The following is a 72,089-nucleotide window of genomic DNA, read 5'->3' as shown; positions in this document are numbered from 1 at the left end:
CAACAGCACAGTACCTGGTGCACACACACGGCCTGGCTCCCCTTTCTTTCATCCCTCCTGCTCTCCCAAGTCTGTGCAGGGTAGGGCTGGCCAGCCCTGGCTCTGAGGTCACTGCCCTCCAGGTCACTGCTCATCATGCATAAAACCTTTCAGCCACCAGCCAATATATCTCAAAATACTTCCATTTCCCAAACCCAAACTCAGTTGTCTGTTGAAGGACACTTGGATACTGTAATCCTAGTATACAGACTTCTTTTAAGCCTCGATTGTTGGCTAAGTGCTTGGGTTTTCTTTTTTTTTTTTTTAAAGAGAGAGCGAGTGGGGGGAGAGAGAGAGAGAGAGAGAGAGAGAGAGAGAGAGAGAGAGAGAGAGAGAGAGAAGAGAGAGAGAGAATTTTAATATTTATTTTTTTTTAGTTCTCGGCGGACACAACATCTTTGTTTGTATGTGGTGCTGAGGATCAAACCCGGGCCACACGCATACCAGGCGAGCGCGCTACTGCTTGAGCCACATCCCCAGCCCCTTGGGTTTTCTTACGCTGGTCAATGGCATTTTGCACTGTTACAATGGGCGGGGTGGGGGGGGGAGGATGTGGAGAGGATGGTACACTATATGACCCTCCACAGGGAATCATGCAAGGAGTGAACAATGGTTCCTACTCATTGGAAAGATAGTTTTCTTCTGACATAACTCCATAGCTGCTGGTTTAGGTGGCAGCTTGATATCAACTTCATAATTTTCTCTGTGAACCACAGTAAACCCTTCTAGATAATTTCCTAGAACAAATAAATTTTTATGATTTTCTGTAGCCCTAATTTGTTTTCATCTCTTTGAAAGAGGGTATTATGAAGTGGCGCACAGAAGTCCAGGAATGGCTTTCCTGTGAGCTCATTTGACACTTCAGTCACAAGCAGCATGCTGGATTGGCAAATGCATATCACCTCATCACCCCAGAGAAAAGCTGGGCAAATAATGGCATGCTGCTGGAGCGATTCTGAAAAAGTAACCACCTTGTGAGATTTGGGGAAAGGTCTAAGTGACTGTACTTTCTAAACCATATTTGAAAGTCGCACATAATGGCCATTGTGGAGCTGCTGAACCTGATGTGGGAGCTCTGAATGTCAGAGGACCCCTGTTCCAGCAGCACCTTCTCTTCTCTCTCCTGTGATGCACTTACATTTGCACAGTCGAGGGGGGAAAGGGGCTCCCCCTCATTTCCCTCAGAGCTGCCCGCATAGCCCCGTGGCTGAGGTTTTGTTGTGCTGGATGTATGAATGTTCAGCATGAAAAGCACTGACATGCCTCAAGATTAGCAGGAAGAGGTCCCTGTAGATAGATGAGTGTTTTGCTTCCTTGTTTATACATTATTCCATGTTTTAATGGTTCCATAAGAAAATGTTGATGATAAAAAGACAGAAGGGTAAATAATATCTTCCTGCCTTTTTTTCTTTAAATTTGGGAGTTATCTGTGGCGAGAACAAAAGCCCTGTATTGTGACTTCTGCAGCCTGGATCAGCTCATAGTCCGGAGTCCTTCTTGTGGGCTTTCTCGTCTCACAGAGGTTGTGAACTGGAGACTTGGCTTGTTTTTGAGAAGTGATGGAGAGCACTCTCAGGAGGTGTTTCCCCTGAATACTGAGGTAAGGCAGAAGGCACCTATTTGTCATATGCTGGTCATGGACCAGCTCTGCATCTGGTACTGTGGCAGGCTTCCCCAACTTGCAGGCCACCTTCTGATCCCAGGCTTCAGGTTCTCCAAGGCCGTGGCAGCTGTTGAGCTGGTTCTGCAGAGAGGTTTGTGGTGCTCTCCTGGAAGCAGTAGGTGCTGTCTCTTTGACTTTCCTGATAATTCAACAATCTGCTTAATACTCGATAACAGAGACCCTTGATGTGGCAGGAGGGGATTTTATTTTCAAAAAATTTACACTGATTGACATAGCATTAAATATGTATGTTTAACAGTTGGGTTCAAACCAGAGCGATGTGTTCCAAGTAGGGAAGACAGGCACTTTCAGTATCGCCAACAGGGACTCTACACTTTTATCAACCCTGCTCAACCCGCTTTACTTGCCGTGTGTGCAGCCATAAGATGCAGTGGCCTTACTGAACTCATGTGAGTAAGGTCTTTGGTGGTTTCTACAACATGACACTCTCCCTCCAAGTCAATGTTGAGCTGCTGCAGATCTCTAGGAGCAAATGCCTGCTCCTCTGCGTTCAGTATCGTCAGAATGAAGTAGGGAAGAGGCTTTCTGGACTTCTTGGTGAATCAAAGAGATGCAGCCTTATTTCCATAGGGGAGAGGGGAGAGGGCAGGGTGATTTGATATCCTATGGGCAGCTGGAAAACTCTTCCTATAGGCGTGGGCATGACAAGGAGTCTCTACCAGGATGTACAGGGAAGCTGCTCAGGGGAAATGCTGCCAGGGAAACTTTCTTAAAGCAATTTCTCATGCCCAGTTGCATAGAAAGAAACCAACTTTCAAAAATGCATGGGTAATCTCTGGGCCAGGAAATACACCACAAAAACATTTGTCTGTTTCTTTAAAGATTTATTAACTAAGAAGCAAAGAACTGAATTTGGGTCTAAGTGCTATCTTTTTTAAATAGTCACATCAAATAGCAAAGGCTGACCCAATTTGAGTGCATGGATAAAGGGACTTTGAGTCAGAAGAACTGAGTTTAGCACAGTGGTTTGCCAAATCAGGTTAAGTGCCCTTGGAGCTCAGTGCACCAGAGAGCCCTTATGTGTGAAGACAGCACTGCAGCTTCTCCCCCAGCACCAGCAGTGGTGGCTATGAACCTGCCAACCTTTGCCCCTTGTCTTCACTCCTGATTTACATGGGATGTGACTCCTAGGTCACCTCTGATTTGGTTTCTATAAAATTCACCTGTCCCTAATTTAAAACAGATTGCATACAATAGCATGATTTCTAAAATAATGCAAATTTCAATTTCTATACTTTCAGTGTCCATGTTAGGCAGCAAACTTGCCAGACTTGTTGAATTTAATTGATACGGCTTCCTCTCTCCACCCCTAAAAAGATAGACACTTCCTGTTCACAAAGGACAGAATGAGTGAGACACTGTGACCTGGCCTGGGTCATCCAAGTGGCTGAATAAAGGCTTGCATTTGGAGCTCTGTTGAATACCATTCCGTGAGCTTCTATTGCATACATTTTTATTCTTCCTGCATTCAACAAACCATTTTTTTTTCCTGTGCCACAGTCTCCAGAAAGGCACAGTTTACTGTCTGGCAGATGGGACAGAACACACATTTCCTACTTCCTAAAATAGTTCACTGTCAAAACTTCCATTCTTCCTGCTCAGGAAGCAGAGAAAGCCATCTGGTGACGTGCAAGCTCCTCTTAACACTGGTATTTACATATATATCTTCTTTTATTCTTTATTCTTAAGAATGGGCTTGTTAATCCAAGTCAGCCTCTGAAGTCAGAGACTGTTTCTGCACTGCAGGATATTAAAAGGGACCCCATGAGAAAGGGAGCAGTCCTATTTCAGGTGTCCTCATGGGACAGAGTTGGTGCTGGTTAATGGAGTCGCACGTCCACTTTCCAGGTCTGAACCCATCTGGCTCCATGTGGCTAGGACTGAGATAAGGGATGGTGGCCTGCTGGTGTCTGGGACACTCTGAAGAAGGGGATGGTGGGTGACTCAGTGCTCTCCAGTTGGGGGCTCTCCAACACTCCTGCAGCCCCCTCATCCTCCTCACAGGAGACAGAAGAGTGGTCCAGGGGAATTGGAAAGAAGATTTTCCAAGGTGACAAGTGGTTTAAAAGAAAAGCTTAGACTCTTGATTACGGTAGTTCCAACAAGGCATGGAATGAGTATCAGCCATTGGCGGGCACAATTGTCAGAACTGCCTCTCAAGCCTGACTGACAGCCTGCTCCCTGGCTCCCAGCTGCGGCCAGGGCTTCCTCCCAGTGCAGCCTCTCAACTCCATTTCTCCACCGTCCTCTGCACCCTCCTGTCCATTCCTGGGATTGCCCCTTCTCTTACCTCTGAGAAATGGAAGCTCGGCAGAACTGCTCCTTCACCTCACCACGTGGTGTTGGGCTTGGTGTTGACACACCTCCACTTCCTTCCCTTCCAAACGCAGAGGCAATTGAGAGAAAGAGACGGCCAAAACCAGAGGAATAGTAGGGCAGCTTCCTTAGCAACAGGCTATTTGGACAATAGGTTCCATGTGTGGGACCAAAAGGGCTCAGCACAACCCCTCCAGGATCCCTCCCCTGTCCCTGAGTGACAGACTCTAGAGGGAAGGGCTCCCAGCCCAGGAGAAGCCTGGGTCAGAAGACGGGCACACGGGAGTCCTGCGACCAGTGACCGCCAGCCCCCAAACAGCTACTTTTCTCCCCTTCTTTGGCAAGAACTGAGTGAGAGGTTGGGTGAGAAGACAGTAGCACCCCTGCTGTGTCAGTCTCTCCCTGGAAACAAGGCCAAGAGACTCTTCCTCAAGACTATCTGGCCCTACAAGTCCCTGGGATCCCCAGGTCAGACCTGCAGTTTAACCCTGATTTATTGTCTTCACTGGGCACTGCAAGTTTAACTATAGGATAAGAGTTTTTCTAATTTCCTTCTGAATATATACATGGAAATTTGAGAGAAAATATTCTAGTCAATACTTGGCCAATATTTAAAGGAGAAAGTCTTAAAATCAGAGATGTTCTCTAAAGACTTTTCCATGTTTTACTGGATGCTTCTTTAAACGTTTTCATCCATTTATTCTTGGGAATTGCATGACATCTCTGGCACTGCACTGGGATAGAAAACTTTGGTGCCTCAAAGATCAATCACTGTGCACAGTGGTGAAATAGGAGACATCCAAACAGGTAGAAATTTGAGATCTTAAAAGACAGAAAGGGAAAATGGCTGGGTCCGCTCCCTGCCAGGGTGTAGGCTCACCCGACACTCACTGTGGTGCATGCACAGAGACCTTGGCTCTGACACAGTGGGATGAGCATCTTTCTCCTGAGGAGCAGTGGAGAACTTGAGAGATTTCTCCTTTTCCAGAGACTGGACTTCTCTAACCTGTGTTCTAGGCTGAACAAAGCAAGAGTCTCAAGTTTCTGATGTGGAGTGAGATTCAGATCAGAGTCACATCCAACTCTCTTGCAGTCCCCACAACAAATCCTTACGATCTAGCAACTTTGAAGACCACTAGAGACTCAGCCAGTCACTTAAAGGGCAGACTCTAGGTGTGGAAGATTCTCCATGCCTAGATTGGAGAGTTGTATGAAATTCCCCTTCAGCCCTCTCTGAGTTTTCTCTGCTGTGCCTTATCAGCAAGTAGGAAGGGAGCAGAGAAATTCATGAAGACTACTGGTCCAACCAAATTCAAAGGGAGTGAGCATACAAGGATTGGGTCTCAGTTGTCTCATACAGCTGAAATATTTTGAAGATTACAAAATTGATTTATAGTCTAATATAAATCTCACAATAGTTTGGATTAGATAAGATACCAGTGAAAGTCATCCTGTGTCCCCCCTTATAGATTTTCCCCAATGGTAACATTCCACAAAACTAGAGTGTAATGTCACACCACCAGAGACTCAGCCAGTCATTTAAAAGGCAGGATCTAGGTGTGGAAGATTCTCCATGACATTCACATCACCCATCAATTTTAATCAGATTTCCCGGGTCCCACTGCATTATTTGTGTGTCTGTGTGCATGTGTGTATTTAGTAACTACAGTTGTACCACACAGGTAGGTGCATGTATTCACTGCTACATTAAAGATACAGAACAGTAACTTTGCCACAAGAACCCTTGGCTTGCATTTTTATGATCACACACATCCCTCTACTCACCAGTTTGCTTATCCCTGACAGCCCATAACATTCTCTCCATTTTTAATATCTTGACATTTCAAAAAATCACAAGTGAAATCATTCAGTATGGGATGTTAAGAGATTTTTTTTAACTCAACAAATTCCCTGATGTCTCATCCAAACTTTTTGCACCTATCAATAGTTTGTTTCTTCTTTTAGATACATAAAATTCCATGGTATAAATACAAAAGTTTATTTGATGGTTTATTGAATCATTTACCTGCTGAAAGACACCTGGCTATTTCCAGTTGGGGGTTATAAAATAAAATTGCTCTGAAGGATCATATGTAGATTTTTGTGTGATCATATATTTTTATTTTTTAGGATAAACGTCCAAGATTGGAGCTATCAACTTAAAGGTCATTGTGCACTTTGCTTGAGTGTGCCCAGCCGCATTCTAGACATTGCGGGTTCTCTCTAGCAGGGTAGGAGGGACCCACTTTTCCTGTGTTTTTGCCAGCCTTTGCCCATATTTGATATTGTAACTTTTTCTTTTTACTTCAGACCTCCTGATGGGTATGTAGAGGTAGCCCCTTGTGACTTTGTGTTTTCCTGATAAGAAACAGTATTGGATTTATTTCCATGTAGTTATGTCCCATCTGTTTATTCTCTTCTGTAAAGTATCTGTTAAAGTTTCTTTATTCATTTTGTTATCTTGAAGTCTTGAGAGTTTTTTTCCCTTCAAATCATATATCCTAGTGTTTTTAGTAGGTGGTGTGTTAATGTTCACACCTGTTTTAAGTTTGTCCTTTCATCCTGAGTCTGATTAGTTCTAGTTTATCAAGTTCCTTTCCAATGTGTGCTTGTACCAAGGTGAAGAACTGTTTGTCTAGCCCAAGAACTAAAGTTTGGTACTTTAATGGTTTACCTTGGAGTATGTGATGGATTCTGACTTAATGCTGTTGTAAGGTCTGAGGTTTTTATGGAACTCATCTGCAAACAGGGACAATCCTATTTCTTTCTTCCTCTGCAATCTGCCTTTCTTCTCTCTCCCTCCCCCCCCCTCTCTCTCTCTCTCTCTCTCTCTCTCCCTCCCTCCCTCCCTCCCTCCCTCTCTCTCTCTTTTCCTGCAGCTAGAACTCTCAGTGATATGTTGAATAAAAGAGTGATAGTGTGCATCTGTGCATTACTGATGATATTACAGAAAGGATTCTGTCTTTCACTATTATATTAAATATAGATTTTTAAGTTTTTTAAATGAATTGAGGTGACTCATCTGTATTCTAACTCTCTGAAAATTTTTATCATGGAGTTGGATTTTATCAAATTCCTTTCTGTATCAATTAAGTCATCCTAAGACTATACTCTCTTTAACTTGAAAATATATTGGAGTGCATCAGTGGATTTTTAAATGTTTAACCATTCTTGTATATCTGAAATAAATTTCAGTCAAGAATATCATCTAATACATTTTATACATTGCTAGATCAATTAAAATATGATTTATTTAATGTTATGGGAATACTCAGATTGGATATTTTATGTTAGTTGAATTTTGGTTTCTTAAGTTTTATGAGAAATTGTTCCATTTAGTTTAGGCTGTTGAATATATAAACATAAATCATAATTGTTTAAGTTTCCAAGGTTTGCCATAATAAATTTCCATAAACTTGGGGCTTAAAACATGGTGCATTTATTTTCTGGTAGTTCTGGAGGCCAGGGATCCTAATTAAGGTGCTAAGAAGAGGTGATTCTCTCTGGAATATTTATTCCCACTGGAGTATTTGCCCCTTGTATCCCCCAGGTTTGGGCAGTCATGAGCAACCTTGTCATTCTTTGACGTGAGGCTACATGACTTTAATCTCTGTTTCATCTTCACCTCGCAACTCAGCGTTTCTCCATATCTTGATTAAAGTTTTTTTCTTTTATAATGACAACTGTGTTTAAATATCCTTGGCTTAGACACAGTTTATTTTCAAGTAAGATTATATTCCCAGAAACTGGGTTTAGGACTTGGACACTTCTTTTGGGACACCATTCAGCTTACTGTAGTAGTTTTCCATTCTTCTGTCTTTAATTAGTCTTTGAAGTGGTATACTCTGTTTAATTATAAACATTGGTGATTTGTGTCTTTTGTATTTTTATTTTTTCCATTCTTGGTAGAGGTTTGTCAATTTTGTATTTGTATTTAAAGAACCCCATTTTTATGTTGCTTTTTCATCCTGGGATGTGGCGTCCTGGGATGCCAAACGCGCTCGTCTTCTCCTTAGCACCTTTCCTAATTCTCCTTTGGCTGCTGCTTTTATTCCTTTCAGGGTAGAGAGTAGTTCTCCTTTTCTACAGCAGAGACTTTCCAAGAGCCCCTGTGGACATCTGAAACTTCAGAGAGCAGCAGATCTTATATAATTTTTTCTAATATAAACACACTGATAATAAATTATAATTTATAAATTAGGCACAGCAAACTATTAAGAATAATAACTAATAAGAAAACAGAACAATTATAACCATGCACCTTAAATTTGCATGCATCATGACTCTTGGGCTCTATGGCCATATTATTAAGTAAAATAAGAGTTACTTGGACACAAGCATGCTGTGCCCTCAGTCCAATAACAAAGCAGCTGCTGAGTGATTGACATGCAGATACCATGACCTGTGTGGATTCAGGACACAAAGGGGTGATTCATGTCCCAGGTGGGGTGAAGGTGAGGGCAGGATGGTGTAAAATTTTATTACACCGCTCAGAATGGCAAGTGATTTAATACACATGAATGTGTATTTCTGGAATTTTTCATTTAATATTTTCAGGCTTTGGGGGAACTGAAGCCACAGAAAGTGAGACTAGGGATTGAGGGAGACTCCATAATTAGCAGGGAGGATCAGGAAAATAGAGTGTTGTTAAGTGCAGAATGGGAAGAAGTACGTTCTCTTTTTTAATGATGAGAGAACAAATGTTGATATATTGAAAACACTTTCCACTTCTTTGCAGGTATTAACTGGGCCATCTGAATCCAAGTCTTCTTTTTCAACATCACCCCACATTTCTCCTGTATCCATGCAGAAAATTCATTTATTCTCCACCTCTAGTGTTCACAACCAGCATTTCCAGGAAGGAAGAGGCGGCTGGAGAGAAAGAGGCATCACAGCCAGGACTTGTGTATGAACCTCCCCAGGTAAGACTCTGACTTCCCGAGGGGCAGTACTGTCGGCTTCTTACAGATATGCACATGGGGAGGACTCAATCTTAAGTCTTCTTTCTTCATTTGTGGGTGAAAATACTGCATTCTCATCTTTCCATAAAGCACAGGTTGGGTAAGGAGTCTGTCTGTCTGCTTGGTTTCTAGGTGTTCTGGGCTTTTCTGTCACCCCTCCTCATGATGCAGGACATCAGGTATGACTCCACATTTTATGTCCTCACTGGAAGGTTGTTATTGTGTTGGTTTTTCCTACTAATTATACAAGAGATGCTGCCTCTGAAAATCCAGGTCAATATTTGGTTGTGAATGAAACAGGAAGGAAGCCGTGGAATACAGCAGTGCTAGGAGCAGGAGCTTTGGGGGGACCTTACTGCCTGTCCTGTCTCTAGGCTGCCCACAAAGACATCACAGTAGCATCTCTGAGCCTAGTTTTCTCCTGCAAGACAGGGATAATCACCATCCTCCTCCCACTTGTTTTCTTTCTCAAAAGCATTCAAGAGTCCACTGGAACCTCTGAAATGGTTTTGAAAGAAGCTGAGACTGGTGGAATGAGGTCTCCTAATCCCTGTACCTTCTTGTCCCCACTTCCTGAGTCACCCAGTCCCTCCTGCTGCCTCTGGGTGCCCTGCGCTTCACCCCACCATGGTGCTCCACCCTCCCCTCAGGGCTTCTGCCTGTCTTCCTCCTCCACCTTCTGGCTTTCCTACCCCTTCCTTCTCCTCCTCCCTTCTTCCTTTTTTACTTTTTTTCTTCCTGCCTCCTTACTTCTCCCTTTTAAAATTTTTTAATTATTTGATTTTTCAATTTGTTAATAATGAAAAATGAATGTTTCAGATGTACCACCTGAGGTTTTGCTATCCATAGACATAGTGAAATAATTACTCCAGGCAAGCTAATTAGCATATTCATCTCCTCATATGGTAACCTTTGGTATGTGTGTTGTGAGCCCATGAAACCTGCTGCTTTAGTAATTTCCAATATACAATATGGTGCTACTAACCGTAGCCTTCCTGGTGGGTTACACGTCTCTAGACTGTTCGCCCTCCATGACCTCAATATGACGTCCTCTGACCAACATCACTGGCTACCTCTCTTACCCATCTTGATGACCATTCTACTCCTAAGTATCACCTCTTACTTAATAGGGTGGTGATTATTAAAAAGAAAAGAATAGCAAGGGTCTGTGAGGGTAGGCAGAGATGGGAATTCTTATGTGCTGCTGGCGGCGTGAATATAAATTGGCATAGACATTATGAACATTATGGAGGCTCCCCAGAATTTACAAATAGAATGACCACATGACCCAGTAGTCCCGCTCTGCTTATATCCCCAAAGGAAATGAAAGCAATGCTTCAAAGAGGTACTTGACTCCCAGATACACTGGCACTGTTCACAGCGGCCAAGATATGGGCAATGACTGATGAATGGGTACAATTCAGTTGATACAGATGATATGTATCAAGGAAGTATACAAAAGTATATGAAGTATTTGTTACTATTTTTACTCTTGTTTTTATTGAGGCTTTAAACACAAACACTTCCAACCATCAGAGACAGCAGTGATGAAATGGAAGACATAATGCTATGTGAAGCAGGACAGAAGGACAAATCAAGGTGGTTTCATGTGGACTACGAGACGAGCATCTTCTCCCTTCTTCCCTCCCCTCCTCTCATCTTTTGCTCTTTGCCTTCCCCTCCTATTCTTCCCCTCCTCTTTGTTTTTCCACACAGTTGAGTGTTCATCGTGACTGTGTCCATGAATTAAGACAGAGAAAAACTGAGTCCAGCCTTATTCCCAAATAATGTCACTCAAGGTAAGAAAGCATTTCACACAAAAAAGGAGCTACGCCCAACCACCACCTCGTTCTCAGCCCTATTCCTAAATAAGGCCATCAAAGGCAAAGTGGCTGGGACTGACCATGGCATGATACTGTGCTTCATTTGGTAATGGAATAACCAAACATTGATATGTACAGGCAATGTTAGAGTCTGTAAACAAGTCAGGATGGTGCCTGGCATTTTGCCAGGGGGAATGGTTTGTGAGGTGGCACCAGCGCGCCATTAAGTGTGGAGATTTCTTATTGGTTGACTGCTGTATCTAGTTTATGTTAATTAGATAAGCTGTGTGGAATGTATAAATACCGCTGTTGTCCTACAATAAACAGCTCCCACTCCTGCTGTATCAATCTACACAAGTTGCTCGTCACACCCCCCCCCCCATTAGTTTGCTGCAGCTGGACTGCGGCATACAGGCAGAGCTGGACTGAGGCTTGTGGTCACCCCGGGAGGAAGTCCTAAATTGATTTCCTTTCCAAACACTCATTTGAATTTTCATTTGAAGTAGAAGGTGAGGACTTTGTGGGAGAAGAGTCGAACGAAGGACGTCCAGTGTCAGGGAGCTGTCCTGTGGAGAAAAATGTAATTTTACAAAAATTACAGATTTGTTGAGAAAATGCTATGTTAAATAATTCAAATGAGCACATTCATTCATTTATTTTTAAGTATCTATTTTTGGGTGTCTGATATGCACCTGCCATATGATACTTCCAGGCCTTGAGAAGGTGGCTGTTAAGAAAAGTAAGGCCCCGGCCCTGGTGGAGCACCCCCGGTAGTGGAGACACAGCAGACCCACCTGCAATAGTGATAATAATCTACGATCCTGACCCGTCCCTTGAGAACGGAGCGACAGCAGGGAATGGGGATATAGCGAGGGAAGGTGCCCTTCTAGACATGGAGGGCAGGAAGGCCAGTACCCGCACAACCCCTGGAATGGCATGGAGAGCAAAATACTAAAATATCAAGGAAAGGAGCATTACAGGCAGGTATTTAGGCAAAAATAAACAACCCTGGTATAGGAGAGCACTTGGTACCTTTGAAAAAGAGGAAGGAGGAAGAGCTGGGAGATAATTGATAGGGAATTCAGTGGGAGGGTAGCAAGGGGCCAAACAATATTGGTCATTAAAGTCCAGGGTGAGAATTTTAGATACCATTACAAATATAAATAACAAAAACCACAACCACAACAAAAAACTAGACAATTGAAGAGTTTCATCAGTGAAGGAAGGTTCTGCTCTGTCTTACATTTTAGAAAAGTCTGAGTTCCAGGTAAAAAACATGTGAAATTGGGTAAAGACCAGGGTTGGGGGTGTGGCTTAGTTGTACAACCCTTTTCTAGAATGCACCAGGTCCTGGGGTTCATCCCCATTGTGCCCCAGAACCAGAAGAAGGTGAACTGTTTAGAAGTCACTTTAATAACACAGACTAGACTGTTGGTAAGTTGGCCAGTGCGGTTGCAGGAGGAAGGATGGACTGGGAATCTATTTTGCATGTATGGAATGGCAGGATTTGATGATTGCTGGAGTGTATGTTTTTGAAAAGGTCAGTTGAGGATAAAACAAACATTTTGCCCTGAGCCCCTGGGAAATGTTGTTGCTAATTAGGAAGAAGTCAAGGTTAGATCAAGTATCAGAGAAGACAGAATCAAAAGTTATGTTGTTTTGTGTTACACCTGAGATCTTATTAAATATTTAAAAGAGATATTGAGTTTGATACAGACTCATAATTTATAGAGAATATCATCCATATACATTTTATTGCTAGCTTGTTTAAAGCCTAAGAAGTTGTGCAGCCAAACAAACTGCTAAATCATTACTTAGACCAGAGATTCCCCAAGCAACTTTCCTAAGAAACTTTGATCTTTTATGATATATTTTGAGGATATATTTTGAGATATGCTGGCAGATAAATCATAGAATAGAGACATAATTATATGTCTTGAAAATTCACTGCTGATTTTTTTTTTAAAGAAAAGAAATTGTCCTTGGTACATACAGAAAGGGCTGTATGGGATTGATGCTGACACAGGGTTTCTCCTCATTATGTTTATCATATTAAAATCATTGTTGGAGGAAAATTTGCTTCAATACAATGGAGGCTGGACTACATTCAGATCTTCACCTGCCATCATATAAATATATCAAAACTCTCAGGGACTGAAGCAATTTATTCTGGAAGTGGGAGTGGATTAGCAAGAGAACATGTGGCAGGCTCTCTCAATCTCGCATGCTGATGTAGGTATAAAGCATATGTGTGGTGTATTCGGCAGGATTATTCAAATGAAGAGCAAAAACACATTAGCATTCCTTCCTTGTGTGTTTAATAAGTTGGAAAGGCTTCTTTGAATGCAGGAGACCAAAATGCCATGACATAAACGTTTAGATTAACATGAGCATATACAATTCAGAACACTTCCAAGTTAAGAAGGTCGAATATCATTTCCTATATTTTTATTTCTGGTGTGTGTGTGTTAATGTGTATGTGTGCACATGTGTGTCTAAACCAAAATATTTTGTTACTGATAATGTTATACAATATTATGAGGGTCTTGGCCAATATATTTAAAAATTAAGAAGGATCACTTTATTCATGATTTAAAAGATAGGATATGGTTGTATAATAAGGTTACAGAAACCTATGGTTGGGGGTGTCCACATCCAAGAGTGTGCAGTGGTGTCCGTATCAGGAGCACCTACTCCATCATTGGGTTTTGCCCATTCTCTGCTTTGAGTAGTCCCTAAACAGATCCCGTTCTCTATAACCCTACTGCTTTCCCTTAGCCCTGGCCACCTTCTAATCTGAACCTCATACTTAAAAAAAAAAAAAAAAAAAAAAAGAAAGAAAAGGAAAGGAAAGGAAAGGAAAGGAAAGGAAAGGAAAGGAAGGAAGAAAGTAAGTAACTTAGTTGAAGTGTCTGAATAGCTGCACAGTTGATCTTTCTTATTTCATTCTTGACCCCTCCATCCATCCTCCAGGTACCTCCATCCATCCTCCAGGTTTGCAAATGTAAACACTATAGGACTTTCTCTTTCACTAACTTCTCCTCAGCTTTAAGATGTAGCCCAAAACACAGCCTGACAAAAACACCCTGGGGTCTCCCTCCCCATGGTCTCCCTAGTCTTCGGTGGCCCCATCCCTTCACCTGTCAACACAGCGCCCCCTGCAGTTCATCCCATGCTCTTCCTGCTTCCTCCTGCTCAGGTTCTTTTGCTCTGCTAACTGCCTGTACCTGTCATGTTCAGAACTATTAATTTTAAGGTGATTACGGCTACGTAGGGTGTGTAATGGGATTGCACCTTGATTTATTCACAGTATCTCTGAGTGTATTGCTGTGATTAGTCATTCAGTGTTTTTTCCTGGAAATTACCACAGGAATGCTGAGCTTATTGGAGTCTACCACTACTTTGGCATCTTAAAACTTTGATTGCAGGAAACTTACTCTCATTTTACCATCCCAACTTTTAAAGTAACATTGTGATAAGTGTTTCTCCTGGGTATATTGAGCAACCCAGCCAATGGTGGCATGATTTCTGCTTTAGCTGCAATCTATTATTTAAGAACCTCATGAGGAGAAAAATGCTCAATTGTTTTTACCATTCCAATGTCCTTCCAAACAAAACATTTCAAACATTTTTCTCTTAACATTTCCCTTCTGTTTAGAAAGTTTCCATTGGGTTTTCTCTAAGAGTATACTTGCACACAAATTGTTCTGAGTTTATTTTATCAAAGAATGTCTTTGTTTCTTTTCCCTTCCTGGGGAAGGGATAGTTCTTCTATGTTTTATGTTGGCACTTAGAAAAACATCAGGCCATTTCTCTCTGGCTGGGGGGAGCAGTTCATATGAGGAATCTGCTGACATCTGTTTTGCATCCTTTGTAAATGCTTCATTTATCTCTGGCTGCTTTCAGTTTTGCTTTCTTTGTTTTAGTTTCAGAAGTTTGATTATGATGTATGTTGGCATGCATGTCTTTGTGTTTTTTTTTTGTTTGGGATTTCCAGCTTTTTGAGTCTGTATGTGGGTGTCTCTTGTCAAGTTTGGGAAGTGTGAAGTCCCTGTGTGCTCAATGCCTTGGTCATTCTCTCCTCTGATTGTTACAGGGCTGGGTCCTTCTAAGAGACTGAGGCAGCACAAAGACCCTCTCTTCAAACCCCTGTTCTTGCAATCAAGTCAGAAAGATCTCAGAAGTATTGCTCAGAGTAACAGGAGTAATTTAGTGAAGGGGTGGGAAAAGGAAATGGGGATGCTCTCAAGGGAAAGAGTGGGTCCTCTCAGAGAAGAGAGGAGAGGGACAATATGCCTCTCCTGCACGCCAGTTTTATTGGGGATCCCCACCCAGGTCCACCTCTTGACTTTTGACTGACAGCACGTTGACAGTTTTTCAAGTCCCCATTGAAATAAAAATTCTGAGTCACCTTGGCTCGTGCTGACTTGTTCTAATTGGATTCTTAATCATTTTTACAGGTTTTATGATTAAGAGGAATTATCTTTATCTTCTGCGATCTGGTGCGTGAAAAGGGTCACAAATGTCTCTCCCTTCAAAGTAACTTGGGCTTCTCTTATCAATGTGATTTTCTGCCTGAGTTTCCTTGCAGATAGCAGGTAGTTTGCTGAGGAATGTGACATAACCTGTCCACTAGGCCAGGCAGGGCTTCAGGTATATTGCTTTTTGGAAAAGAAAGCATGTGGGGGTCAGCACAGTGGCCCATCTTATAGAATCATTCTCTTAACCTCACGTCCCACCATCCTCATCTCTATGTCCCCTAACATGATGACACTCCAATCACACAAATGTCAGCTCTTTCGCAACTGTTTTACACACCCTGAGATTGCTCAATTGTTTTACACACCCCGAGATTGCTCAATTGTTTTCACAGTTTATTTTCTCTCTATTGTGTAGAATTTGTGGAGTCTTCAAGTTCACTGATTCTAAACTCTTGTCATATCCACCCTATCCTAGAGCTCACTCAGCAAATTTTTAGTTTCTTTTTTAAAAATACACATTTCTATCCTACAATTTCTATCTTATTCTTTCTAAAACATTCTGTGTCTGTGCTGAAATTTTCTATTTTTCATTTGTTTCAAGAGATTTTTGTAATTACATGTTGAAACATTTTTCTGTTATCTTTTTTGAAATATTTATCAGATAATTCTAATAACAGATTGATCTCAGTACTTCTGTTGATGACCTTTTCTTATTCAAGTTGAATTTTTTCAGATTTTTTGTATAAGTGACTTTCTAATTGTGTTCTTGGCATTTAGGGCTTTACATTAGGAGACTCTAGAGCTCATGTAATCTTTTTTGGTAACTATTTCTCATGTTGATATGAGGCGTGAAGTCTAGGTACAAACTCAACTTCCTGTTGGTATGGTTAAGCTGAAATAAGGTAAGCCTGCCTCTGTACCTGGGTGATGTATTTTGACTCAAAGCTGCTTCCATACATAGGAAACCCTAACAGAACTCCATGCGGGAGTATCCTTGTCACTAAGCAACTGAGTCTAAGCCAATCATAGCAATTAAACTTCCATCAATCAAAGGCTGCCACGGATCAGATCATGTCCATATATGGCAGCTGCTGGATATAGTCAATCAGGTTGTTTCTGTAGATCACTTACTTTGGCTATAAATACAACCTGCACAGGTGGTTGGGTTGGGCATTCTGAACCTTTGTTTGTTCAGGAATGCCGCCCATTTCTGTGGTATTTTTCCTGTTCAGGTAACCTTTGTCAAATTTAACTTGTCTCAGTTTTGCTTTTAACAGGACCCATAACCCTAGCGCCTCAGAACTGGAGTGCAGACTCATCCTTGTTCATGGCAGACAGGTAGGGTGGACCTTCAGCCCCTCCCTGTTCTCCACTCACACCTTGCCATTCACAGCGGGTGGCACCGCCTTGCCTCTGAGTGATAGGGTAAGCTCTATCTCCCTGGGCCTGCTGACAATAGAAGGAAAGCAAAAGGAGTATTGGTACCACTGTGCTGAAGGGTGGGGCAGGTGGCCTGGTTCTCCTCTGGTCCCAGTTAGTACCAGGGAAGGGGAGGGAAGAGTTGAAGCTGAGTCACTTCCTGTTACCTCATCAGGTCGCCTTCCTGTTGTGCAGGTGCAGGCCCAGCTCCCCTGGATCTCTTGATGGGACATCCAGCCAATCTGCACCCAGGCCTGTCCCACATTCCTCTGTCCGTCTTGCTGCTCCTGGGTGGGGGTCAAGGCACAGCTCCCTACTGTGCCATACTGGTACTACCCTGGCAGGGCACTCAGAGCCTGATGGGCTTCTCCTGGGCAGGAAACAGAGATCCGTGCCCCGGTTGCCTGAAACACTCCAGCAGAGGAACCAGGGGCACTTCCTGCTCTTGCTAGGTGGAGGTTATGGGTTAAAGTCCAGGCTCAGTCATGGACTCCATACCAACAGAAGAGAAATACACCTGCTCTGTAAGATTTGCTCTCTGCTGCTTCTTCTCAATGTCTTTTGTGAAAGAATGGGGTGTTGCTATCTGTCTACTCCTGCAGGTACGTGTGCGCACGCGTGCGCGCTTTGGAAGGGTGTTTAGTGGTCTATTGATTTCTGGTTGCCAAACAGGTTTTCTGCTTTGTTAGACCATGTTTTTTTTTTTTTTTTTTTTCAGTCCTTTGTGTGTCAGGGGAATGGGGAGGGGAACCTTTCACTGCCTGTACCAGTTGGTTCTAGGTGAGAGTCTTCTGTTGGGCCCTATCTAGGGCACGTGGTAGGCATATCCACAGAGAAACTACCATTGCATGGTTTCTCAAGTTCTGAGGTCATTAAAAGTCTACCCTTTTGCACATTTCAGTCCCCCTATGATGATGTGAGGTACAGGGTTTTGGCTTGAGAGGGAAGCCCTGGAGCAATGGTCTACTCTCTATTGATCTAAGTTGGGAGTCTTGCGTGGACTTTTTAATGTTTTCCCATTATTTATTTATTTATTTTGGCAGTGATTATGTTTAGGGTTAGGAATCAGGTGATCTGTGGTACCAATAGTTTAATTTGCAGTTTTGATGCTTATTTTGTTCTTCTTCATCTATTTGACATTAGTGAGGTGGCCAATGGTTTTATCTTATCTGGTGTTGCCTGAGGGTTGGGAAAATTTATTTATTCTCCTATCAGGAGTCAGATGTCTCTGATGAGGAAATTCTCAGGTTATGAGGACCAAAAGGCCATTTGCTGTAACTGGGTTCCTTAGATGCTCTACTCTCTTATTACGATGTCTCCAGGGAGTTAAGGAAAATTCCAGAAATAATAATGATTCCTGGCCCAACATTTGCTATGGGAGGATGCACCTGTCTGTGAGTACATAGAACACCTTTGCAGCCAGGTGCTTGATGTGAGGGGCCCTTCCACTGTGCCTCCTGCTGACCCTGGGCAGAGAAAGGAGTCTCAGGCCTTCAGGACAAAGGTGCATCCTCGGCCAGGCTATGCACTGTGGCTGGGCCCCTCTTGCTGGCTCTTCTGTCCTTTCCCACTCTCTCTCTCTCAGTGAGGGAGGGGGTATAGCCTAGAAATAGATACCATCGTACTCACCAAGTAGCTATAATAGATAACAAGCATTGGCATGAACACTGAGAAATTTGAATCTTCACATATTGCTGGTGTAAATGTAAAATGGCACAGCCACTTTGGGAAATATGTTAGCAGCTTCAAAAAATATGAAAAAAAATAGAATTACCATATGACCCACCCATTTAACTCTTAGGTATATGCTCACTAGAAATATGAACACATGTCCACACAAAATCTCATTCATAAGTGTTTATGGCATTATTATGCACACTAATACAGCACTGAAAAAATGAAATATGCTCCATCCCTATGTTTGAACACTATTTGGCATTAAAAAGGAATAAAGTTTAAGTGCATGCTACAATGTGCACGGATCTTGGAAACATTATCATAAATGAAAGAAGTAACAGAAGGCTCCATGTTGCTTTATTTCATTTCAGTCAAATTCCCAGAATTGGAAAAACTACAGAGAACTGGCAAAATTACAGTTGTCAAAGGCCAGCACTGGTGTGAAGGAGCTAGGTTGGGAGTAAACACTATATTCTCAGGTTTTGTTTTTTGTTGTTTTTTTAAGTGACAAAAGTGTTCTAAAATTAGAAAGGCAAAGTGCTCATAGTGCATTAAATACACTGAACAACTTTGGATTTTACATCTTGAGAATGTGACTCTATGGTTTGTGGAATATACTTAGTAATGCTGTTTAAAAAAGCAGTGAGGCATTTGGTTTTTTTTTTTGTTGTTGTTGTTGTTTTGTTTTTTTTTTTTTGAATTGGCTAACTTCACTTAGCATTATCTTATCTAACCCCATCCATTTACCTGAAAATGCCATGATTTTATTTTCTTTTATTGCTGAGTAATATTCCATTGTGTATATATGCCACATTTTTTTATCCATTCATCTATCTAAGGGCATCTAGGTTGGTTCCACCAATTGGTTCCACCAATTTAGCTATTGTGAGTTGTGCTGCTATAAACATTGATGTTTATCAATGTCTCTGTAGAATGCTGTTTTAAATCCTTTGTGTATAGACCAAGGAGAGGGACAGCTGGGTCAAATGGTGATTCCATTCCCAATTTTCTAAGAAATCTCCATACTGTTTTCCATATTGGCTGCACCAATTTGCAGTCCCACCAGCAGTGTATGAGTGTGCCTTTTCCCCACATCCTCGCCAGCACTTATTGTTTGTCTTCATGATAGCTGCCATTCTGACTGGAGTGAGGTAAAATCTTAGAGTAGTTTTGATTTGCATTTCTCTAATTGCTAGTGATGATGAATTTTTTTCCATGTGTTTGTTGAATGATTGTCATCATCTTCTTAAAAGTGTCTCTTCAGGTCCTTGACCCATTTATTGATTGGGTTATTGTTTCTTTTGGTGTCTAGCTTTTTGAGTTCTTTATATACCTTAGTGATTAGTGTTCTATCTGAGGTGTGAGGGGTAAAGATTTGCTCCCAAGATATAGGTTCTCTATTCACCTCAAAATTGTTTCTTTTGCTGAGAAGAAACTTTACTTTGAGTCCATCCCATTCATTGATTCTTGAATGCCGATTTTTTTTTACATATATATATAAGGAGGCTGATTCATAGTGGAATAGGGAGGGGGAGCATGGGAGGAATAGAGGAACTCTAGATAGGGCAGAGGGGTGGGAGAGGAAAGGAGGGGACATGGGGTAATTAATGATGGTTGAATGTGATGATCATTATTATCCAAAGTACAGGTATGAAGAACAAATTGGTGTGAATATACTATGTATACAACCAGAGATATGAAAAATTGAGCTCTATATATGTAATAAGAATTGTAATGAATTCCATATATATATAAGCAGTGAGGTCCCTTTGGTTGCTGTTTTTGTTCAGTCTTTCTATATTTCTGCCACTTTTCTGTTGCACATGATTTTGATTCCTGAAAGGGTGGTTGAAGGTCCCCAGTTATGACTTTAGATTTTTCTGTTTTCCTTTTCTGCACCTTCTGTTTTTGTTTCATTATTAATTTTATTGAGTGCTATGAACATATTCAGAATCCAGACTTGGGATCAGTATGTGATGTGCTCATTGCCTTGGTAATCATTTTTGACCCAATGAAAACTTTATGTGATACTAATATCCTTTATACATATTTCCTTAGGTTAATATTTATAGGGCATGTCTTTTCTACTTTTTTAACTTTAACTCTGTTATTATCTTTGAAGTTATTGTATAACATTGAGACATTGTATAAATAAATCATGCCCTTTAATTCTTCACATTGACCATCTTTCCCTTCACTTGGTTGGTTTAGCTTTTACATGTAATGTGACCATTCACCTGCTGGGCTTTAAGTATGTCATTTGATTATTTCCTTTTTCTTTTCTGTTTTTTGTGTCTCCTTCCTATTTTTCTGCCATTTTTATGGTAATTTCATATTTTGTTTTTGTTTTCTGTTTTGGTTTATGTAATGTTCTAGAGTATTTTATTTATCTATTTTGATTATTTCACCAAGTATTTCTTACACATATAAAACTTACCAGGCTACTTCTATCACTGTTTTACCATTTTGAGTGGAGTATAGAAACTTTACCACTATTCAGGTTCTATTATCAATCCACCTTTATGGTACAGTTATCTTAAACCATATCTCTATTACATTTAAACAATATTTTAGGTGACAACTTGTATTTTGGGTACCAAATGTTTTTCCCAATAATCCTCATATCCATTTCACTAAATAGCTATTGACATTATTATGCCATCCATAGAGATGACTATTAATGTAGTTTTTTGATTTTTTATGATATGGAAGCTTGGGTTTGGAGACTTTAAACGTTTTACCTAAAGTTACACAACTGAATGTTGGTGTCAAGATGCCATTCATTTTATGTATGGATTCATTTACCTTAATGTGATCATTACACATGTGAATATGTTTTAAAACATCATATTGTGCATCATAAGTACGTGCAATATCAATGCAAAACATTGATAAAAATGTTTTTCAAGTATAGGATCTTAGTTGTTTCCTATTGCTGCTTTCAACATAAACCCATTTGAGGGTGCTGGGACAATGGCTAAAGACTAAATGCTACTGGGCCAGGAGACAGAGATAACTCAGGTTTGGTCACATCTTTGCACCAATCTGGGGCTCAACCTTATCTAAAATGGCAATATGAGCTCAGGAACTATGAGATAAATGGTGGTAGCACATATTAGTTATAAAAATACGATAGAGATATTTTAAAGTTTAGGTGATAAAATCCAGTTGGGCTCTTATGTAAGGGTCACTAGTGGGTTCCAGGAAAAGTAACCACCGAAAATATTTTGTAGATAGTAGTAGGGAGGGGCCTTTCTGTCAGTGCCCTTGGGAGACATCAGTCCCCTTTGGAGATTCAAAGCGGCCCACTCACAGCATCCTGGAAATAACAATCTGCTTCTATCAGCATTAATCCACACTGGAGTCCATTTTTTACAATATTTGTACCCTCCTACACTTTGAGAAGTCTTGAAGTAACTTTACCTAGTTGGAATGCAGTGGCCTGGAGATGTGCTGGTTTCACCTGCTCACCCTGCCCAGTTCTCTAAGGAAGACATGAGGGGCAGCACTGCTGGGCAGCTGCCTCGTGCCAGCTCCTTCACTTCATGGGAGGAGACGCCCATCCTCTGTGTAATGGATGGCCATCAACTAGGGACTCCTTCTGACCTTTCCATCAGAATGTGCTTCATTCTGTTTCAGTGAATGAGAATCTTCTATGGAAACCTACTACGTGCAGAGCCAAATGCAAATAAAAACTGGAGCGAGTGAACCACAGACACCTTAACTTAAAAAGTATGACATGGGGCCTCCTTTCTAGCTTCAGAACATGAACTTTTTTGTCGACTCTGACACGGGAACTACTCGGGTGCTTTCACATTAGTAGAAGTACGCCAGCTTCATTGACACTACCAGCCGTGGTCTGAAACTATCCTTGGCATGGCGAGTGGGGGCGCTGAGAGCAAGGATGACATGCAACTCTTCAAGCTCCTGCTGTCTTGGAAATAAATAGTGTATCATTTCTGGTGGCTTCGGCTCATGCATATGCTAGGAAAATGTTCTAAAAAGTGTACAGAAGCAATTTTAGTATTTTTCCTGTCAACAGGGCAGGGTGCATAGAGGAGACAGGGGCTTTCATTGTGTTGGTAGCGTCAGCACCATACCTCTGTGTGCCTGAGACCTGGTCACTGAGGAAGCGTTTGGATTATTCTGGTGCCAGGTAGTGACCCATGGTCAGCAGGAAAGTTCATGTGTCTAAGGACCTTCTCAGGCTGTTTCAGTGTGGGGGTGCATCCTGCTGTTGTGCACACCCTTCCAGCAGCCCAGGGGGGACTCCTTCTACTTACAAAAGTCTAAGCCTTGCCCAGTGCTCCAGACCTGGCTCAGGGCGCGCCTCCTTTCCAAAGCATCGCAAGATCACTCCAGCAGCGGCATCTCACTCATCACCCTCAGAGACTGGATCACAACCTTATTTATGTCTGAGCCACTTTCTTCCTACGGTGCCATCTGCTTATTGGTGGCACATCTTGTTCCTTCCTATAATCCACATCTAAGTGCATGACAAAAGTTCATGGAGCAGTTAATGTGGGCCATATATCACTCCTGCATTTGGGGATATGGCTGGGGAAAGTACAGTCCCTTCTCGTGCAGAGCTGGTGCTCTTGTCGGCAAGGGTGGCGATTAAAAGCAGAGAGTGCAAAGGATTTTCAGAAACACTGGGGGCTTTAAAGCAGGCCAAAGAGGACCAGGGGATGTGGAGGAAGGGAAGGGAGAGGCTGCTTACGGAGGTGGGAGGCTCAGGAAATGTCTTTCAGAATTAAAATTTGAACTCTAAGCCTACAGGAAGACAGAGATCTGTGGGGAGGAACTTTCTGCGGAGAAGGAAAAGGTAAGAGGGAGGTGGAAATGAGCGTGGAGCCTGGCGAGCCGAGCCCAGCACCCCAGGGCGGCAGTCACAGTGGGTCAGGAAGAGTGAGGTGCAGCAGATTGCTGGAACCTCCTAACAGGAGAGGGCACTGCGTCCTCACTCACTGGCTGCCACAGAGGCAGGAGCAAGGGAGGAGACAGGTGGCAGTGGCTTGGAGTCAGGAGGGGACAGACGTATGAAAGTTCAATCCTTGTCACCTCACCACAGTCCTCCACCCCCACTGTCTCTCAGGAATAGCTGAGTCCTCTTAACTGGCCTTCTGTTCCCTTCCTCTGCCATCTCTTGCCCACACAGGGCACAGGGATGATTCATTGTGAACTTTCTATCAGCAGATGATAAAGTCCTCCTGCATTAAACACACAGCCTGATGCAGTTTTGCATACTGCACCCTCAGTGTAACCAGAGTGCAGAGGCAGAGCCAGGCCCTGTCTCACAGCAGCCCAGCATGATTTCTGCAGGCACAGGCGGGTTCACCCTCTTTTCTACTCTGTAACGATGGAGCACTCCATGTTTTCTTTTGTGCCTGGCTTGCCTCCCTCTCCATTTTGTTTGTGAGATTGGTGAATACTACTGTAGTAAGTGAGGTTCTTCAGGAAACACACTCAGGCCAGGTTGCTCCCTGCTCAGCTTCCCTCCTGCTGTCTATCAGATCCTGCCCTGGTGCCAGGTGCTCACCTCTTCCAGGGCCTGCCCTACTTGTCTCCCTCTGCTGCTCCTTTGCTGCTGTACCCAGAAGGCATCTGGCATGTGAAGTCCCGAGGCTGAGTTTCTGGTTGTGCTCAGTTTCTAAGGGTGACTTCACTTCCTTCACTGAACTCAGGTCAAGCCCGTGTCCAGCCTAAGTCTCTCCTAATGAGAGCTCTTTCCTCCCTGTGCCTGTCCTGTGTCCCGGGCACTTGACACTCTACTAAACCTCCCCGTTCCCTGCTCCCCTGCACTCCCTCCTTGAAAGCTAGTGGCACAAGCCCCTTTCTGACAGCCTCCCTTTCTGTCTGTTGACCTTCATTTCTACAGCCACAGTGGGCCCTTTGTCAGGGGAATGCCCAGCCCCCTAAGACACAAAGGGTACCACTGCACCCACAGCTGCTTCAACTTGGTCTTTAAAAGTTCTGTCCAGTGACCAAGTCTCTGTTGAATGAAAGGAGTTTCCTCATATGGGACCATGGGATTTGGAATCAGGGAATTTAGATTCTAGTCTTCAGTAGGCGCTTTGATTCTCTCATTTGAAACCACTATTCCCCTGGTAGTCTCTACTGCCTGCAGCTGAGTTAGAGTTTGGGACCCAGGCCCTGGATGGGAAGGCCAGCTTTCCACATGTGCACGTGTTTCTGTGAAGAAGAGACCACTGAACACCCAGAGGAGTTAGAAGGATGCCAGCCCCCCACCCCCACCCCAGCGTGCAGAGCTGCACCGGCTGTTACTGGGATCTGACTTCCTCTGGGAAGGCTGCCCAGGCTCTGTCTCCAGGAGGCTGTCCTGGAAGACTCACGGGGCCTCGCCTTGCTTTTCATTTAGTTGTGGCCTTGCACATCTCTCCAAGGAAATGCTTTACTTGTTGAAGTCAGGAAGGGGTTTTTGAATCTTCTGTGTCTAGCAGACAGGAGATATTTTGTTTGAATTTTATAATATAGAAGAAAAAAGGAAGGAAGGAGAGAGAAGAAAGGACGGGAACTCTGAAGATGGCCACAAGATGGAGCTACAAGTCCACGGTCACAGTGAACAGTGACTCTCCACAGAGGAGGGGAGTGCAGGCTAATGGAGCCCTGGAGGACTGTGCCAGTGACACCGGCTGCTTGGGGACACCTGAGACCCTGCTCTAGGCTTCACAGAGCTCTTCTCCTGGGGCCTGAGATTGGGACGTACACTGCTCAACCATTTCTCCCTCTACACTGTAACAATGGAGGAGCTCTCCATGTTTTCTTTTTCTATTGTCAATCAAGTCTTCTTTTCAGATATTAGGAAAAATCCATAAAGAAACATTTTTTGATTGAATCCCAACAATAAGATCTCCTGTGCATTTATGTCTTCTCATTTTATGTTTTAAGTAATGAATTCTACTTATAGTTAGTCACTTTGCAAAGCACGCACTGCTATTCCTGTTTTATCAAGGGCAAACCAAGGATCCGGGAGGTTGAGTTTCTGGCCAAAGCTCACCTCGAACACTCTCTAAAGCCTGTCAAGTGCGGATTCAAATGTGCTTCTCTTAAATTCTCAGTCTGCATTGATTTTCATGTCAACATGATCTCAACTGAAATCCAGTGCCCTCCCCTTTCATGAACTGACAGTGTGACTTGAATGTCCTCCCACCTATACCTGGCTCTAGTGTTCCTTTCCTGTGAAGAGGTGCTGTCCCTAAGGGAAGTGGATGATGGGACATCAACACAGGTCGGCCCTCCATGAATCTGTCTAGAACTCCTGGGAGCTGCCATCACAGCTTCCTTACCTAGCACCTGCTGCTGTGTGCTCTGAGCAGCTCCTGGGCCGTGCAGAGCAGAGGGACCGCCTCTTTAAGGGAGCTGTTAGTTTCCTGCAGGCCGGTTCCTTGCAGGCCCAGAGGTTGTGCCATGGTCTCTTTTTCTCCCAAATTTGTTAGGCGACCCTAGATAAAACGTCACCTCCTTGGAGTCTCAATTTTTTGACATCTGAGTAGTTAGGCTGGTGGGAAGATCTCTTTTTTCCTGGACATTATACGTTTTGCTTTTTCTTAAAAATAAACAGACTGCTTTGTCAGGACATCCCGTGACACAGCGCTCAAAGTGTTTATCATCCCTCCATTGTAGGTCAACTGGAGTGTCCACAGACTTTATTCATTCAAAAACTTTGACTAGGCATACTCTACACAGGGGTGGAAACACCACACCAAAACTCACTAATACGTGCAATTAATGCATGTTAATAAAAAATAAATAAAAAAGAAAAAATGTTTCCTCCAACTGGCACTAAACTGGGGAGTGGAGGCAGGTGACTGAGGTCTCCCTCAGTGCTCTGGAAGGCAGTGTGCGCAGGCGCTCTCCATGTGTCTGGTCAGGTCTCAGTGCCTGCATTCGGGGCTTCTGTGGGTCAGGGAGCTTGCTGACACAGCTCCTTGGTTCTGGGCCAGGCCTGGTGCTTAGAGGCAGATGGTGGCAGAGCTCGTCCTCAGCCTGACAGCCCTGCGCTGCACACCAACCGTGTCTGGGCAGACGGGGAAGAGCTCCCTTGGCGGCTTTCATCACTCACCTGGATTAGTGTTCAGTTATGACTGTAACAAATTACCACACACTTGGAGTTTAAAACAACACTGCAGGTTATTGAGGAGTTCTTTAGGTCAGAAACCTGGCATGGGATCACAGAGCTGAAATCACAGTGTCAGACAGACTGTATTCCTTCATGGAGACTCCAGAGAAAACAGGTTGCTTTGTCTTTTCCAGCTTTGGAGGCCACCTGTATTCCTTGGTTCATGCCATCCTTCCCAAAGCCAGCAGCATTTCACCTCTCCAACCATTATCCCTGATCGCCTTTACCTCTGACCACATACATGAAAGTTCTTCTGTTTTAAAGATTCATGGGACTAGATTGGGGCAACCTGGATACTCCAGGATAGTCCCCCAATTCAAGTTCTTAACAGCTATGAAGTTTCTTCTACATAAGGCAGGAAGGCCACAGGGTCTAGGGATTAAGACACTGATGTCTCCATGGGAGCCTACTTCTACTTATCACAAGAGGAGACGGTGGGGTTGTGGAGAATTCCTTGTTTAATTTACTTTTGCCATTTTCGGAGTTAAAGACACAAATCTGTCCCTAAACTATATAGAAATATGGACTTCAAGCAAGGGAACTAACTAAAGAGTTAGAGCAACACTCATTTTTCTTTAATTCAAATATGCACATATTTTAAGAGAAAGGTCATTGTGAAGTTAGCCTGTCTTGCTCATGAACAGTAGTCTTAATCTATTAATATTGCCTAAGAAGAAGAAGAAAAAAAAATCCCACAGGGCAGGAGATAGGGACTTTGGGAACATTTGGAGAAAATTTACCAAAATGGTTATATATTTTCTCAGGTGGCATCTGATTTTCAAACAGTAGCTCTCTGCCTCTAGGTCCCCAGGCAAACTGCAAATCAGTAATGATAATGAAGGTCCTTGTTAAATACGGAGTTCTCACTGATGAAGTTGGATAGCCCCCGGGATGCACACGCTCTCACACACTCTTCTGTATGGATACTTCAGTAGGAAAGCTGAGCCCTCCCTGAGAGGAAGACAAGTGGTCATGGAGAATCTGCAGGAGGCACGGAGCACACTGGGAAGAGTGCATGTGAGGAGGAAACGTGTTTTCCATTCTTATGGTTTATGGTAGAGCATGGAAGAGAGAATTCAGGAATAACACACTCCAAAAGATAGGCTCAGTTAGGCTGATGGTTAGGGAAGTAAAGGGGCCACGGAGAGATGTGTTTATTAGACAGTCCTTGTCAGGAGCCTGGAGCAGTAGATAGGGCCCTGGGGGAGACATTGGGCTGAATCCTGGTCCAGATTCCACCACTGATGTGCGGAGCAGTTTACTCACACACAACACCCACCTCTGTGATGATTCTCCCTCTTGCTCTGGGGAACCTTCCTCCTCAGGAAAGGATTAGGCAAAGGGACCTTGGCTTCTCCATCTGATGTTAAAATGGGGGGCGGGGGTTCTAGCTCTGCAGGGTTGGCTGAGGCTGAGTGTCCTCCAGGAGAGCAGCTGTCCCTGAGGCAGACATTGGTCCAGCCAGTGATGGCAAGCCCCGGTTCCATGTTTACCTGCTGGAAATGATGAAGCACTTTCTGTGAGTCACGTGTGATGGTTTCCCTCCCTCCCTCCCTTCCTTCCTTCCTGGTTCTGAGGATGGAACCAGGCCCGCCCACATACTATGCAACCATCCCACCCCGTGTCACTAGTTTTCTCTTCGGAACGCCCTGGAATCATCTCACAGTAATTCTGAGGGTTAAGGTCAAGAAGAGAAAGTGCCGTGTGCTCCTTCCCACCTGCTCTGCCGCCATGCTCTGGAAATGAAGCCTCTCTTGCAGTGGTCCCCAAACCAGTTATCAGGGGAACAGAGAGCAGAGAAGGAAAGGCTGGGGGAAATGAGGGACTCTTAAGAGGATCATTGAAAATAGACTTTATCAAAGTGCCACTATTTCAATGGAAAACTATAAAAAGGAGATAACCAGACTATGATCATCCAGCAACGTTCAACAAAATGGTGTGGAGAACATGCGACAGAAATTTCTCCAGGAGACAGGGTATAGAATTGGGTGACTACCTCCTCTGCCTCAGAGAGCTGGCAGTCTGACTAGAGAAGACGACGGCATCCTAGGGACGCAGTGAGAACTGCAGGGCGAGCCCTGATTCGAGGAGGCGGAAAAGGTCATTGACACCGAAGGGGAGTGACCTTCTGCTGAAGGGATGAGGGGAGCTCTTCTGAGGCTTGAAATGAGCTGTGAAAGACCTGGAGGGGGGCGTCACAGGGAGTGAAGGCAGAAGGTCCATCTGGCCCTGAGAGCAGCACGTGAAGACCAGAGGAGCCTGAGGATGAGAGGCACGTTTGGTTTGGGTACAGATGTCTGGTCCTATGTGGACCCGGGTGGAGTTTGATATGGTGTAGGACACGGTGCTCAGTGGGCCCACAGTTCAGTTTGGGAGACTGACCAGAGAGACCAGCCCACCTTGCTACTGCGAGAGGACAAGTGGGGCTCCAGGGAGAGGGGCCCCTGCAAGCCAGGATGGTGCTTATCACTCATGGCGGTGGGGAAGTGCCACCTCAGCTCTTCTGTAGACTTTCCATGTCCCAGCAATTGGCATGGACACAGCTACGGAACAGAAAGGCAAATGTAAGCTGCCAATACTGTTTGAAGACCTGCTTCATTAACCCTTTATGGGTTTTAGATATAAGGGGAAAAAAGGAGGTATTTTAGGGATTTATTATGCATCCAACCCTTTAATAGACACAATTTCAAGAAGTATTTAAAACAATGGCATTATCTCCGTGTTCCTAGATATAGGAATTTAGTCTCCAGGAAGATAAATCTCATTCTTAAGGTCACAGAACAAGTGACCTGAGATTTAAATCTAGGTATACCTTACCCAAGGTTGGTTTTCTCTCAGCCCTCTTCTTTTAATTGTACAACAAACTTTCTCAACCTCTGCACTGGTGACATTCAACCCTGGATAATTATTTATTGGGCCAAATAAGGATGTTTTGAAGCATCTTGGTCCTCTGTCTTCTTCCTACTAGATTCCAGTAGCAACCTGCAACCAAGTCGTCTCTAGACATTGCTGAACATCCCCTGATCTGGGGGCATCCAGTTGCTCCTGTTGGAGAACACACAATGGAGAACCTCTGTTCTAGAGTGAACTTTAGTCTCTCTCTTTTTGTCTTTCTCACTCTTTCTCCCTTTACACACACAGAAACAACAACACACACACACACACACACACACACACACACACGGAGTTCCCGGCAGAGTTAAATATTTCAATTCGATAGTTCCCCAGGCACTCATTATATTTTCCTCTAAATCTTTTTCTGTCATATAATATATTCTTTACAACAACATTATTATCCATCCATCACCCAAAATAGAAACTTGGGCAACATCATCTTAGACTCCTCTTTATGACTTTACAACACATAACCCCGTTGCTTCTGAACAGCTCTTGGATTGTTCCTTCTCTCTCAGCCATACCATTCAGGTCTTCAGACCCAGCACCCACCACCCAAGGGCCACTGAAGCCCCTTCACCCCTTGAAGCACTTTGTGTTCTTGCAGATGAAGGGCTTCCTCCTGCTCCCCAAGGTCTCCTCCACCCCAAACAGACACACTTCCTCTTCTGCTTCAGTTGTTCTAAGCACAGTCCCCTGGACAAACGGTGGTTCTAACTGGTCCACAGTGAAGGACACAGGCAGGTCCATTTGGACCTTTTGAAAATTATTGATTCCTCCACTGATACTGGGTTATTTCCATCTTTTAACTTTTTTTCTTGTTCCTTTCTCTTTTTCTTTCTTTCTTCTTTTTTTTTAGAGGAGTAAGAAAGTTTTATTTTCTTTGACAAACTCTTTTATTCGTTGATCGTATTATCCTGTTCTTTAACTATCCTAGTATAAGATTGAAAAAATAAGGCAAAAAAATCCAATGATATATTGCTACTGCTTGATTTATCAACCTGTGAAATTGCATTTTTAACTCTCCTCTTTTCTCTGCCTTGGTTTGGGATTCCCTAGGAAATCCAAGTGCGGTTAGTTGGTACATGCCGCAGTCTGAGTGTGTGAGGTGTGTGCAGAAGGGGATCCATGGCATACTTTTCTGAGTGAGGGAGTAACACAGACATGAGAAGGTAGCCGGCAGTGTGCAGGGCTGAGCTCCCCCAGGGAACAGGCCCTCATGCTCAGGAGAATGCTGAGAGCTCATCAGGGCAAGTCCCACAATCTGTGATTGGCAGAGCTGCCATGTCCTCCAGAGCGCACTTCAGGTAATCACCCAGAGAGGACTCCCGACAGGACAGCCGTGCTCTGGCCTAATTGCACATCCTGGTCCCCCGTGTTAATGTAAAGCTCTCCAAAGACACAGACATTGCCTTCCTTGTTTTTCATCCTCAGAGCCTCCCCAGAACCCTGTCAGTGGAAAGCAGTCCTCAAAAGTCAATTGAGTAAGTTCCTGCACGTCCTGAGGAGGAGGAGGAGGAGAGCTAGTTACTGTTACCTGCTTATTTAGTGGAAAGCCTGTGGCTGCACTTGAAGCTCTGCGTGAGAAGTCGCGAGGCTTCACGAGGAGTGGGAGTCAAGGGGAGACTACTGAAGGAGTGCGCCACCCCCCAGCTCTTCTGAATGTGTGTTTATTTGTCCCAGGTAGCTGTGTGCCCAGTGAGGTCACAGCTGGGCCTGACTTTTCACATACTTACTCCAGAGTACGTACTGAAGAAGGACAAATGATTTAATGGCCTATTGAACATTAACCATAATGAAATTAAGTTAATTAGATGTTTAATTAATTAACATTATCACATTTATTTCTATTTTTACTATAATATTTTGAAGGACACTAGTGAGCTCATTGTAGAGTGAGAAACTACAGTTCAGGATGGCTTCGTGGCTTCAGTCAGAAGATGATAGAGATGAAGATTAGGAGGACATTGACAGATCACTGAGGCACACTCGATGCAAACCGCAGGGAGCCCTGGGTGGAATTAAAGCTGAAGAGAGACTGTGAACCACTAAGAGACCATCTAACCGTCGCCAGAACACTTGCAGAAAACTGAAAGTGAAAAGACAAGCAATAAAGGTCACCTCTAGTGAAGGACAGCAACCAGGCACGGTGACAGTGGCGGAGCCTCCATGGGCTCCAGTGGGTGGCTGGCTGCTGCCTGGGGTGTGGGATGGACACCTTCCTGAGGCCAGGCTTGGTGGTTATAGAAGAAGAGCAGTGACTGGCGGGGAGCTGAAGGGCACAGGCAGCCCACGTACGGGATCAGCACCTGCAATCACCCAGGGGTGGGAGGGACCTGCCACGGTGGGGGATGGCCGGAGTTAGCATGGGACTGCTGTAGCCCAGGGGATGGGGACAGGCTGACCCTGCTTTTGGGGGGATCTAGAGTCTAGAGGTCATGGCACAATCATCTCAATGACAATGGGGAGACTCTGCACAGGTTTCAGATACTGAGATTCCAGTGAGGAGTACAGGGGATGAGGATCAAGGACAGTCTACAGTGGAGTGACTGGGAGTGGACCAAGGTGGGGTGGGTGAGGGAAGGGGCTGCCGATTCGGGGGATAGATGAGAGCTTGAGTTCTGAGCACACTTGGGGCCATACATGATGGCCGTGTCTCTTTCCACACGAGGATCTCAGGACCCCAACTGTATGGAAGTTGTAAGGGAGTGAGGTCAGGGATGAGGACACACTCAGGACCTGGCTGACCAGAGCTCGGTATTTGCGGGATGACTGCCCTGTTTGATCCCTTTCCTGGCACTGGAGGAATAAAGGTCCTCAGCTGCTGAACTTACAGGGGATACAATCCACTCTTCTCAATCCCATGCTCCAGTCTCTGGAAATATGCCCCCAAGTTCACCCCATAGGCACTATGTTTTTAATTCTGAAATCACACACTGAGAGGGGTTGTCCTTCAATTTAATTTGATTCAATCAATATTTACCAAAGGTCAGTCAGGTTAATGCATTTAATATAGTGGACTCCACAGAGAAGAACACTGGAAATGAGAGGTTGGGCTTTTTGGCTTTTAATAGTTTGCAATCTAATTGGAGCCCAAAATAGAGGCACTGCAAAGAATATATATATCTTAAGTATTGAATTTATGTAAAACATATGAAAAAGAACCCCGATTTTAGTTTATAGATTTCACAGGTTCTAGTTAATCTATATGAGGTGGATATGATCTTACTATGGCTTTCCATTATAAATGACAGACATGTGCCATTGGGGGAGGGATTCTTATTAGAGCCAAAAATGTTCAGGAAGGGGGGTGTTAGGATGCTGCTGATGGTTTGTCTCTTTGGGGTCAGACATCTTCTCCAGGACAGCTCTTCCAAGCCTTCTCTGGGGAATCTCTCAGACTCTGACAGATCTTACCATGTGTGCTGTTCCACGTGGGCTGCCAAGTTTGACAGGCGTCACTGAGAGCAGGGCAGGCACAGTGTCCGTCACCCGCAGTGGATACAGAGCCAAGCTAAGCACCCATGTTCTAGACCTCAGAGACATTCAAGTCAAAACCAACTGGTTTCAATGTCCATGATCCAGTGAGGATGTGTTTGTTCATTCCTGCTGAGGAGGGAAATAACACTGACCATTCCTTCTGTGACCTTTCTCATGTAGGATCCCAAAGGTCAAGTTGCAAAGGAGCTGTCTCTGGGTCCAGAGATGCCAATGTTTGAATTAGTGATGGACAGAGCTAAGATTTCGCAGGCATCAGCAAGGAAGATCCCATAATCAAAAAAGCCAGATTTGCCTTTCTCCCCACTAATGAGGACTAATCTTTCACATGTGGGCCATGGGCAATTTTTATTTCTGCCATAAGTAAATCTCCTCGTGGAGCAGATCAGGGCAGGGGAGGCATCTTGTCCACTCATGTCCACATGGAGAAGGGAGAAGCAGCAGGGGCAGCACTCCCCTGAAGCAGAGCTCAGAAGTGTCTGAGAGGAGGACCTGGGGTACTTCTATGTGGAGTGACCAAAACTGCTTTGTTTATTTGTTTGTTTTGAGTTAAGGGTAAGAATAAATGTGACCTTTGAATTAGAAAAGCACCATTGAGCCCTTGGGTGTATTTGAGGAGGAGACCAAATAAGAAGAACAGGTATCTTCCAACCATCAGTGGAACTGAGACGAGGATCCTTACAAAGGAATAAGTAAGGGAAATGCACCAGACTCTGGTGAAGATGGCCTCTCTGATTATGCCTGTCATTTTGCTTGACTCAAACAGTGTTGAAAGTGTGGCAGCCACTGAATCTAGGCCCAGAACAAAGGTGCCCCTCTGTGAGGGAGGGCCAGCCCTGCAGAATGGCATGGGCAGTCACAGAGGTGCTCCACCAGCAGGGTGGCCAGCAGGGGTCCAATCAAGACTGTGCTTCTCCTGTACTTTCCAGTCTGATGGTCCTTCCTACTTTTTGTTCTTGTTCAATCCGTCAGTTCAGCACATCCAGGTGTAGCACATCCAGGACTCTACCTGGCATTATCTGCCAAGTAGAGAAAACCTCTGGGCAGTGTAAGGTGGTCAGAGCAAAGCACACAACCCCTCTTCATCTTCCTGAGGTTGCCCTAGGGTCACCAAGGTCACACTGTACTTGAAACCTCAGATGCACTTTTTAGTTAGATGACATGTCAGTGCTCACCAGAATACTAAGCTGAAAAGTCTGTTTTCAGTTTAAACACTACTTTATATTTGGGGAAGAAGACCCTCAGCCATGGGTAGATGATTTGACTATTATCACTCCCCCCCAAAAAAAGAGAATCAGTTAGTAATGATTTCAGATCCAGGATTCAGCATGATGCTATGTGAAATAAGTTAGGATGTAGAGAATACATTATTTTAACTGAATTAGCCCAATAATTTGTGACTTTTTCATCATTTTTAATGAAAATAGGGGGTTATTAGCAATGCAATATTTGAAATTTGAAAAATACCTCCACTTGGGTTCACCTATACAAATAGGTTTAATTGTCATGGGGGATATTCATGAACCCATGTTGGAGTCCAACTTTCTATTGCTGAATTTTCTGTCTTCAAATTATATTAAGGTTCTCTTTAAAACAAGCAGTTTTGAAAGAAAAATATCCGGGTAGTCAGGAAATGACATTAAATGTGCACGTGTAAAACCATCAGAGAGCAGTCATTTCAGTCCCTTCCTGTGCACTCTCTTGGTAAGCCAGAGTTTCCACCCGGGTCTTAGAGGTGGCCAAACACATGTGCATGGGGTCATAGCCATCTACACTCACAGCCCAGGGGAGGAGGACCACGGGGCGGGTACAATTGAGAACAGGGTGCACCCCCAGAAGCTGCAGGAGACAGGTTTTGTATCCTTGCTAGAGTGGGATGTCCCCTCTTGCCGGGGAGGATGGGGTTGGCTTGTTTCCATCATCCCATGGGATGGCAGGGGAAGGAACCAGTTATTCAATCCTAAGCAAACACATGCCTTGTCCCTTTCTACAGAGGGTGTTTGGCAAGGGAGCCCTGTCCCTGGGAACAGAGCATAGGGGCAGGTGGGTTGTGAGTCATTTCAGCAGGTGTTGGGGCAGCATGTCAGGTTGAGCCTTATTTGAGGTCTGACACCTGCAATTGTGGATGTTGGTGATTTCTAACCCTTCTCTACTGTTGATGTTCTCATCCCACGAGAAATGGCGGCTACTCTTTAAGAACATTCAAAGTCTCTTTCTTTTTATGTATCTCTGATCCAAATTCCATCCTTATAAGACTCTCTACATTATTAGTTTTCATTAAATATTTCAGCCCAAATCAGAAATCCTGGATCTGTAATCTTTTATCTAGTTCTGGGTGTACATACTGGTTAGACTGGCATGTGGACTGGCAGCCCCATCCATCTCCTTCAGAGGGCCTCCAACCCCATAAGGTGGAGTTATACCAGCATTGCTACTCACCAGCCTCTATTGCCTCCAACTCTGTTGTGGAAGTGGGCAGTATATCAATTTTTCAGGAGAACCAGAATCTCAAGGAGTGGGTTGGATTGCCCAGGCAGCTTGGCTGGTAAGGGATCCTCCAGGGTGGTTCACATTAAAGTTGAAATTTTTAATGCAGACTATTAAATGGGTTGTTTACACCTTATTTCTGGCAACAGACTGCACCATATTCTGTTTTGTATTGATTTCAGTAGCTTCATGGTTGGGAAAAATATATATCTAATGAAATGAAGTTAAATTTCACAGTAATAAAACTGGAAAGTGTCACAGCCATTGGGTGACTTAGGGCATGGTGAAGTAAGGTGCAGGGAGGTACTGAGCAGCTGCTTTGTGCCCCTGGAGACCCTACCCGCCTGTCCTTCTTAGAGCCGTGGGAAGATGGGTGGTTCAATGGTTCAGCCTCACTGACTCGAAGGGCCAAAATAGAGAGAAATGTCTGTTTGGATAGATTGTACTGGAGCTTGAAAAGAAGACTCATGTGCCTGTGGAGAGACCCAGGCCCACAGTCCAACAGGACAGACTCACCTGCTTCCCAAAGGGGCCACCCCCAGAGTGGAGGGTGACAGGAGCATGAGCCAGTGCCGTGCCGCCCGTCCAAGGCTGGGAACTCTGGGTAGAGCAGGGCCACTGCGAGGGGCTGAGGCAAACTGCTCCCTAGATCCTCCCAGAAGCCCTCTCAGGAATGCCAAGTCTTGTCTTCCACTGACCAAGGTCACTGTGGATTTGTGAGTAACCAAAGGTGGCCTGGACCCTCACCTCCCTGACGTGCCTGCAACGAGGAGCCTGATGAGACCGAGCGTGTGCTCGTGGGGTGCTGTGGAGGTGGCTGGCAACATTCCTCTCCAGACTCTGGGGTCAGGCTGGGACCCCGTGTCCTGGCCTTGCTTCCTGGGGCCACAGCACGTGGTGAGGCCGGGGGCTGGGTGTCGGAGGCTCACCCACTAGGAGGTGTTGGTCACAATCTCTCCCCGCCTGACAATTCAATTGGGGCAAATTTTGGAACTTGCAGAAAGATTATTGAAGAGGTTTTAAATGTCTCACAGGAGAGCCTATAATAGCTTTCCCAAATGGCAGGGAAATGAGCAAGCAAGGTGGTCTTTCCACAGGTGACATATTCGGAGCCCCTCCCATCCCCAAACCCTTCACATTTTAACATAAACGACAGACTTCAGCTTCCCAATTAAACATTAAAAAACAACCTGCTCTCTCAAAGATGAGCTCCAAATGATCTAACTAGCAGAAATTTTCCATCCTAAATTAACTGCCTACATGCTTCAGGTTCAGCATTCATTTCAATTTTGAGGGGGGCATTGTGCCTACCATAACAGGCCCTTTGCATGGCTATATCAGGAAAATTGTCAAGAGTTTTCCTTTTAGACCAGAGAGCAAAGGGGAAAAAATATGAGCTGGAGATATGAAATACCTTTTTGCCTCTGGAACTTCCCTAAACAAAAGACAAATTACCCTCTACCCACCTCAGGGGAAAATAAAAGAGTTACTTTAAAAGATCCCCAAATTAAGACTGTCACCTCTCCTGAAAGATCAACCAGGCTCTGGTTTCTTTGATTGGAATAAGATGGAAATTTCAGAACAGCCAAGAGACAGAAGCTGACCAAAGTACTTGATTTCCTGGAAAAGGTGGTGCCCTTCAGTAGATAGGTAGACAGCTATCTACCACAGGTGGACTTGGCGGCCACACGGGAGCCCTGATTCCAGAGACTGTCTGCTTCTTTAGAGATGGAGGGTGGGGGAGAGGGATCTGTACCTGGACTAGAATCCAGACTCCCTGCGGGTCCCAATTAGTGTGCATATTTGCAAGCAGAAGGCATTTCTTATCCTTGTTTTAGTTACATCATTTACTGTCTAGGATGGGACTCGTGGCCTGTGATGATGTCCACTTGGAACTCTTCTGTGCCTTGCTCATGACCCTTCTCTCATCTATTCAAGGGACGTGGAATGACAACAACAACAACAAAAAGTGAACACGTAGAGTCCCATATACATAAACATATGTCTATAGACTCCAGGTATGGGGGCACACGCCTGGATTCCCAGCAACTCAGGAGGCGAGTGAGACGGGAGAATCATCAAGTTCAAGGTCAGCATGGGCAACTTAGTGAGACCTTATCACAAAATAAAAATAAATAAGTAGGGGCTGGGGTTGTGGCTCAGTGGTAGAGTGCTTGCCTAGCACGTGGAGGTCCTGGGTTTGATCCTCAGCACCACATAAAATAAAATAAAGATATTATATCCATCTACAACTAAAAAAATAAATATTATAAATAAGTAAAAAAAAAAGACTGGAGATTTAGCTCAATGATAATGCAGCCCTGCATTCAATACCCAGTACAACACATGTAAATAATAAAGTACACAGGAGTTGGACGTGGCAGGTAGTCCTAGCCTTATCAGGACATACAGAAAGGATGTGCACTGTACATCCAGAAAAGGAACACAGGCTGTGTCCACCTTACACAGGTATGATGGGGTCAGTCACTAAGTCTCATCTGTTCCTATGACAAAGGCAAAACATGGTGGTTTGGCTGTACCTGGATGCCTTTAGGGATTTTCTAAGGGAGATTGTACGTAAGATGCAGATTCCCATATAGTGGCACCAACCACTTACCTCCCTTCTAAACAACGGACAAATTGTCTACACATTTTAGTAGACTCTCCTTTCTAAGACAACTGCTCTCACCTGCCCCACCCTCGCTGGGCCCAGTGCAAGGACTCAGGAGGCTGGAGTCCTTTCCTGGATGCAGTCTGCACCAGCCCTTCTCATCACTCACCAGTTTCCATTTTGAAATGTGCTCAGGAACCTCCAAGGGCAGCTACATATTACACAACTATTTTTAGAAAGCCCTCTGTTCTTGCTCCGTTTTAAGCACAGGATTGAGATTGGTAAGTACGGCCAGGAGGAGCAAGGATGGGCAACACAGTGAGGTGATGGTGGAGGGGCCGTGTGGGGAACCGGTCCTGCTGGAGGCCCTGGGGAAATTCCCAGGAGCAGCACTGCCCGCTCCCCATTTGGCTCTCGGTTCTCCTTTTCCCGGGACGGAACCTGAAGCTCTGAGTTGGTAGGTTTCTGAGGGCACCTGGAGGGAGCAGAATTACAAAGCAAGGAGGAGCCACTGTAGACCAGAGAGCGTGCTGGGGAAGCCTTGCTTCCTTAAGGGATCTCTCCTGGGATGTTTCATCACAGACTCTGACTTCTTCCTTGGAGACTCTATTTTTAATAGGAAAGATGGAGCCCGGGAAGAGTTGTAACTGACTCTGTTAAAAAGTTCCCTTCCAGGAGCCTGGAAGCAATTCCACACTCCCCATTGCAGGTGAATCTGTGAACCGTGCTGCAGGACTCTGTTCCTTTCTCTGGGGGAAGTGTAGTTAGAACCCACTCTGCTCCTGGAGCCCCACGCATTTCCACCATCGCAGCCTCCATCTGTCTTACTGCGGTGGCTGACTTCATGAAATTCTGTGTCCTTTGCTGATCCTGGAAGGGAGCGACCAGTGTCCATATTTATAGCCATCGTTTCCTCAGTGATCAGCATCATCACTGTTCAATAGAGACTTGTTAGGGGACTACCATGCTCTCTCCACTGTATTGATGGAAAACCCAATACCCAGGAGAGTCAGGCATCAGAGCCCAAATCTCACAGCAGGTAACTGAGAGAAGGAGAGAAATCCTTTGACACCTGTGCATGGCACCAAAATAACCCTGTCAAGTTGATTCTGCTCTGTTCTCAACGTGGATCAGGTAATTTGTCAGGCTGTATCTATGTGGGTGTGGGTAACACACGTGTAACCACGTGAGCATGATCATGTATGTGTGAGAAGCAGGGCCCAGCACCATGGAGGCCCAGTGGTCACCCTGCCGAGGGCCAGGATGCCCTGGCTCCTGAAGACTCCCCTGGAGAGCCGGGATGGACTGCACGCTGCGACTGCCTTCCCAGAAGCCGACCAGTGTTGGGAGCCTCGGCAGTTTGGCTTTGTTGCTTCCCTGACGTGCCATGGCATAGTGCCTGTCACAAACTGGAAAGGAGACCTGCAGGGTACAAAGGGCTGCCCACCCCCCACCATTGCATTTCAGCCAGATGAGCAAGGAGAGGCTGAGAGACCCAGTTTCCCTCTCAACTTGGGTGGCTTTCTAAGAGAGTAGTTTAATCATTTTGGGCTGAGATTAAAAAGACACCGTAGAGAAAGACACTGCAAGTGGTGACAGAAGTCGCCGCGTTCCAGCTTTTGTAATTTTATATACCTAGAGGGTGCGTTTGTGGAAGAGCCATGTGGCATTTCTTAGAGTGGAAGCTGGTTGCTAATCGCCTTGTTAAAGAGTAAAATTACAAAGAAACTGGCAAAACTGATTGCCTTAAAAGCAAGAAACTTATTTACCAGGTGGGGAGGAAAGTTATTTTTCCACTCTATTTATTTTAGTATTGAAATTGGTTTCCTCTTATATGAATTATTATCTATTGTGAGTACACAATATGAACATAAATTATTGTGAGAAAAAAATGGCTTCTATTCATGAAAGGTGGCTACTAAAGTGGGACCACCAATGGCCGTGGATTCCTCACGTCTAGGTCCGCTCTCACACCCACATGTAGATTTAATTGAGGACCCTCACTGCAGGGCTTTAGATGATGCTGTCGATTAGCAACCACTCTCCTGTAACATCCTGACCCCTCAGGCTGGTGTAGACCCTCTGCATTTCTTATTTATTGCTATAAGAAACATCTCCAGACCCTCAGGGCACTTGGCAATAGGAGTGTTTGCTCATCTGTCTGGGGGCTGCTGGGTTGCACTGGGGGCTTGGTTGATTGACTGAGCTGTCTTGGAGGAGCGGGGTTGGTTGCTGGCACTGGATGAGGCTCCCCTTGGCTGAGGCAAAGGCATTAGCCAGCTCTATTCCTGCCATTTTCCCCTCACCATGCTACTCCCAACATGTCCTCATGGCAACGAGGGACCTCAAAATAGGGGCTGCCAAGCCCTGGTGTTCAAGCACCTTTCACCACTCTGCATCACATCCATGAACAGCCCGTGGCCATAACCATGGCCAAAGCTGGTCAAACCCAAAGGTCAGGAGCTGCACTTGGAAAGGATTTCTCAGTTTAGAAGTTTGAAAGGCTTCACCAGACTCCATTGAGCACATTCATGCGAGGCTTTGTTTAAAGGCAAAGGATATAGAACATTTAGAGGAAGGGGTGCAGGCAGGCCGCAGGAGTCCGAGAGACCCCCCAGATGTGCTCCTGAGACCTCTATTCTACAAGCTCCGCCCACCCCAGTAGGCCCAAAGGGCTGGCACAAAGAGTTCTGAGCTGCAGGAATCTTGCTGGGATGAGAATGTCCGTTCCTTATTGTGAGTTAGCATCCACATAGCAAAGAAAACATTCAGACTTTGGTGTTTTGGGATTGGTGTATTTCACTCAGCATAACAAATGTATAATATGTCAAAATACATTCTACTATCACGTATAATTAAGAAGAACTAACTAACTAACTAATTAAATAAATAAAATGTCAAGTTCCTGAGGATGAAATCAGACAGAGGGGAAAAGAAATAGAAACCAATGTCTGAATACTGTTAGGATGAGTGTTTCTTCAAGATTTGGGGACTCTATTTCCTTTCAGAAATTCATGAAATCTCTGAACTTGTCTCCCCCATAAAAATGTATATATTAATAAGCACATACTTGATATATAATTTAAACTTTTTTCTGAAGTTTTGATTCCAATTCATGGACTTCTGTGGTGTTCCGCAACTCAGATTAGCAACTGCTGAGTGTAGTTTTGCTACCTGGAAACCCTGGAGAGGAGCTCTGCAAGTCAGCTTCCGTCTGTCTTCTCCAGTGGTCTGTCCTCCTTCAGATGCTGTAGGACAGTGGCAGCTCTCTAACATCAAACCGCAGTTGGTTCACTTTGTCCTCACCTAAGCATCAGAATCCCTCTGATCCATATGCATAGTTACCCCTCCCATTCCCTCCTGCATCTCTTACAGTAGAAACAATGGGGTTTCTGTTCCTTTCCTTCTGATTGGAGGAAGCAATGCCTTTCTTTCCCACCTCACGGTGGGGTGGGAGCTCCCGTTGGTGGTGATCACCCGCTGATCCTGGTGTCTGTAGTGAATCGCTCAGCACCCACCCTCGCAGCCCCCAGCACACGCCCATCTTGCTAACACTCATTATTCCATCTATGCGGTGGGCTGCCAGGGCCCACAGAGCTAGTGCCGGACCTGTGGGGTCTGGCTCATGCACAAGGGTTTCTGCTGTCCTTCGTTGTGTTCAGTAAGACACTGCTTGTTTTCAGTAAAGAAGCACAGCTGGAAGATTTAAGTGTGAGTTCCAGGAATTAGATTGCTTATAAAACGAACTTTGCTCTGCAATGTCTGTGGACAAAGCCGAGGTCTTTATAGTCTTATAATTTCCAAATTGTCCTCGATGCCAATGTCCAACCCTACTGTCCTTTCAACTAGTTGAACACAGCAATTGGCTTTTCTCCACTGAAGCAATGAAAGTGATTATCAGGAACATGTTGCTGCATGTGGAAAGTGAAGGAGTGTGTTCGAACTGTCCAGAGGTTCCTGCACCCACCCCTCATCTCCCCAACCTCTGTGGTTCTTGATCTGGAGCTTCTTATCCCAGTTACAGCCCTGCTCCTGCCTTGGCTTTGCTCTTCACACACACTGACCTCCTGCCTCAACACCAGCTTCCTGGAGGAAATGAACAAAACGGACTTCATCTCACAGGAACACAAGACATCCAGGCCCTCCTGAATCTTGTTATCTTGCAGAGAGTTTGGGCATTTGAACCACCTTTGTGTGGACTGAATCTTGCCTTGACTACTTTTTTTGTTGTTTACATTTGGACAAGTCACTTAAGTACGCTGAGCTCACTCTTCTTCCCTGTGAAATGTCACTTATTAATTCTGACATGGAGCAGAATATTTAACTGGTGAGTCTCAGTCTCTTCACCTGTGTCCATTTCCTAGATTTGGTGTGAAAGCTGAATGAATCAAAACACATAAAATGCTTAGCATACCTCCCGGGACAATAAATGTTCAATACCTGTCAGTTTGGGTGGTCATTGGGCATAGATAAGATGCTCATTCCTTTATGCCTAAGAGCAGGAGATCAGGGGACAGCTAACACTTAAGCAATTTCAGAAATGACTCTGGAATTGAAAGGGGAAGAAATGACTGTTTTAAGGATCAAGAGGCTGTAACCCTTCGAGGCCTGGGCTCAAGATGCTGACTTGGTGTATTAGGCTCTGGAAGACTTGTTCCCATTCCTCATCCTAATATTCCAGTAGGAACACATCTGCTCTGAGGGTTACACCTCCCCCAATCACCAGATCTGTAAAAGGATGCCAAGTCTCCCTTTAGTTTTCCAGAATTAATTTGCTGGAATTGGTAACAGATTGGGTTGGGGGGGGGGGCAGAGAGGAAAGTCACTTTAAGAGGATCTTTAGGATTCTCAGTTGAGCTACTTAAAGCCTGGTAGTTCATTTAGTAGAATGTCTGCTCAGAGAAGAAGAATCAATGGATCGAGCCTGAACAATTTTCCCACCTCTAAAAGAGGGCAGAAGAGAACAAGTATCTTTTTTTTTTTTTAAAAAAGGAGTTTTTAAAAGGATTCGAATATCTTTTAAAAAAATTTAAATTTATTTAATTATTTATTTATCAGTTACACATGACTGTAGAATGTGTTTTGACATATTATACAGACATGGTGTGTGACTTCCTATTCCTGTGGTTGTACATGCTGTGGTTACTCCGGTCGTGTATCATATCTGAGCATAGGAAGTTATGTCTGATTCATTCCACTGTCTTTCCTATTCCCATTCCCCTCCCTTCCCCTCATTCTCCCTTGTCTAATACAATGAACTTCTATTCTTCTGTACCTCTCCCCCTATTGTGTGCTAGCATCCACATATCAGAGATAACATTCAGCCTTTCATTTTTGGGGACTGGCTTATTTTAGTTAGCTTGGTAGTCTCCATTTTATTCGTTTACAGCAAATGGCATAATTTCATTCTTCTTTATGGCTGAGTAATATTCCATTGTGTATAGATACCACTTTTTCTTTATCCATTCATCTGTAAAGGGCACCTAGATTGGTTCCAGAGCTTAGCTATTGTGAATTGAGCTGCTATAAACATTAATGTGTTTGTGTCACTATAGTCTGCTGATTTTAAGTCCTTTGGGTATATGCCAAGGAGTGGGATAACTGGATCAAATGGTAGTTCCATTTCAAATCAGTTTGAATGATGCAAATTCAAACCCAACAGTTTGAGTCATGAGGTTGATGGCAGAGATGGCTGGTTGTATCCCTGCAAGACTGTCTACCGCTCTTCAGAAGGTTCAGGTGAGGCATGTCTTCAAAGTGAAGTGTGCGTGTGTTGGTGGGCAGCACAGTGAAGGAAGGGGGTGAAGTGTTGGAAGACAGGAGAAGTCTGTGCTAACCTAGGTGTGGAGGCAAGATCCTGGGGTGATTGTGGGAGCAGAGGCTTGAGCAAAGTGGAGGGACTGGATAGCAAGACTCCAGAGGTAGATTGGCCTGGCTACTAAAAATCAAGAGGATAGTGGCAGGCGGTGGCTCCCACCTCCAGGGCATCCGAGGGAGGCCCAGACTGCCACACCCTCCCCCGGAGGAGCACCCCACACCTCCTGAGTGTGCCTCCCAGGTACCAGGCCCTTGCCACACCCTGTTTCCTGCAGAGGATCTTCCTCCTTTCCACCCAGGACTCTGCCCTCTCCAGCTGTGCGTCCTGTTTCAAGTCTTCCCTCTGACCTCCTGGCTTCAGGTGGCTCCTCTCAGATCAGCTCTTTCAAAGTGGAAACACAGCTTCACAGCAGTTTCTTCAGTGATGCTTGGGTTCCAGAGATCAAAGAGAGGCCTTGGCAGCCTGAGTGCAGTAATGAGCTTACAGGAGCAGGCAAGCAGGGCATCACCTGGCTCTAGAGGACAGCTGTGCCCCACAGTGAGGGAGCCTGCAGTGGAGCCATGGAGGGTGGCACCGGGGACGGGAGAGTTCTGATCCTGGCTTTGCCGCTTTTTGTCCAAGTGACTTCAGGGTGAAAAAAAGGACCACTTCACAGCTCTGAACTTCAGTTCACCCTGGAAGTGGCGCTGCTTCTGAGGTCCCTTCCACTTTCAAGTTCCTCCTTTGGAGACGGGCGCCATAGTGAAGAGGATGCGATTCTTATCATCTGGGTTCAAGAACCTGTGCTTGCTTTTCATATCCACCAGGGATAATGCCTGTGAGGTTACCAGCAAGTCCTTAAACATCTCAGCAAATGCCCTCTCATTTGCAAAATAAGGGTGATACACATTTTCTAGTTATTCTCATGATTAAATGAAATTTTGTGGCAACAGGTTAATTTGAGGTCCACAGAAAGTGCCTGATTAGGGAGAAGTTTCCCACCTGCTTCTTATGGATGTGTGTGATGAGTAAGAAGAATCGCGGATGTTTTATAATATGGCTTTCCTTGTGTATGCACAGTCTAAGCATATACGGGCCCAGAAAAGGAGTTTAATAAAGATATAAATTAATTTAAGTATTGATTTATCTCAAAAATATTCCCAGCAATTTTCTGCATAAATGATTAGAATTTTACCATCAAAGACACAGTTCCTAGAGGTCTGTGGGAAACTGCTTCAATGAAATATCCTGAGTGGGAAGAGACTGAGAGAGCCCACTACCCACCTCTTAGGGGGGTGTTTTTAGAGAGGCAGCAGACATGGCCCACAGGCTCTGGCCAGCCTGGTCACAGAGAAACAGCCCTTGTTCCTCCTTGTCCACAAACTCACCTGCACAGGCAGCTGTTTTCACAAGGAAACCTGATGGATTTCTGTTAATTACAAAAAACCTCTATGTGTGCTTACTGCTTACACATTACCATAATAAGAAAACTGGGTACTTGCAATATTTCAATCCATATAAAAACAGTTTAAAAATACTTGAGTCTTAATTTACTTTATGCAATCTAAGTAGAAAGGCAGAAGGCCTCAGCCTTCCCCCTGAAGAGAGAGGGGCACACCCGACGGCTGCACAGATGGGGTAAGAGCACGCGTGTCAATGTTACTGTGAGCAGAACAAACCCATGATAAAGCTGTCAAGCAGACTCAGAGCAGCGTGTGAGTTCTGAAATGAAGCAGGCTGGACCTGGACATGTCTTCAGATAAAAGCAGAAATGCTCCCAGTTACCTAACAAACTTCAGCTTCCCCGTTAGGGGTTTATCCTCTCCTCTGTATCTCTGTGTCTTTGCCTCTCACTTTTAACTTGACCTTAAATCGTAGGATTTTTTTGCCACCACCCCAGCCCAGCCTACACACCTTGTCCCACATGATTTATTATGCGTCTTTGAAAGCATTCACCTAAGGTTAATTTCAGGATTATATTCTACTTTGGATTTGGAAGAGTAGCCATTTCAGTGGTTCTTTGTTCCTTGAAATTAACAGTCGTTCAGTTTTGACCAAGAGAATATTACTCAGTTTCATGGGCATGGAAATTAACGAAGGACTTTGTAACCGGAACACAGGGGAGAAGTCTAGGCTCCATCTACCTGAATGGATTAGCTCTTTCCTACCTGTTACTTGGAAAAATACCAGGAGGATGTGCCTTGAATAACACAATTAATAGGTTGTAAGGGACTTAATTTTTTAAGAACATTTCCAAAGACTACAAGTTTCTCCCCCTGCTTCTAGAACTTATTTTTCAAATTCTACTTTACACTTTCAGAGCATGTACTCAGACTTAACGTTGACCGAGAACCTCAACCCCTCTTTATTCTAATTTCAGATTAAAATAATGTAATGTGAGAGTGATATGTGAGACGCATCACATCCGATGAAGAAACAGTGATTTCAAAAAGCAGTTATGCTTGGCAGAGCTGTGCTTCAAAAGAAAATCAATAGTGACCGCACACCTGCTATGAAGAAATGACAGGTGTGCACTACATCACTTAACGTTGACTACAGAATCATGAAATGGCTATCACGAAACCCTTTTCACAACTCTGGGAGAAGGCTCTGGCACTAAGTAATCCTCCAGGTCTTGGTGAGTGTGAGCACAGTGGAGTGGATCCTCGGTCCTTGTGACGCTCTTGACTTTCAGAGTTCTTTCTAGCAAGCCCCTTGCCACTGCCTTGTTGGGACACCTGCTGTGAGGAACTGAACTGTGCGCCCCCAACTCACATGTTGAAAATGAAGCCCCTGATGAGACTGAGTTTTGAGGAGACATGGCCTTTAGGGAGATAAAGTTGAATGAGTTCACAAGAGGACCCTAACCCAATAAAAGATTAGTGTCCTACAAGGAGAGGAGGGCAGCTGTCATGGAAAACAGTGTGGCGGGTTCTAAAAGCATGAAAAATAGAGAACCCTCTGAGCAGCAATCACACCCCTGGGTATGTATCCAAAGGGCATGGATTAGTATGTGAAAGAGACACCCACACCCCTGTGTTTATTGGGGTGCTATTCACAATAGCCAACAAATGGAAACAACCTAATGTCTCTTAAGTGATGAATGGATAAGGAAAATGTGGTGTGTTATGCAGTTAATTGCTGTTCAGCCATAAAAGAGAATGAAACACAGTCCTTCATGGCAACATGGATGGAACTGGAGATGGCTATATAACGTGGAATAAGCCAGACACAGACAAGATCCACAGAACCCCACTCATGTTGAATATGATAAAGTTGATCTTATGAAACAGGGAGTAGAATGCTGGTTACCAGAGGCTGGGGGAGTAGAGGGCAGGGCAGGATGGGAGAAGGTTGATCAGCAGGTGCTGCACTGCAGTTGGCTGGGAGCAGAGGTTCCAGTCTGCTACTGCACTGTGGGGGACTGCAGCTAGCCACTGGGGCTAGTATCTCAACAGCCAAGAAGGGAGGGTCTTCAGTGTTTTCACCACTAAAAAAGTGATAAATGTCTGAGGAAGTCAATCCAATTAACCTGATTACACAATGTATGCATGTATCAAAACATTACATGGTACCTCACTCATGTATATAATTTTATGTTTTTATGTGGCAATTAAAATAATTTAAATTAAAAAATAAAATTTGAAGAAGAGAAATAGGCATTTTTTTTTTAATCTCTGAGATCCATCTCTCTCTTTCATGCACAAAAAGAGAATTTTGTGAGGACATAGCCCAAAGGTGCCGTCTGCAAGCCACGAAGAGAGCCCACACCAGGAACTAATGTGCTGCCACCTTAACCTTGAACTTTCAGCCTTGGAGCGCTGGAAAATAAATGTCTGTTGCTTATGCCACCCACTCTGCTATTTTGTTAGAATAGTACTAGCAAATCCAGACACATAGGCAACCCAACTTTCTGACCCAGATATCATAAAGCAAGGCTTGCTCAAAAGTCTTGTGATTACTGCTCAGATACTTGAGGATACTTGACTAATATTTATTCAATTAATTAATTTGCAGGTTGAGGGATGCAGCTCAGTGGAAGCATGTATGTTTAATGTGCATAAACCCTGGGTTCAATCCCCAGCACTGCAACAAACACACAAAAATGTATTATTATTTAATCTAATAGGATTTTTAAGAGTTTTATTTTTTATTTTGTCCAAACAACAGGAAATATTATTTTGGCTGAAAAAATCTACAATACACTGTATTACTTTACATTTGTCATTTGATTTTCACCAAAGCCCTGAATGCTAGGTAAAAGCAATATCCATTTTACAATTTTGGGAAGGTCCGTTTAGAGAAGTTAAACTACTTGCCTGGCAGCCCCTGACGCCGAGCCCCGGGGTTATCCCACCTGAGCTTCCTGCATATACCTTCTCCTGTGGGGAGATCTCATTCCGTGTTTCTCTTCCATTCTCATAATGAGAAAAGATAAAGAGGGATTAATTTCCAAGGGGTTTGGTGACAGTGCGACCCAGCTATCAAGTCTGGTGTTTAGTCACAGGTGCTCAGTGCTGGTACCAGTAATCTTGATTTCTGCTGTTCCTTCTCCTACTTTTTATCTCCAAAATATAGTGTTCTCTTGATGGAAAATTTTCAGGCATTATGTTCTTAATTGAATTTCCAAGAATTTTTTTTTTTTTACAATTCTTACATATAAATTCAATGCTAAATAGAAATAACTTTATTCAGGGAAACACTATTCTAGAGTAAGAGTGGTAAACCAATATAAAGTATGTCATGAGGATAGATCTTACATAATCGACCGGGATGCTTAGTTATTAATACATAAATAGGTATAAATATATTTATAAGCACATCTAGGCTACTAGTATATTTTATGCTAAGATAATTATAGTCAGTATATTTAGTTTATTCTTGACTCGCTACTAAGTAACATGCTACTAAGTAACATATTTACTTGTTTATTGAGTCATCTTTATAATATGTCTTATATACTGCCTGATATGTACTTCAAAATTAATAATGTACTTTTAATTTCTTTTCAATCTGTAAGATGGGAAAGGCAAGAGTTTTCAAGTTTCAAATAAATCAAAATAAGGTAAAATATGTAAAGTATAAACTACTTTAATTCTAAGCCTTATTATTGCTCTTCCTTGAAGTAGATTATATGATTAAACTGTAAAATATCCTAGGGGAAGAAGTAAAAATCTCCTCGAAACAAAGAAGGAAACCTTTCCCTACCTGGTTTTGGGTGTAGGGGCACAGGCGAAAAGTCACTATATAATGAACATGATTTGTCAAAAGGGTAGGTCACTTAACCTGGGTGCTGGGCTTGTAAGCACTGATCTAGGCTTGATGTGAGGAACATCCACATACAGAATTCCTAGCATCGTTTTTTTTTTTTTTTTGTAAAGTTTTACAGTTGCCTTTTGGGATTAGTAGATGTTGATTGGTGCATGGACTTGGGAGACCAGATTGATGGGGTTGGGTAAATCAGGAGTGGAAGTTTTCAAGTGATCCATTACAGGACTTGGACTGATGCTACAATGAAAGGGAAATTAATGGAATTAATTAATTTTAAGTAGAGACACAATAGTCTTCTAGCTGTCCAAACAAAGGAGACAGTTTTTCTTCAGTGCAAAAGAGCATCCTGTTTTTTTCAGGAAAGGCAGCTGGTGTGAGAATGCAGAGATGGACTATAGGTATGTGAAGGGATTTGGAAGAGATGGGGAGCATGCAGATTCTGGGTATGAAGAGTAGACTCCAGAGGTGGGGATTCTGAGAGGAGTTTGGACAGACATGAAGACTAATGCACACAATCTCTTCTGGAAGAAATTTCGGCACAATATGAGTTTCCAGGAAATGTTACTGCAGGTCTCCTGAAGACACTGGATATATATAAGCCATCTTTGGATCTTCACTTTGGTGGGTTCTTTAAGATTAGGTAAGGAGGGGCTGGGGTTGTGGCTCAGCAGTAGACCACTCACCTCGCATGTGCAAGGCCCTGGGTTCAATCCTCAGCACCACATAAAAATAAATAAATAAAATAAATATATTGTGCCCATCTACAGCTAAAAATATATTTAAAATATTTTTTAAAAAGATTAGGTAAGGAATAAATGCAAAGCAGTGAAGGATTCTTCAACGTGGAGATTGGGGGTTCTTTTCTCATCCTACCTGCACATACTTTCTGAGGCACCGTGGGCTGTGGCATGTCAGTCACTTGGAAGCCTCTTACCTCCAGGTTGCTCTACACATCCATCTGTTTTGCAGGGTTCCAGGTGGCCCCGCAGTAGGGTGGATGTTCCCAGTGGTGCAGAGCAATGTTAAATGACAGAGTTGATGTGATGCAAATGTGTCAAGGGGAACAAATGGGATGCATCCAGGTGGGTAACTGTGGCAGCTCTACCTCTGCTCCTGGGACCAATGCAGTGTGAAGATGTAAATGCACCAGGTGCTTCCAGATCACTGAGAAGATCCTTCTTTGTTGTTAAAGGACACCAAAATCAAAGGAATTCTTTGAGCACCACTGTCCACATGTGGGCATCAGGTGAGAGTTCTTTTAAATAATTAACTGATTAAAGGAATAGTTTGCAACATGGCAAAATATTCATATATAGTGTGAAGAAAAGGTAGCATTTGGATCTATGATTCCTTCTGACTTCATTTTTGTATATGCTTTAAATATTCATTTTTGCATATGGATATTGATTATTCTAGCATAGGATGTTGTAAAGACTGTTCTTTCTCCACTAAAATGTTTCAGATTCTCTCATGAAAATTAGTTGTGCATATATTTGGTTTTTTTCTTGGATTATTATTATTTTTTTCCATTCCAACGTTCTATGTGTCACTCTTTATACCAATATCAAATTGTCTTGAATAATGCAAATTTATGAAACCTCTTAATAGGCTAGCTTTATTGTTCCCTTTTCCAATTTTTTGGGGGGTTATTCTATATGTTTTGCATTTTTAAATGCATTTGAGAATAAAGTGTTTTGATAATGATAGTATTTAATGAATTGGGGGAAACAGAGCACCAATCTCTTGAGAATATAAAGAACTCAAAAAGCTAAACTCCAAATAAATAAATAAATAAATAAACAAACAAAAAACCCAATCAATAAATGGACCAAGGAACTGAACAGACACTTCTCAGAAGAGGATATACAATCTATCAACAAATATATGAAAAAATGTTTAACATCTCTAGCAATTAGAGAAATGCAAATCAAAACTACTCAAGTTTCATTTCACTCCAGTCAGAATGCAGCTATTAAGAATATAAACAACAATAAGTATTGGCGAGGATGTGGGGAAAAAGGCACACTTATACACTGCTGTTGGGACTGCAAAATTGTGCAGCCAATATGGAAAGGAGTATTGAGATTCCTTGGAAAACTGTGAATGGAGCCACCTTTGACCCAGCTATCCCACTCCTTGGTTTATACCCAAAGGACTATAAAATCAGCATAGTATAGTAATGCAGCCACATCAATGTTTATAGAAGATCAATTCACAGTAATTCCTCCCAAATGTGACATTTTAATAAGCAGAAGCTCAGACATTTTATTTTTGCTCTTTCCTTTCCTATTCATTTCAGATAATATCTATTTTTGCTTTTAATTCCCTTTAATCCATTAATGTTGAGTGTTGAGTTCCTCTCTCTCTCTCTCTCTCTCATATATATATATATATATATATATATATATATATATATATACACACACACACATATATATATATTTTTTTTTTTTTTTGGGGGGGGGATACTCCACACCCCTCTCTATTACTAACCTTTAATTTAATTACATTTGGTTTAGGAAATATTTTTTGTATTCTTTGAATCCTTTAAATTCATATAGGATTATCTTATGTCCCTGAATAAGGTTTATCTTTTTTTTTCTTAAAGAGAGAGAGAGAGAATTTTTAATATTTATTTTTTAGTGTTTGGTGGACACAACATCTTTATTTTATTTTTATGTGGTGCTGAGGATCGAACCCAGCGCCCCTCTCATGCCAGGTGAGCTCGCTACCGCTTGAGCCACATCCTCAGCCCTAAGGTTTATCTTGATAAATATGTACTTTAATAAAAATGTTTTAATTGCTTTTGAGTGAATACTTCTGCAAGTGTCAAATAGATCAAATTATCTATTTTGTATTTCTCATATATTTTCTACGTACTCACTCCATCAGCTTTTGAGAAAAGGGTACCAAAATCTCTTACTATAATTATGGCTTTGTCTAATTTTCCTTGCATTTCTGTTGTTTTCCCTTCATGTATTTTGAAGTTATCTTGTTATTTCCATCATTGTTCAAGACTTTTCATAAAATGACACTTTAATTTTTGGGGGAGTGGTTGTGCTGGGGAGTGAATCCTAGGGTGCTTAACCACTGAGCCACATTCCCAGCCGTTTTTCATATTTTATTTAGAGACAAGGTCTTGCTGAGTTACTTATTGCTTTGTTAAGTTGCTGATACTGGCTTTGAACTTGCAGTTCTCCTGCCTCAGCCTCCCACTCCACTGGAATTATAAGCATGAGCCACTGTGCCAGGATACTTTAATCAAATAGCCTTATTTGTGGTGATGGCTTGTTGCTTTTTAACTAGACATTCAATTTACACGTTAAAACATGACAGTGTTATTATTTATACAAGTAGTAAATTATCACTTAATGCTATTTAAATGATAGAAACAGATTTCTCATATTTATCTAGTAGTTACTATTTTCAATGGTTTTCATTTCTTTGTAAAAAAAAAAAAATTCTGGTATAGTTTGCTTCTATTGAAGAGCCTACAGTTCAGCTCTGGTGGCATAAAACATTTCTTTCCTCCTTTCTTATGCTCCCTTGCTTTCTCTCTCCCTCCCTCCTTCCTTCCTTTTTAGATTTCTTTCATATATATTAATCTTATGCATTTGATTTTGAATATGAACATTTAACTCCAGGTGGACTTTTTTCAATTTTATTCAGTCCTATGGAAATAATGTTCCACTAACTTCTGATTTACATTTTACTGCCATTCTTATTTTTCTTTTTCTGTATGTAATGTGGATTTTTCTCTAGCTGCTTTTGTAATTTTCAGTTAATTACTGGTTTTGATGAGTAGACTGTAAAACAAGTGCACCTGTCCTCATTCTTCTTAATTTTTTCAGCATTCTGAATAACTAGAACCTGTGTGTTTCTAGTTGTTAGCAATTAAGAAAAAAAATTGCCATTGTTTCTTCAAATATTTCCTCTATATGTTTTTATGTTCTTCCTTTCTCTGAAGTCTCCACTCTGACATACACTAGACGGCTTGATGAAACTCATAGCTCAATGATTCTGTTTATTGATTTCATTATTACTGTTGTGTCTTTTCTGCCTGCATTTCATTTGGATAGTTCAGATTGTTATGACTTTGGATTCACAAATATTTCTGTTCTACAACATTCAATCTGTTTTTAATCTCATCCAGTATATTTTCATCTCTAGAAATTAGATTTAAATCTCACATGTCACTGCCTAAACTTTTTGAACATTATAATATCTATGTTTATGAGCTTTTCTACGACTGTAACATTGCTCGATTATGAGTGAGGTTTGGTTGACTTGTCATCTAATTATGGGTCATAATTTTCTGCATATTTGTGTGAATGGTAGTTTTGACTAGATTTTATCAGAGATTTGGTCTCTGTGTTAAATATTTTCCTATTATTATAAATATTCTTCTAAAATACACCCTTTTGAAAAACAAATGCATCTCCCTGGGAGTTGCCATTAAAGATGGTTGTGCATGGACAGAATGATAACTGGTCTGTGCTGACTGGCACTCCCCACTGGAACAGGCCGTCTCTGTTCCTTCCCCAGTGCTGGTCACTCCCGAAGTGCACGCCTGGCTTCTTGCAGCCTCATCCTCTCTTATGAATTGTGAGCCCCATGAACTTTCCTTCCTTCCCTTTTGGTGGTTTCTTACCCTCAGTGGGCTCCTCCGCATGCCATCACTGGCTGGTGTTCATCTGAGCAGTGGCGTGCACTGTCCCTCCCATTGTCCCCTCTATGGTGCTCTGTGCTCTGCCGCCAGCTGCCTGTCTCTCTCTGCTCCGCTCTCTCTCTGCTCAACTCCAGGTGTCCGCATGCCTGGCATTTGTCCCCTCTTTCTGCACTGCAGTCTGGAAACTCTTGAAGGATGGGACAAGAACATGATCTTGGGGACCTGTCCTCTGTTTCCCGGAAGAATCGCTTCCTGGCATGGCTTGAAAGCAGACACCTTGCCCACCACCCTGTCAGGTATCCTCTGAATTTAGGCTGTCCTCGGGAGAGGCTAAGCCCTGCCCCTGTCACTCCCTCTTGGCTAGAAGCAGGGATTCTTCTCCCTTTAGTCAGAAGGCTGGGTGGTCCTTCTTCAGCAGGAGTCCTTAGGACTGCACGTGAACATATTTATGTTGTTTCAAATCACCATTAATGACTTAAAATGCCATTGGGATAAACAAGAAAATAATATAAAAATATTGGCATAAACTCCCCAAGGTGCTTTCAGGATTTTTAAAAGACAGGCCAGAGTTTTGATTGCTAACGTTGTGGAGAGACCCACAGTTATCCTCACTCTTCATTACCTGTGCATCAAACTCCTTGCTCTAAGGATGGTGTGGGGTGCATGCGTGGGTATAAATGCTTTGATCAATTTCTCGTTCAGCCTGATCCTCCACTGGGCACCACCTGTGCTCGGCTCTCCCTGCACTTCAGGAGCGGGGGAGCTCCACGTCTCCAAGCTCCCTCACAAACCATGACTACAGTCACAGCTTTTCCCATTACAGCCCAAAGCCCCCAGCATTCCTCTCCCTTGACCCTCCTCAGTGGATTCTGTTCTCTGTGCAGTTGCTTTCCCCTTGCCTCCCTGATGCTATGCTGCCCTATGACTTTTAGGTAACATTTAAAGCATTTTTAAATTTTAAATATTCAAATCTGTCCATTTATACTTGGTAACTTTTTTCTGATTTTGAAACTCAAAATACTGACTCTGTCTCCAGGGATCTGGTAAGTCTTCAATTCTATTTTATTTATTTTTTCTATGAATTACTGTGTAGAATTTTAACTGCAAATGTTTTTTTACCTGCAAATTTAGATCCATGGGAAGATAAGCACACAATATAATTATATGTTCTCTAAATAATTAATCATTTTTTTCCTAATATATTTTTTATAATTGACTTTTTCTCATGTTTTCATATTGTTATTCTCTATGAAAGAGTTTTCACCTATTTCATTTCACATTTTAATATTTATTTATTTATTTATTGGTGGATACTGGGATTGAACCCAGGAGTACTTAATCACTGAGCCACATCCATGTACCCAGCCCTTTTTATGTTTTTGTTTTGAGACAGGGTCTCACTAAATTGCTTAAGGCCTCACTAAGTTGCTGAGGTTAGATTTGAACTTGTGATCCTCCTGCCTCAGCCTTCTGAACCACTGGAATTATAGGCCTGTTCCACCACACCTGGTTATTCCTTAATTTAAAGGGGTCACTCTCTCTATCATAGTTTATTTTTCTTTGAATTGATTTTATTAGGCACAGAATCTGTGGTATTTATTTTTTTCTTTGGTGGTGCTGGGGATGGAACCCGGTGCCTTGTACATGCTAGGCAAAAACCAACTGAGCTATATACCCAGCCCCCCATAGTTTATTTTTCAAAGGTCTCAGAACTCACCAGAAAAGGTCTGACTTTAATCGGTTCCCTGGGAAGCCCTCCACATTCACTGTTTATGAAAGTATTCCTATAAGATGGTTGATCAGCTACAATTTGGTAAGCTGTAAAGGCTACATTGTGGGCATGCTTACTGTATCACCAACACATGAGTTACCCTCAAACAGCATGTCAATGTTACATTCAGAGCAGAGCACCATGCATTCCCAGGTGCTTATAGGTAGATCTAATTGAACCAGGCTCACTTCCTGGTTTTGAATATCAGCTCTTTTATTCATTACTGTGGCAAATTAACTTAATTGGGATTCAATTTCCCTCATCTATAAAAATGAGTATAATAAGACTAACTAGCTCACAGGATTGTTCTAAGGATTAAATGAAATAATAAAGTAACATCCCTGAGAAAGCAACATGTAAGCCCAATCCAACTGTCAAGTTTTAATATCAAGCCAGCTATCCCAGCTACAGGTGAGGTGATGAAACTAGATTGGTCCAATACAAAAGTAACAAAAGCAGATGGTGGTAATGAGATTGATCAACTATATTATGTGCATATAAAAAGTTAACACAATGTATCCCACTATTATGTATAATTATAATGCATCAATAAATTCCTTGTAAAATAGGAGGAAAAACAATGACTTAGATGAAAATCTACCATCTTTTGCCATATATTGTTAATAAGTATAGGTAATTCTGGAACGTTATAGAGTAGGTCTGAAACCTCTGATAGATGCTCAAATGTCTGGAACATGTCTCCCTGATAGGGAAGAGACAGATGTGAGTGGTGAGAACATAATGTTAAGGGAATAGTTCTATAAAATAGACCCCACTGTGCTGATCCCCACATGCTTTCTTCTTTTAAAAAAGCAATTTAGCTGGAGCCCTGCCTTCTTAAATCAACAGGATATGTTGTATTCCTCAGCATCGACCTGTTATCTGCAGGAGAAATGCAGGTCTGAAATGCCAAGAAAAAGAACACAAGTTACCCTGGTGGAGGGTGGGGTCAGGATTTTGTGACCCTTTCACAGACCAGACTTCAGAACCCAAGGATGTAAGTATAATTCCCTCTAAACATAACATCTGTAAGAACAGGTTCCAGTTAGAACTGATCAGCTTAGGCCAAAGTGTCCTAGAGTCTGACATCACTCTCTTGTCAATCAAAAGTCAAACAGTGGACTTGGGCAGGACTCTGAAAAGTCCCCTGGGACCCCCAATAAAATGGGAGGGCAGGAGGTGTGTGCCACCCTTCTCCTCTCTGAGCGGGCACACTCTCTCCCTTAAGAGTGTCCCTTTTGACATTTTCCTATCCCTCCAATAAACTCTGAGATATATGTCTGAAATTTTTCTGGCATGATTGCAAGAATTGGGGTGAGGGGCGGCTCTACAGCTGCTTCAGCTTCATAGCTGGCCTTTGCTTGGTATCATCCCCAGCTCTACTGTTCAGGGTTAAATCTGCTACATTTCCTTTTGATTTTGTATTTATTTAATTAGTTCAGGTCATTATTACCTTTTCCTGAGAAACCAAATGCTACACTTTTTCCACAAATTGCCACCATTCCCCCAAACCTGTCACCCGAATACTTGAAGATCAGGTGAAGGTGTACTGACTGCCCCAGACTTTCCCACCATATTCATTAGAAATGCCCCATTGGAACATCCCCAGTTCAGTTCGTCATGCTGGCCCCTGAGTTCTTTTCCTGACTACTCACCCACCTCCTGAAGGCAGCCACTCGTGTGAGCATTGCAGAGATGGGGAAGCTGCAGCACCTCACAAGCTTCAGGTCAGAACTGGGGCCTGCTGGGGGGAGTCACTGCCAGTGATTTTACCATGGAGTTTCCACAGGTCCTTAATCATCTGAGGGTCCCTCCCAGCCGAGGGACCCAGGCAAAGACCCTCCTCCCAGATGCCAGCTGATCTGCTCATGCAGGGACAACTGCCCATACATCCTGAGGCTCTACCATAGCATGAAAGCTCCCTATCCTACCATAAAAGGTCTTTCTGGGGTCCAGGTCATGAAACTAGAGGTGCTGACATTTTCAAATCCTCAAGAGCTCTTCTCCGAGGAACATTCAATATTGAATCTTCTACTAGAAGAGCACGCATGTATGTGCACACTTACACACACACACACACACATACACACACACACATACACACACACACACACACACAACAGGTCCTGTGGGTGCTCCAGGCATGTCAGGTTGAGGACACAGCTCCACCTGGCAGTGTCTCTTTGGCTGGGGCTCAGACTGCCACCTGGCAGTGTCTCTTTGGCTGGGGCTCAGACTGCCACCTGGCAGTGTCTCTTTGGCTGGGGCTCAGACTGCCTGCCCAGGACTGGCCATAAGTTTACTGAAGCATTCATAAGATGTGTGACCAAGTTAATTGTGCCCTTTGATTTTTTTAACTCCACCTTTCGAAGAGTTTTGGTGAATGCAACCTCCACCACCTCCACCATAATCACCTTTGGACAGTTCCTTCATGGAATCCTGACTTGATTGCCCTCCCAGAAACACTGATTTTTTTTTTTTTTTTTTTTTTTTTGGTCGTGGTTGTTTGTTTTTTTCCATTCTCGTTTTAACTCTGGGCCATTTTTAAACTCAAGTTTTCTAGACCATTTGTGATTGATTCGCCCCCAACCCCCAACCCATCCACCTACGTTCTTTTCCTTTCTTTGGTGCAAGCAGCTAACAGCCCTGCCTGGTTCTGGCCTGGGCTCTGCTGAGGGGTGCAGACCTGAACGTCAGTGTCTAGCCTGTGCTCTCCATTGCAGACCCTGCTGTACTGGAAGCTGTGGTTACTGCAGGACCAAGGCAGTGACCCGCCCTATGATATTCTGTAACATCTATAGTTAGTGTGGGGAACTTTTGCAGCATAAAATATCAGCTTTGTCGATACCAAGCCTATCAAGGAGTAGAGGACTAGAGAAGGGTGATTCTTAGACCAGAAATCAGCAGTGGTGGCCCTGATCTGTATGGGCCCTTGGTTGTGCTTCCAACTCTGTCAGAGATTTGGGGCTTTTTATTATTTTTACCTATTGTGTGGCTTCTAGAGAGCAGGAAGCAGGCTGGGTGACATGTGAATAAAAGGCAGTACCTGGGAGCTGGGCCTCCCTTTGCAGTTAGAGGGTTGTTCCCCAAGGATACAGAATGTGCAGAAAAGCCCTTCCCCAATACAGCCAAAACAGCCCGGTGCTGAGTCAAGCCCGGTACAGAGGTTGTCACCAGTGGTTACCCTTTTTATCCTTATAGTAGTATGTCATATTTTAGTCACTGTGTCATTTTAGGTTGGTGGGAAACCCATTCTCTTAGATAAATAGACTGTCCCCAGTCATGCTATAATCACCCTTGAGGGCCAGGCCCCAAATCAGGCAGTGCTGAGCTCAAAGCATGGCTGCCTTCTTACACCCTCTGCCTCTAAGCCAAAGGGACATGCTTAACAGACGTGCCTAACGGACGAGCTTGATGGGCATGGAAGTCAGCTCCATGATCCTTGCCTGTGTGTGTCTGTTGCTTGCTTCACTTATGTTTTTAAATGATCATTACATTCTTTCAGTTTCTTTTACCTATACCAAGAAGTACCAAAGGAAGGAGATTCTTATGAATCAGAGCACTAAGTGTGTATATATATTCTCTATCAAACAACACCAACAAAAAGCCCTGTGGCTCTATTTGGGTATGAGGCAAAGTCAGTGAAATGTTTTGGAAAACATGTAGGAAAATTGGTCCTCTGCTACAGAGGTTTAAAAGGCCTTTCATATCTCTGAGAGATTAAGTGTTCGATGCAAAATAAGCTAAAATAAGCTAAGCAAAACTGGATGTCAAAGAGCTGATGATAAAAGGAATTATGTTTGTGAAGCCAGAGAACATGTAGGAAGATCCAGCAGCTTTAGTGCTGCATCTTGAAGGCTGATAGAATGTTTAAGATTGCAGCCAGATGATCTCCCAGCAGGGAGTACAGCAGTGTCAAGTGTGAGTGGAGGGAGTGCTGAGGAGCCCCTCAGGGATCCAGCTCAGTCGGACGTGTGGGGTCCTCAACCAAGGTGCCTGTGCTGGCCCTCTAAGTCACCGGAAGTGAGAAATAGTTTTGATATAAGAGTTTAGAGTCAATAATGATCTGTGTCTTGTGCTCACTCTGCACCAGACACTATTCTAAGCAAATTAGATAAATTAACCCACTTAATCCTTACAACACTTAGATGGAACAGATGCTATGAGTCCCTCTATTTTTTTATAGTTAAAGAGATTGAGTAGTCTACCTTGGCCAAAGTTTTATAAAGCTAGGTGGCAGCAGCAGGTGCTGGACTCTGGGATTCGGGCCCCAGGTTCAGGAGCCCTTAATCCCGTCAGCCTTTGTCCCCTCTGGCTCTTCTGATCATGGGAACAGGAGTGTGGGTAAGGAAGGATCTATTTGGTGTGTGTGGTGCCACATTCACCTCCCTCCAATTGCAGTGGCCAAGAACAGGATTTTTTGAGTAGGAATCTCACAGCACATGCTTCAGGGAGCACAGGAGGAGTGCAATTTGCCAAAAGCTAATTTCTTCTGCATAGTGCATTTTTGCTCCTCTTCTTTCCTGTAAGTCTTCCTGGTGTTCTTTGGAAAATTATTCAAGCAAAAGTAAGCGAGATTTCATCTGTGAGGGTTTGGGCATTTCCTTACTGTCATCTCAGATCTCTTTCGTGTCTGGTGTAACCTTGATCCATTAAGACAGATCAGCTTAGAAAATGTTAGCTCTAAGAAAATGATCATTTCCAACCTGCTGCTTTTGCCAATTTATGGAAAATAGCCAGACAAGGAAGGCAGGCTGACACCTGGCTCTGTGGTGGCTGTGGGGATTGATGTGAGGTTCTGCCCGGACAAATACACCCGGGTGCAGATGGAGCGCTGATGTGTCCGAGGTGTCCGTGTGGAGGGCAGCAGTTTCTAGGCGATTACAGTTTATTATTTCCAGTGTCTCTGCAGTTAACCTAGGTATCCAACTTGCAGAGAGATTTTAATACATAATCCCAAAATTATATTTGTATTTCCACTTCTGTTAAGGTTTGGATATGTGGTGTCTCACCCCCAACCCAAACACATTCGTGAAGCAATGCAAAAGGCAAAATGATCAGGTTATGAGAAGTGCGACACAGTCAATTGCTTAATCCACGGATATGGATTAACTGGGTGGTGGTGACTCTAGAGAGACGGGGTGTGGCTGGAGGAAGTGGGTCACTGGGGTGTGCCCTTGCCTTTTGTCCTGGACGAGGGAGCTCTCTCTGCCCCCTGCCTTTCACGTCCTGAGCTGCTTTCCTCCACCACACCCTTCTTCCTTGATGCTCTGCCTCACCTCAGGTCCAGGGCTATGAAATTGATCATCTGTGAGCTGAATCTCTAAAACTATGAGCCAAAATAAACTTTTCCTTCTCTTAAGATTTTATTGTTGGGTCTTTGGGTCACAGAAACACAGAGCTGACTAAAACAACCTCTAACTTGCATCTGTGTGCCTAGTTCTTATTACATGTGAGTTTTAATGTTATTTGAAGGAAGAGACTCAGTTTAACCCCAGGGACTGGAAACTATACCCCGTGGTTCAAATCCTACATACCAACTGTTTTTGTTTTGTTGGACTGTGGATGAAGAATGCTTTTTTTAAAATTTCTTTTAATTTTAAATGGTTGAACTAAAACAAAAACCATCATAAAGTGGTTTCATGTGTTCCTCCTGACATGTGAAAATCATGTAAATTTCAATTTCAGTGTTGATGAAAGGACATTAGGACATTGCCATATTCTCTCACTTAATATTGACAAGTGGTTTTGTAGGGCTGGCATGGGGTCCAGTCTATTGATTATGAAGGAGACGTTATAGTCCTAATACCTGTAGCATTTATTATCCAGTCCTTTACAGAAAAATAAAACATTGCCTTTCATGGTACCTGGTGCCATACGGTACAGAGAGATTTGGTGGTGGGTAAATTCTGTTGAACTTTTCTCTGTTTCTGTCAAGGATGGTCTTTCCCACTCTCAACTCCCACTAGGACTCTCTTGTGCCTATAAGGATGCTCTTGGCTCACTGTCTCAATCACAAGTTTTAGTGATTTTATATCCAAGTGTATGGTCTCTGATACCCTACTCTCAGTCACTTGTCTCTCGTACGTGACCTAGTACTTGACCTTTTCCCATTCCCGGGTCCCATTGTGCAACATAAGTGAGACTGCATGAGTAGAGAAGGGAAAAGAGACATTCCTAGCAGTATAATCCTGGCAATGTGTATTCATCTAGGAAGTGGCATTGCTTTTTCACAGGAGCATCTGATTGCAAAATGTGGAAATCATAGAGCAGAGGGTGAAATGGTGGTTACAGAGCATGGAAGAGGGAGATGTTGGTGAGAAGAAGCAGAGGCTCAGTTAGACAGGAAGAATGATTCAGGAGGTAAATCATAGAACATGATGAGTATAGTTAATAGCAATGCATGTGCCCTTGAAATTAGTGAGGCAAGTAGATTTAAAAGTTCTCATTGTAGAGCATGTTGTGTGTTGAGTGTGTGAAGTAATGTATATGTTAATATGTGTCAATTAGTTTGACTCAACACTTCACAATGTTGAGTCAAACTAATACATAATTTTATACTCCCTAGATACATTTTTTTCTGTAAATTAACAAAATGGCAATTTTTCAAACACAGACATATCCAGCTGTGAGCTCTATCAAGTCTCGCTGAAGACACCAATAGCAGCTGGCCACCATATTTTTTTGTTGTGTTGTTTTTTGGTTGATGAACGTTTATTTTATTTATTTATATGTGGTGCTGTGAATTGAACCCAGTGCATCACACATGTCAGGGAAGTGCTCTACCACTAAGTCACAGCCCCAGCCCCCACCATACATTTTTGAAAGACTGAGACCCAGTGAAGGACACCTTATAGTCCTCATACCTCAGCATTTATTATCCTTCTCTGAGCTTACAGATAAGGAAGCAACACCAAGGGTCCCTGCTCCAGGCTTCTAAAATACGAATTCCAATCTCTCCTTTCTCGACCATCCAAGAGGGGACAGCAACATTCTTTGTTCTCTGAGATACTTTAGTGTTCTCTTTTCTCCGTTTCAGTTGCTAAAAAGCTAATCGATGATGTTCTTTATCAGATTTTCCCTGTTTATGTGTTTGGTGGGCTGGTCTTCTGACTGGACATGAATGACAGCAGCACTTCAAAGATGATCCTTCCCTCTACCTCTAAGTCCCAGCAAACTTGCTGTGCAGGTCACCCTGGGTGGACCCTGCTGTCCATTTCATCTTAGCCTTTCTCTTTTGGATTCTCCTTTCCCTCCCTACCACAAAGCCCACCAGGTCTCAGGACACACACCTCACTGTATTTCTCTCCTCTATCTACACCTGCTACCTTGATGCTTTCATACGATGTCATGACTTTAAACACTAAGTGCTGATAAATCTCACATTTCTATCTCCAGTAAGAACCATCCAGACGTGTAGATCCAGCTGCCATGTATGTGTCTAACTGAAATATCAGACGTGCCCAACCAGTCTCTGGAGCTCCTCTTCACATCTGTCTTTCCTGTGCCCACATGCGCCTGTCTTAAATGGCTGCCACATTTTCCTTCTGATAATCTAGTGTGGCAAATCAGCTAGATGGAGCACATGTCCCTTTCGGGAAAGCCTCTTTTGGTGCATGTTATATGGGTTTTGTGTTGTACTTGGGCAATATGATCTTTCCCTCTCTTTTCCTCTTCACTCTCACTCTATGCCTCATTTTTACAATTGGAGTTGTTTCATAATAGTGAAATTGGTGGGGTCTGAAGACAAGTTTACCTTATCTTAAGCCAGAGGCCCAACGTGAGCATGCCTAGTGCTTAGTTCAAAAGGCTTGCAGCAGTAAGCTGAGCAGTTGTCATTTTGTTCTGTCTTGGCAGGGCTACAGATGTTTGTTGTCATTGCCACTGTTTTATCTCATATTACCCTTTTTTATCTCTTAAGACTTATTTATCAAATTTATTACATAAAATTATTTCCGTAAGAATTGCTAATTCGATTTCTGTTAGTTGGTCTGACTCATAATTGATTTGGCCAGGGATAGGACCCAGGTCTCCTGAAGCTCAGTTCTGTACTTTCTCTAATTGCTGGGAAACATTTTCCATGTGCATAGTTTTTCTTCATCTGCTGCAATTTGATTCCCCATAAAGTCAACACAAATTTACATTTCTTTTATGCTTCACAGCATAGCTTAAATATTCTTTAATTGAATTGACAAAAAGTATCACTGTTCCAAAAAAAAGTTGTTTAATTAACAGCTCTGACCCCATGCCAGGCTCTGCCGGTATGCAGGCATGTAGATTTTGTCTCTGCATGTGTGCAGTGGTGTGTATGTAGGACATGTGTGTGTGTGTGTGTGTGTGTGTGATGGGGTGTGTATTTGAGGTAGAACAGCTTATAGCTGCATTGAGATATGCAGCAAAGAGTGAAGGACAAAAGCCACTTGAATTCCGTGCTCCCAAATTCCGATTTTCATAATTCACTCTCGTATTTCAGGTTCACAGTAAAATATTAGTCAAAATGTGTAGTCGGGGTTGAGGATGCTCTTTCTAAATATATAATTGAAGTGCAGCAGATTGCTTACTGAGACTAATGAGGAGCTGAGGGGACTGAGAGCAAGTCACAGTTGTGTTGTGTTCAGGGGAGGAGGAAACTTGCAAGCAGAAAATGAATGCGAGCAGTGGGTGGCAGGGGCAGCCAATGTGGGGTGGATGATGAAACAATAGGCCATGTGACTGGATGATGCCCTCTCCTTGTTGGCTGGAGATTATTGCTGCAGGCCCCACAACGCACCCAGCCGAAGCAGCCCGCTGTGCAGGAAGAGGAGGCAGGTGCAATACACCTCAGTTTAGGGGTACTGAAAGGACTTTCACTTCCCCCTAAATATTTCTGTCAGCAGCTTAGTTCTGTTGCTTGAAATATTTTCCTTATAATCTTTCTATTTTCAATCTAAGAAACAATTATGAATGGGAGAGGTACTCAGAATTTGAGGTAACTCTACGGGGTAAATGAGTATACTTGTTAAGATCTTTTTTTTTTTTTTTAAAGCATGAGATACAATACAACAAAAATGAACTTAAGACAAACTCAGAATCATTTAAAAGCAGTCAGGGTTTTCATGTGACCCCAAAATGGGAATGCAGATGAGTTTCGGGAACCAGGTAAATCAGGGACCCAGATCTGTCCAAACTTTCTCCTGAGCACATCTCGTTTCCTAACTCTCTTTCCTCATCTCTTTTTGTCTTTTTGCATAATCTCTCCCAGATGGTTTCTTCCAAGTTTCACATTAATTTTAGATATTTTTGCCCATAAACAGCAATTGAGCGATATGTGTTGCAGTTTCAGACACTCAATTCATGAATTCTACCCATTTTCAGTTGCAAAATTATTCATCCTGTGTATCAAGAGTGGCCCTGGAGGTCACAGTTTGATACCTGCAAAGAAGGAGTGTGTGCAGTAACCATGGTGTGTGTGGTGTGGGGTAATTCCAAGGAAACAAAAGTTCCTGAGAACTATGAGAACATTCATGTTTATTTTGCTTCGAGTGGGAAATTTGCACAACATGTCATAGGGCTCTTGTGCCTGGGAATTTGTAGTTGACAGTGGATTCACCACTCGATGGTGCAGTGCGTTGGCCATGCTGAACCTTGTTGGCCACCAACAGTGTGAAGATCCCTGAGGTAGAAGCTCAACTCTCCTGAAGCTTGTAATTTGGGGTGAAAAGGGTCCTCGGCCTCATGTTCCTAAGCAAAACTCACCTTGGAAAGTCTCAGTTTCCTTATTTGTCCCCAAATGTGGTGCAAATATCCTCTACTAGTCCCCCCAACTTTCCTTTTCAACTCGTTAACCAACCTGACTTTCAGACATTCTTTACCTAATGAATAACATGCCACTTCAGACTTCATATATTTGGTTGATATGAATTTTCTCTTTTCCCAGAAAGCTGTGTTTTTTATTTATAAAATAAATTATATCAATGTGGACATCACTTGTCTTTGTTCTGCTAATCTCTGCCTTTAGTTAAAATGTTTAGTTCATCATGTTTAATATTACTGCTAATATGGATAGACTTAAGTCTATTAATTTATTATTTATTTCACTTTGCTCTATTTTTTGCCTTCATGTTCTGTACTTATTTTTTGAGTAATTTTACTATTCTTCAAAATTTTAATTTAATTTAACTGTTATATTTGTAGCAATGACATTTTGCATTATTTTGAAGTGGGTGCTTTATAAATTATAGTATACTTGCTTAAAATCTTCATTATCTACTTAATATTAACATTATACTGCTTCATATAAAATGTAGAAACCTTGTAAGTAATATGTTTTTTTCTCCCTCTCCATTTATTATGGTTTAGATGTGAGGTGCTCACACCTCATATGTGAGCCACAGCAAGAAATTTCAGAGGTGAAATGACCTGATTATGAAAATGTGAACTTAATTAGTACATTAGTCAGGAATTAATTCATCCCCTACCAGGGATGAATGCAGGTAGGGTGTGGCTGGAGGAGGTGGGTCACTGTGGGCTGCCTGTGGTGTTCATATTTTGTCCTGGTTGAGCAGAGTGGTCTATTTTCTCTCTTCTCCCTGGTGTGATGTCCTGAGCCACTTTCCTCTACTGTGATGTTCTGCCTCACCCTGGCTGTCTATGGACCGAGACCTCTGAAACCATTAGCCCCCAAATAAACTTTTCTTCTTTAAAAATTCTTCTTCTCAGGTCTTTGGTTACAGCAGTGAAAAAGCTGACTAAAACACCATTACTTATTCTATATACCTTATTTTTTAGAACAATTATAGACTGACAGGGAAACTGGAAAGAAAGTATGGGATGTTGTTACATATTCCTCAACACACGCATAGCTACCCCCACTAGCAGCATCTCCAATGACGACCCTATATTTCGATGTCATGATCATCCACAGGTCCCAGTTTACCTTGGGGGTCAGTTTGGCTGGTGTTCCTTCTATAAGTTTGGGCAAATGTACACCAACAACAAACTTGAGGGGCTATCGAAAGTTCTGCTTTGGAAATTTCATGTCTGAGAGTTTAACTAGCCACATCAGAGGGCATCGATGGGGTCAGCATTAGAGAGTTCAGGGGAGCATTGAGTTCTGGATATAAAACTATAAAGCTTTATCACACAGAGTCATAAAGATGGGAGTTAAAATTATGGGAGTGGATGAACTCGACTATGAAAAATATTTAGTCTGAGGAGGGCTTAGACAGGATTATGTTATGCTAACAACTAAAGGTCTAACAGGGCAAGAAGAGGAAATGCTGACACAGGAGTCCTGAGGGTACAGCAGAGAGTTGCAAAGGAACCGGGAGAGTGGTGTCACCCAAAGCAAGAGGACACCCCCTGCACATGGTTAAATGACAGTGGAAGAGTTTGTGAAGGAAAAAATGTGACCAGTATGAGAAAAGAGAAATGGCAGTCTATGGATAGAACGTTCTGGAGAAAAGCTGGGTTTAATGGGTGAAGAAAGGATCAGGAAGGAAATCAAGACTAATTTGAAGACAAATGGATCAGAATAGAATACAACTAAAGGAAGTCAAACACACACACACACACACACACACACACACACACACACACACACGGGTTCAAGGAGAGAGCACCCTCTGGCAAATCCAACAGATGGGTCAAGTAGACCAGCAAAACAGTCATTGGACATGACCTTTGGGTCCTTGATAACTTGAGTGACATCACTGTTTGAAAACTCTAGAGGTGTCTGGGATTGGAGTGCCATGTCTCTGAGGAAGGAAGAGGAGGGCAGGATGAGGAGACAGCTCCCCAAAGAGAATACATCTTGTCTTTCTGTACCCCATGGTTGTAGAGGGTGCACCATCTTCAGCTTCATGTTGCCTCCTCAGTTGCTGTTCAAACAAACATTTTGATCTGTGGACACAGGTTCATAACCTGTAACGTTTATTCTGGGGTAGATATTGCTTTGCATATGATGATTAACTATATAGAAGGAAATCCTCTTTGTACCTTTCTGTCCTTGTCTGGGTAATGGGCACCATACTGCCCAACTTGCAATTGTTATGCAGACTTACTCTTTTTAAACATTTACAAATACATTGTAAGCATTATGTGAGTGTTCATTAAGCATATTCTAAAGCTTACTATTAACAGAGTTATTCTGTTAGATCAAGCATTACGGAGTGAATATGAACCCTAGAACAATACATAGAAGAGGATATTAGGGTACAAGATTGCTCGGGGAAGCAGAAAAACATAATTAGATCATTATAAGTTCATTGCTAGCTCAGGGCAGGCCAGGAGACTTGCTAATGACCTCTCTGTTCCCCTGAGTGTCCTTTGTATCTCTTTCACCAACACTGTGGTTACATCATTGCCTAGCACAACGAAAGCTTTCCTGGCTCCCCAAGGCCTGGGTGTCAGGCAGCTCCCAGAGAGGGTCCCCAGGAGGTGCTGGGTCAGGGCTTGGGCTCTCCTGTCTTACAAAAGCACCATCTGAGCATGAGGGGGAAGGAAGGCACAGAGAGGATGCACTGAGCTCATGACCACCTCAGCATCCCCTGTCCTCAAGGAGTGAAGTGGCCCCAACCTAAGTGTGTGGAGTACTGAGAAGTGTAGCGGAAGCCACAGATATGTTGTGCGTATGAACTCTGTGTCCTACATTTCTACTCAGATTTTCTTCTGACCATTCATTACCATTTGTTCCCCGGACAACACAGTGAAGCAAACAAGGATTGAAAGGAGGAAGAAATGGTGCTCTTACCCCTTTCCAAGACAAGGAGCCTTGACTCATGGGTTGAAATCCCCATGAACAGGTGTAGGATGTCACTGCATCTCTTGTCCAGAAGAGCTTTGGATCGGAGGACATGGGCCAGAACAGAAAGCTAATACAGAGTTCTCTCCTTGTTCTTTCAAGTTTTCTTCTCTTGGAAGCAGATGGTGTTCTAGAGTAGCATGCTGTAACAGGCCATCGCCAGAAGGACACACTGGAGTTGCAAAGTGGTACCCGGAACACATAACTGCTCACTTATGGGCGCATCTGGGAGGGAGAACGTAAAAGTTGACCAAGAGGACAGAAGCAAGGTTTTAGGGATAAGCAAGGGGAGGTGGGCAAAAGGCAGGAAGGAATCAATGGGTCTTAGGAAAATCCAAACCCATGGTCCAGGTAGGTGAAATAGAATCAGAGCTGGAAGGGTGTAGAGAGACAGGGAAGGGGTTGGGCAAGGGGAGGCACAGGAGGGTGTGGGGAGCTGGTAGCGCTTCAGCAATCGCCTTCGTTTCTGCCTAGTTTACATCTCACATGACTCCAGGCTTCTGAACTAATGCAAAAAGTCAAACCAAACCAAAGCACAACAGAAAAACCCGGTTGTGCTCTTGTCCATGTTCCTTTAAGAAAATGTATGAAGAAAGAAATAAAGTAGGGGGCGGGGAGAGAGAGAGAGAGAGAAAGAAAGAGAGAGAGAGAGAGAGAGGGAGGGAGGGAGGAAGGAAGGAAGGAAGGAAGGAAGGAAGGAAGGAAGGAAGGAAGGAAGGAAGGAAGGAAGGAAGGAAGGAATTGTGTCCTGAACCCACCCACAGAAACTCTGGGATAATATGCTGTTTTAGTCAGGAGGTAAGAGCTGGCACGGGGCTGATAACTTGGGCTTTGTTCTTTCTCAAACCAAGGCTTACAAAGCATGGAAGGAAACTGTTTTAGGAAAAAGGACAGATTTCCCACTTGTGTGACTCCTACCAAGGACTGAGCACACCCCAACACTCTCTCCACTAATGACTCATTTGTTCATCTACACATGATATTTGGAACCTTCCGTATGTTAAGCCCTTGGTAAGCACTCTGGGTATATGGTTAAGCAGATTCACATGACCTCTGCCTTCACAGGACCCAAGGATTAAGACAAATATTGAGCAAAAGATTTCTAATACCTAAAAGGTAAGTTATGCAACAACATTGGGTTTAACAATATCATGATCAGTAGTAAAAATATTAAAACAAACCCGTTTGTTTGAGCTTGAAACTTACTAAACAAACTGATGGAGAGCAGTGGGGCCCCATGATCCCATTTCATAGTATTCAGGCCTTTGTACAAGTGCCTCCTGAGAAGCAAGACTTAGGATTTGCTTCTGATTAATCGAATGGGCAAAGGTTTCTGGGAGAGGTGCTCCTGTGATTCCCTTTTGTTATATAAAACTCTATCATTTTTGCAGATTCTCTCTGGAGTCTCCATCTTGTTATTTGAAGAAAGCTAACCTGAGTCTTCCAGCTACAAGATGAATTCTACCAACAACCTGAGGAAGGCTGCATACAGATCCTTGCTCTGGTGAGTCTCTGAAGCAAACACAGCCTAGGGGGGTCCCTGGATCAGAGCCCAGGGGGACCAGGGCAGAGCACTTGAGGAGCCCCGGGGCTCTGAATTCCCCAGCCACAGAAACTTTGAGATAATATGTTGCTTCAGTCCGCTTTTGCATCTCAGTGACCAATATCCCTGACAAGAGCAATTTTGAGGAGGAAAAGATCATTTTGGCTCATGGTTTCAGAGTTTCAGTTCATAGTCTGCCAACCCCATAGTTCTGGGCCCAAAATGATGCAGAGCATCACGGAGGGGCGTGTGGTGGAGGAAAGCAGCTCAGGACATGGCAACCAGGACATAGAGACAGAGCTTCTCCATCACCAGGGACAAAATAGAAACCCCAAAGGCACCTCTCCAGTGTCCTAAGTCCTCCAGCCACTGCCTGCCTGCCTACTGTTACCACCTGCTAATCCATCGTTGGATTAATCCACTGGTTAGGTCGCATCTTTCATAATCAAATCATTTTACATCTCACACATGAGCTTTTGGAGGACACCTCACATCTACACCACGACATATGTGCTATTTTAAGCTACAAAATCTGTGGCACTTTTATTCAGCCACAGACAATTAATACACAATACTTTAAATGTCTAAGTCCAGGCTTGGAACTGCAGGAGGTTCCAGGAGACAGCAATGGAACTCAGGGTTCTACACTCCCCCAAATTTCAGCCCCGTGTCTTGCTAGGGGCCCTGTGTCAAGACAGTGTAAGAAGTGTAGTTGTGTTAGAGCAGCTCAGAGAGGGCAGCGGCCAGTGCTGCTCTGTGGGGCTCAGGAGGATTGTGCTGCAGTAGATAGGAGTGAAACTCAGAGGGCCAGGACGCTGTGCTTACCAGAAACTGCAGGACAGGGAAGGGTTACAGCAGATGGCACGGCGTTTGCAAAGTCTCAGAGTGTCCAAGACTGTGCACACTGGTCTACCGTCTGAGGGCAGGAGGGGACCCTAGAGATCTCTGAGAATAAAGATGAAACCCATCGGCCTCTATGGGAGGAGGCTCTTTTGTATTAAAAACAGGTAAAACTACCTGATTATTCTCCATTCCAGTCTTGCTCCTCTCTCTGAGTTATATACCTTAGGCCAATTTATGACAGTGTCAACCGAGTTATTATCTAGCTAAAATTACCACCACCCACAATGGGGATCTCTGCTGTAATAAAACAAAGCCGGTGCCAAGGTGGGGGGGGGAGCGTGGGGGAGAAGGCCTTGGGCATCTCTTTTCCTGGCAATGTTCTTTTTATGCTAATATCTCATAGTTTCCTACCTTAATGGCTCCATTAAATGCCATGAGAGTATTTGCAAGAGAAAAGTGTACCTGGAGATGAAGATGTAAAGTTACTAAGTGCATTTTGAGGAACAGAGAAGATTTCTCAGTAACGGAGTTAATGTTCCGAAGAAAGCTTTGTTTATCCGACAGACTTTATGGCTGTGCTGTTTTCTTCACTCAGCGCCTTAATTCTCAGCTACCATAAGGCTGTCCAGATGTTTAAAATAAAAAGCCCATTTGGGTATTATCAGAGATTACCGGGAAGAGATAGACAGACATGATATTTAGCTATGCAACATAAATTCCCAGAGTATGTGCCATCCAGCACACTCAATATTCTCGGCCTGCTGAAAGACTGAGCTAATAAATCATAAAAACGAGACGCAGAGCCCCAAACACAATTTACCTCTAGCCAGCTGCCATCACTGGGCGGAAGGAAAGGAGGTGGGGATGAAGAATGTAATAGTGTTTCCCTCCCAGAAGCCTGGTGGGCCGAATTTTCCATAAGCTACCTTGGAGAACCTCTGCTCTGTCCCTGACCTTCCCATTTAGGGTCAACACCAACTTTTATGAGATGCATATTCTGTCCCCATCAGCCTTGCCAATTTATCCATTCCTTGTCAGTTACCTTCTGTCACTCCTATGCCTTCATTTATTCCATTCATTTTTCCCACTACTCCTGGCTTCCCTTCCTGTCAAGTTCTACTTATCCTTCAAGGTCTTGCTGGGGACCTTATTCTTCTTGAAGCCCTCTTGATTCAGACCCTCTAAACACCTCTTTATGTCCCCATGGTATTCAGTTGAAGTCTCAATAAACCTCTTTACTCCTTATCAACATTCTATTTCTTGAGAATAAAAAAAACAAGTCTTTTATTTTGTGCTGCTTGCAGAATGATACCAACCATCTTTCACACATTTGCCTATCACGGGGACTGCCTGTGAGCCTGCATTCAAATATTCACCCTATTG

This window comes from Spermophilus citellus (genome assembly GCF_964194105.1).
Source record: "Spermophilus citellus genome assembly, chromosome: 14".
NCBI lineage: Eukaryota > Metazoa > Chordata > Mammalia > Rodentia > Sciuridae > Spermophilus > Spermophilus citellus.
Note: the sequence above shows the minus strand (reverse complement) of the source record.